The sequence below is a fragment of the Ursus americanus genome, chromosome 25, assembly GCF_024610735.1.
Source record: "Ursus americanus isolate L20-20 chromosome 25, mUrsAme1.1.p, whole genome shotgun sequence".
Taxonomy (NCBI): Eukaryota; Metazoa; Chordata; class Mammalia; order Carnivora; family Ursidae; genus Ursus; species Ursus americanus.
In genome coordinates, this window is record NC_142151.1 from 13,583,835 (window position 1) to 13,654,639 (window position 70,805).

General features: G+C 44.5%; 2 protein-coding genes, 2 long non-coding RNA genes and 1 pseudogene across 5 annotated transcripts; all 5 read left to right on the forward strand.

The window, feature by feature from the left end:
• The first annotated feature begins 210 nt into the window (after window positions 1–210).
• CDKN1B (cyclin dependent kinase inhibitor 1B) lies at window positions 211–5,319 on the forward strand. The gene is made up of 3 exons (XM_045781443.2): window positions 211–1,180; window positions 1,701–1,836; window positions 3,962–5,319. Exons 1-2 carry the CDS (start codon window positions 706–708, stop codon window positions 1,826–1,828), a joined length of 603 nt encoding a protein of 200 aa, XP_045637399.1. The 5' UTR covers window positions 211–705; the 3' UTR covers window positions 1,829–1,836; window positions 3,962–5,319.
• Window positions 5,320–6,546: 1,227 nt separating this feature from the next.
• Window positions 6,547–7,468, forward strand: LOC148107781 (uncharacterized; annotated as a pseudogene).
• Window positions 7,469–8,746: 1,278 nt separating this feature from the next.
• Window positions 8,747–38,539, forward strand: LOC123781776 (uncharacterized). Of its 2 annotated transcripts, none has more exons than XR_015721606.1 (3): window positions 8,747–9,137; window positions 24,904–25,009; window positions 35,271–38,539. It is a non-coding gene; the product is annotated as an uncharacterized LOC123781776 (long non-coding RNA). The 2 variants fall into 2 exon arrangements; XR_006776800.2 differs by lacking the exon at window positions 35,271–38,539 and adding an exon at window positions 31,044–35,259.
• A 9,973-nt stretch (window positions 38,540–48,512) lies between these two features.
• On the forward strand, window positions 48,513–53,734 carry APOLD1 (apolipoprotein L domain containing 1). The gene is made up of 2 exons (XM_045781449.2): window positions 48,513–48,690; window positions 49,974–53,734. Exons 1-2 carry the CDS (start codon window positions 48,688–48,690, stop codon window positions 50,715–50,717), a joined length of 747 nt encoding a protein of 248 aa, XP_045637405.1. The 5' UTR covers window positions 48,513–48,687; the 3' UTR covers window positions 50,718–53,734.
• A 14,499-nt stretch (window positions 53,735–68,233) lies between these two features.
• On the forward strand, window positions 68,234–70,673 carry LOC148107782 (uncharacterized). Its single transcript, XR_015721569.1, has 3 exons — window positions 68,234–68,548; window positions 68,974–69,117; window positions 70,485–70,673. It is a non-coding gene; the product is annotated as an uncharacterized LOC148107782 (long non-coding RNA).
• The last annotated feature ends 132 nt before the right edge of the window (window positions 70,674–70,805 follow it).

Here is a 70,805-nt window from a genome sequence, read left to right on the forward strand (position 1 = left end):
CCGGAGCAGGTTTGCTGGCAGCGGCACACCTCCGGCAGTCACGCGACCAGCCAATCTCCGGGCGGCGCTGTCGGAGTGGGCGCGCGCGGGCAGGCGGGGAGGCGCCGCAGCCGCCCGGGCCACCTTAAGGCCGCGCTCGCCAGCCTCGGCGGGGCGGCTCCCGGCGCCGCAACCAATGGATCTCCTCCTCTGTTTAAATAGACTTGCGGTGTCAATCATTTTCTTCTTCGTCAGCCTCCCTTCCACCGCCATATTGGGCAACTAAAAAAAGGGGGCTCGTCTTTTCGGGGTGTTTTTCTCCCCCTCCCCTCTCCCCACTGCCTCGTCGCTCCGCGACTCCGACGCCGGCAAGGTTTGGAGAGCCGCTTGGTTGGCGGGACCCGCGGGCTCGCAGCAGCCCGGACTTGGACTGGCTTTGCCACCCCCTCCTCTCTCCTCTCCCCTCCCCTCCCCGCCCTCCCGCTCGCCGGTACACTTGATCGGCGGCGGCTCTCGGCTGCCTGGCCGGGGCTTCCCCTCACCCCTCCCCCAGAGCCAGCGCGCCCCTGACGCTCGGGCAGTTACTTGTCCGGGTTTGTTTCTCTTGGCTGCGAGCGCGGTCGCAGGGCTTATAAGAGGGGTTCGGGCTGGGTCGGGGCGTTTTGTTTTGTTCAGTTTTGTTTTCGGAGCGCGCGCGCGAGGCGGTCGTGAAGACCGGGGAGGAAGATGTCAAACGTGCGAGTGTCTAACGGGAGCCCGAGCCTAGAGCGGATGGACGCCAGACAGGCGGAGTACCCCAAGCCCTCCGCCTGCAGAAACCTCTTCGGCCCGGTCAACCACGAAGAGTTGACCCGGGACTTGGAGAAGCACTGCAGAGACATGGAAGAGGCAAGCCAGCGCAAGTGGAATTTTGATTTCCAGAATCACAAGCCCCTGGAGGGCAAATACGAGTGGCAGGAGGTGGAGAAGGGCAGCTTGCCCGAGTTCTACTACAGACCCCCGCGGCCACCCAAAGGCGTCTGCAAGGTGCCGGCGCAGGAGAGCCAGGACGTCAGCGGGAACCGCCAGGCGGTGCCTTTAATTGGGTCTCAGGCAAACTCAGAGGACACACATTTGGTAGACCAAAAGACTGATACGCCGGACAACCAGACCGGGTTAGCGGAGCAGTGCACTGGGATAAGGAAGCGACCTGCCACGGACGGTAAGGACCCCTCCCCAAGCAGAAAATGTCTGTCGGTCCGGGGCACCGCTTTGGCCCGCTGGAGGGTCTTAACCTCCGCGCTCTTTTCACTGCATTCCGATTTAGCTCTGGGGGAGCCAACTGCCCTAACCTTAGGTTTTAAATGCTGTCCGGCCGCCTGCTTGTCTGTTGATGATTTTTAAGTCAGGAGCCCGAGGTGGTATTATCTGATAATTTCTCCAACCGAAAACATCGCAGTTCCTCCCCGCTGGCCAGCGGTCAGGTCTTTGACTGCGTTGGGATGTTTATCAGCGGCCTCCCTCTTTGCAATGGAGAGAGAGCTTTGGGGCGTAGAATACACTTTCTGTTATGTGAAAACAACCTCATTTTGTGCCCTAAAGGCCACCGGGAATGACGGATTCAGGACTGTGGGTGGAGGTGTGGGTTTTTCATCCCCTGACTATTGTGCCAACTTCTGTCAGCCATTGTTTTTCTAATAAAGGTTGTGTGTGTTCTTTTTAAAATTCCCTCTTGCCCTTAGATTCCTCTCCTCAAAACAAAAGAGCCAACAGAACAGAAGAAAATGTCTCAGACGGTTCCCCGAACGCGAACGCGGGTTCAGTGGAGCAGACGCCCAAGAAGCCGGGCCTCAGAAGACGTCAAACGTAAACTGCTCGGTGGGTTGATTACTAGGAGCAAGTAACTGACACCCCGAATTGGGCTTTCAAACCCCGAGATACCCGATCTTAGTGGTTGCTGGCAGACTAGAGCTTGTGGGTTTTTGTTTTGTTTATATTTTCTGAGGTCAAAAAGTAGGAATGGGAAGGCTGGGAATCACTGGTGGGGATACTGTAACTTTTTCACAGTTTCTACGTCCTGCGATCATTTTTTCCTTGAAACACGGAATAACCAGAGCAAGTGCCCTAGCCAAGTACTTGTGACCGAGGCCCTGATGAGTAGGAAGGTCGGTTCCCAGTGAATCCCACCAAAACTTGTTGGGAACAATAGGTTCTTTCCCCCATCTGAACAAGAACTGGGATATGCCTCAGTCCCAGTTCATGAGAATTCATTTCCCAGAGGTTCAAGTCAAGTCAGTAACAGATTTTGAGCCATACATGGGAAAATGGCAAGTAAGTGATTAAATTTAAAATTTGAGGGAAAAGTTAGGTACAGATAGGTCATGTTTGGTTAATCCAGTCGTTAACAATGTGAATAGAGAGGTATGTTACATTCTTCTGTCATTTTCACAAACTGCCACTTTCCCTGTTTGCTTACAAATTTGGGGAACAGGAAAGGAACCCTGTGTATTTAAAAAAAAAAAAACAAAATGGAAAGCTATAAAGTGGAAAAATACTAAGGTTCCTACGGAATTTCTGGTAACACTGAAATTGCAAAGCAGAAGTTAAAATAACTTTGCTGGAGTAAGCAATCCTGGAACACGTCAGCATGTGTATGCTAATTGTCTAATTGTGCTATAACAGGATGATGGGGATATTTGTAGGGAAAACGGATAACAGATATAAGGGCTCGGGAGGGTAGCTCTACCCCATGCAAGAGAAGTGGAGATTTTTTTCCACCTACTAAAATCTGATCAATATGAATAGCTAATTTGAATAATTCAGCCCTCAACTTTCCGTGGATTGGCTATCCATAATGATCAAAGTGCATACGTTAATAGTTTGAAAACTTCTTATGGACAAGGACCATGACCTTTTTTTCCCCCCCAAACACACTCATAGCTTCGCATGTAAAGAGATCTTAGTAGATGTTGATATAAATATTTAAAATCCTCATTTATAAAAAAGTAAGAATAAAGAACATAGAGAATAAGGTGAGATTCCAGTTTGTTGTGTTTTTAGATCATGGTGTCCTATATATGATTTCTTCACACATATCTGACATTTTTCAAAGCTTATACAAAAGACCACTGTAGAACGTCTATAGTACAGCTATATATGAAGTGGGAAAATTGGATGAAAAAAATTTTCTGAAGCAACCTGCAGCTTGGGACTTGTGGTTTGTGACCTGTAGCCTAGCTCATCAGAGGAACCACAGTGAATCACACCTACTGGATTTTGATCTGACCCCATTCTGACATATAGAGAGGCATTTGTTAGTAAATATTGCCAGTTCAGAGAATACTAGAAATAGTAGTAAGGACCTATTCAGAAGCATTCACGTGTATATTTTGCATATGACTAAGAAACGAGAATGTTTTGAAATAAATATTGATAGAATTTTCTCTGGAGAGCGTTTATAAATAATATTTCCAGTTATTTCTCAAATTTAGAAGATTTTAAGTATTACAGTTTCTTCATTTTCCTGTCTTTTCTTACTGTCTTGGACCCCGATTCTCTAGACCAGGGTTTCTCAACCTCTGCACTATTGACATTTTGGGCTGAATAATTCTTTGTTGTGGGGGCTGTTCTGTGCATTAGTAGAATGTTTGGCAACATCCCTGGCCTTTCCCAGCAGATGCAAGTAGCATTCCCCCCCCCCCCCACACCGGGTGACAACCAAAAATGTCTCCAAACATTGCCAAATGTCCCCTGGGGGGCAAAACTGCCCACTGGTGAGACCCACTGCTCTAAACAAAACTCCACGACACAGAGGAGAGTAAAAATCCAGCGAAGGAAACAGTGGATGGAGAGGACTAGAGTCATCAACGTTTAGTACACACTTTCTGTTCCATCGCTCAGGTATTTCACAATTAAGACAGTGACAAAATGATTCCTGTGCTTTATTGGTAATGTTATTCTAGTGCTTTTCTCCTAATACTTTGTTCTTTTTATTCTTTTGCAGAATTAAGAGCACGTTTCCTTGTTTATCAGATACATCACTGCTTGATGAAGCAAGGAAGATATAAATTAAAATTTTTAAATACATATCGCTGACTCCATGGAATGGACATCCTGTATAAGCACTGAAAAGCAAAAACACAATAACACTAAAATTTTAGGCATTCTTAAATGATCTGCCTCTAAAAGCATTGGATGTAGCATTGTGCAATTAGGTTTTTCCTTATTTGCTTCATTGTACTACCTGTGTATATAGTTTTTACCTTTTATGTAGCACATAAACTTTGGGGGAAGGGAGGGTAGGGTGGGGCTGAGGAATTGGCATGGGGGGTTATGAAGAGCTTGCTTCCTTTTAGAGCAAGGAGAAAAATATTGGGACTTGCATGGAGAGAAGCAGTTTTGGGGAAGGGTTTGAATTGTTTTCTTTAAAGATGTAATGTCTCTTTCAGTGAAAACTGATACTTCATTTTTTAAAAATCATCCGAATTTGAACACTGGTTGCAAATAATGGCTAATTATTTTTACATGAAGCTTTTTCTCATTTGGGAGCTCCGATGATTCCGTTATATACTGGCAAATGGCTTCTTTTTTTTTTTTTTTTTTTTTTTTTGTTAAACAGCAAAAAACTATCCTCAGTCCTCACCCCCACCCCCAGTTCCTCTTAAAATTGGAATTTACCAGTTAATTATTCAGCAGTTAGGTAATCATTCCAGGTAATTCTGGGCAAAAATCTGGGGTGTATGGGGGGAGTTCTGAATGCTCAGAATCAACCATCTAATTTTTATCACGTTTGTTGAGAAATTTTCTTTGGATTTGGGGCTGTATAGACAAAGTCAAAATAATTCTAAATCCTTGGATATTTTTTAAAGATCTGTAATGTCACATAAAAAATAATGAAATAATTTTTAATTTAAAGCTTCTCATTCTATTTGTTAATTTGTCCAAAGGAAATGGTATTTTTAAAGGAAATTGTGTAGAGCAAAAAGCACACGTGGAATTACTGAAATGGATACTACATCTTTAAACAGTATTTTTACATTGCCTGTGTATGTGTATGAAACAAAACCATTTGAAGTGTACCTGTGTACATAACTCTGTAAAGACACTGAAAAACTATACTAACTTATTTATGTTAAAAAGAGGTTTTTTTTTTTTTTTTTTTAATCTAGATCATATACAAGCCAAAGTGGCATGTTTGTGCATTTGTAAATGCTGTATTGGGTAGAATAGGTTTTTTCCCTTCTTCTGTTAAATAATATGGGTATGCTAAAAATGTTGCATACTGAGCCAAGTATAATTTTTTGTAATGTCGAAAAAGATGATGTATATTAAGTAATCAATAAAACTTCCCATAGCTACTCATTTGGTGAAATGTAATGTGCTTTATTAAGCTTGAGGTATTTGACCTGGCCTTCCAGTCTTACTTACACAAATATAACATGAAGTGGCAAATATCTTGATAATTTAGGCCCACGTCTGAGATGATGTTTATGAGGCTCTGAATGTAGTAGTCACTATTTCCCACTTAGTTTGTGTGAGTGAGCAAAGCTTTAGACATGTAAAGTGGGAAAGCCACATTTTCATATAAATAAGATGGTGGAATCTCTATTAGTTCAGATATTTAGGTCGTATAGGATATGTGTCAGAACCAAAAATTTTTACGTAAGTGTAGGCTGGCTGATCACACATTTGCAGGATTGAAAATGAAAGTAACATGGTGACTTCTCTAAATTCTGTATTTACACATGGAAGTGGTGTGAGAAATGAGAGCAATTGTTCAGAGTATCTAATCTATACTTCTTGTCCAAAATATTAGGGTATGTGTAGGTCCTCTAGAAATTGGCATGCGTTCCACACTAACTTAGATAGAACAGGTATTCTTCAAATTAAACTGATCATGACAAATTCCTCAATTTTGAAATTTCCTGGTTACAATCTACACAACCTAAAACTGGCTAATCTAAATACCAAATCTGAGGGTTTGGGGCCTCATATCCACATGGCAGAGAGAGATATTTTTTATTTAGATAAGAAAAATTAAAACAAGGCATTTTAAAGTCAAATTTACTAAGAAATGATTCCTGTTATTTCACATTCTCTTAAAAATGTAGGTAAGGTGTAAAAGTAAATTATTTTTTCTAGGCATCTGCAGATGGTTAGATTGCAAAAATCTGAATTTGGGTTAAACTGTTTCCCTCAAATACTTGCTTTTACATTACTGCACCCCAAAAGGGGCTCTAAACAAGATAGTTTCAGCTTATTTTGACCTGAAGTTGCTTTTAAAAAAAAAAAAAAAAGGCAAAAAAAAAAAAAAAAGGTGGACTCTTTTCGGCTGCGGGGAAGGGAAAATAAGGTCCTTTGGTGGCTGGGCTACATCTTCCAAGTAGGTATTATTTTAATTAAAGGCTAAAGGTGTTTTTGTGATTCTATTCAAAACACGCAGATGAGGTGTTTTTCAGGAAAACACTGAGAAAGCAAGAAAAACAATTCAAAACGGGGAGGAAGGAATGGAGAGTCAGGAAATAATGAAATAAAATTAGTTTCTCTGAGCCAAAAAGAGTACTTTAAAAAGTGTCTCTGACAGAGGAAAAACTCCTCTTAATTGCTGCCTGTACCCCGTTTTCCTCTCCTCGAGAGGCATCTTTAATGTGAATTTTTAGAGACTGCGTTTTAGGCGTGCTGGGCCAGAAAGAAGTGGATGCTCGCCGCGCCAGGCACGTTCACAGGAACGCAGCCCCCAAGTCACCGGATCGATCCTTTACACGTTCTGTGTCAACTCTCCAAGTGCGTCCCCGAGATTCGGAGCGTCCTCTTCCCAGCCCCGGACGGCGGGGCTCGCCGCGGGCGTCCCTATGAGGGGATGCGGCCGCGGGCGCCAGCCACCCGCTACCCAGGCCAGTGCGCCGTCGTCTCCCCGAAGCGCCCCGAGGCCCCGCACCCTACCGCCCCGGCAGTTGCGGGGTCCGGCTGGCTGGCGCCCCAGGACGAAAAGCTCATCGAGTCTAGCTGCTCCTGTGCCACTTGCAACGCCCGCGTCGCCCGGGTCACTGTGCGCAGTTCCCGCGCCCGGGGCGCCCGCAGGCCGTGGAGGGCGGCTGCGCCCCGGCCCGCGCAGTGGCGCGGGGCGGTTTCTCACAAACTTTCCTCCCTCATCATCTCTCCTCTGGGCTGAGAAAGAAGCGGAAGCCCCCACTCCTTTCCACAGTCAACCTCTGCACCAGCACCTTGCCAATTCTAGAGCGGTGGGGGGATCTGAACGAAGGGGAGAACCTTTCAGAGTCCGTGGACCCTTCAGGGCAGCAGCCCGCTCCCACCCCCACGCTGGGCTCCAATGATCCGCAGCCCCGCGCATTTCGAAAGGCTTCTCGGCTCGCCGGCGGCCAAGGAGGACCGCAGCGACGCGCTGGAGGGGCCGAGCGCCACAGCCGATTGCGGGGTCGCTTCCAACCTTACAGCCACTTTGCAAAGTACCCCCCACCCCACTGCATCTCCCGCTGTCCAGCGCGGGGGACTGGGGCAGGGAAGAAATAGGAAAATTTGGGGCCAGGGGCATGACCGGGGGACGGAGGGGGCCGTGGAAATCCACAGGACTGGAGCGGGACTTGCGGCCTTTCAGGTTCAGTGCGCCCACCGCCCCGGCCGCGCCGAGCGACCTTTCCCGGCGGCCGCGGAACGCTGCCTTCGCCATTTCATCTTCATCATTGTGAGCGTAGACACTTGCTCTTCATAAGCTTTTTTGGATTGAAAAGGTGTTTTAAAAGCACGTGTGGGATCTCCAATCTGTTTTTCAGAGTGTGAATGTCTTTTTTTAAATCTGCCATCTCTTTCACCTGAGCCACACCCTACGCCCGCTCCCCTCCCTCCTCGCCAACATTAAGGTAAAAATCGTGCAAACGAACTGGGGGGGGGCAGGGAAGGAGGGCCCACGGTCCTACTAGATCCCCTCCACCCACGGGGGGGGAACCTCCCGGATCTCGGCTCGCGTGGGGGTGGGGCGGGGTGGGGTCAGCCTCAGACCCTGCAGAAGCGAAAGTGGAGTATTTGCACGGACACTCAAATCCCCGTGCAGCCGTTCGCGTCCCAAGCCTGTCTCGCGTGGGGACACACAGTAGGCAGTTATCAGAAAGCACAAAATACAAAAAGAAATCGATGCGTGTTGGGCGCGAAACGTCGACGCGCCTCAAAGGAACGCGAAGAAAAGGCAGGGAGAAGGGCGCGCAGCCGGGACGCGGGGCCGGGGGATTGCATCATTGCAGCTCCCCCTCCAGAAAATGGGCTCCGAACCGCGGCGACCATCATGGCGCTCGGGTCGGGCCGCGCTTCCCGCGCGCCTTCCCCGAGCGCTCGGGCCGCGGGCACTGAGCCCCAAACGAGCGTTTTGCAAACATTTCCCCCCCTCACTCGGGCGCCTGTCCCCCCACCCCCTCCTTCCTTTTGTGTGCCTGTGTATGTGAGTGCGTACGTCCGTCTGAGTGTGTGTAGCACTAGAGAACTTGAAGATTATTTTTTTTTCCTCTTTTTTTTCCCTCCCGTGCTGGTGGTTGTAAACTTGATTGGCATTGGCTGCGCCCACTGACCCCGGCGCCGAGTCCACTGAAGATTTAAGGTGGATCCGAAAGGCTGCAGCTTCAGGCGGAGTCTCGCGCTTCAGCTGGTTTGGGAGGAAAGGGAGGAAAGGGGAAAAAAAAAAAAAGAGCCCTAAACCGTGCGCCCGGCGCGTTTTCACGAATCCCCTGCGGTACCAGCCCCCGCGCCCGCCCCGCCCGCCACGCTCTTCCTCCGCCCACCTCCCGCTCCTTCCCCATTGGCCGGCCGGTGCAGTTTGAATTTTTTTTTTTTTTTGGATGCTTGTTTTCTTGTAAAAAATACACTACCCCACCTCGTACAACGAAACCCACTTCGGTGACCCGAGGTGGGGTGTTTTAGCTGATTTTGGGGAGGCGGGTGGGCGGAGCATCTGTGCCAACATTTTGCCCCGAAGTACGGTTGATATTGGTGCAGGCGGGTGAGGGAGCGTGGGGCCGCGGTAAACAAACTGAGTAGCTTCGGCGGGGCAGAGATGTAGTATAAAATGTTAATGGATGTCCAGGGCGCGCCGTTCCGCCGGCTGCTGGCCAGAGGTGCTAGGGAGGCGCTGACAGGAGCCCGGGAGAGGATGCACCTTCCCCTGCCTTGGAAAGGTAGACTTGGGGAGGGCTGGGGCTGGGGGCGAAGGTGGCCCGGAAAAGAACACCTCCTCACGACCCAGGGCGGGGAGGGGGGTGGGGGAGAAGAAAGAAGCAGGGGAGATGTAAATACAGCGCAGGTCTATTATTTCAAGCGCCACTTAGCTACCATGCATAATTCAACCAGTTGCTGTCATTTTTATTGCATTTTTTAGAAGAAGTTTTCTCTCTTTGATGTCCAGAGCGCTTTTGAGTAAGGAAAATGTTAGAATAAAATTGAGAAAAAAAAATTGAGAAAGGGAATATGACTTTTAAAGTGCCTTTGGTTTCTGGGTCTGGAAATTCTTTTGATAAAGTCCTTTAAGATTTAGGACAATGTTATTTGTATTATAGGTCTAATAGAAAGGCTATCCCTTACTAATTATAACCCAATTATGTTTTACTTTGCTGTGAAAATTTCAAAAGTTTATAATAATTCAAAGTGTTATTAAAATCACTCCATCTTCAGATTAGCGAAGCCAGCATATATACATACATTTTGGGGGTCTGTTACTCTTCTTGCAGTGTAGCTGATGATTTTAACCAGACGTCCAGCCCAGCCTTCAGCCCAGCGTTCAGTCTTAACAGTTCTTAACTTCCCCGGCCATTTTTTAGTTCTTAACTCACCCCTCCAATCCTTCCTAACCCAACTAAGCCTTTACTTACTCAACCTAACTAAGCTCCTTGGACCACCTATAAACCAATCTGCCTGTGCCCTTAGGAAGGAATTTGTTTGAGTTAAGAACGCCCCGGGATGGACGGGCTAGCCTCAGGAAGCAGTGAGCTCATCATTCCTGAAGTGTGAATCAGGTACCAGTCTGGATGACCCCTTGATGGGGACATTGTAGACAAGCGACATATATCAAGTGAGTGTGAGGACTAGATACCTCCAAAGTCTGTTCCAGACCCTTGAGATACTGTATTTCCAATCTTGAACTTTATGGATATCCAGTAAATTAAGCTATTTTCCTTGGTCTTTACCATCTTCTAGAGTTGTACTGTCCAATATGGTAGCCAGAAGTGGTATGTGGCTGTTGAGCATTTGAATGTGGCTAGTCCAAATTGAGATGTGCTGTAATTGTGAAATACACACCAGGTTTTCAAGAATTAGTATGAAAAAGAATGTTAAATACCTCATTAATAAGTTTTATGTTGATTACATATTGAAGTGATCACATTTTTGATATATTGGATTAAATAAAAATATTAAATTTCATCTGTTTCTTTTTACTTTTTTTAGCATGGTTAAATGGACAATTTTAAGTTGCATATGTGACTCCCATTGTATTTCTATTAGACATTGCTATTCTAGACCAACACCTATGATAATCTGAAGCACTATCTTTGAGAGTGGAGACTGGTAATACTGAGAAGTACGTGACTTCCCTCTGCCATCCGAATTTCCCAACTGAAAGTGAGGCCCAAACAGCCTCTGGAAACTTTAAAAAGATTTCTGCCAACACCTAACACCTACTGTTTCATCTTTAACACCTAGTATTGGGTTTGAGCCCAGACTATGGAAATATGGTACAGATATGTCTGATGAAATCAGACTTGATAACAGCTTTCCACATTATGTAAATAGAGAGATTGAGGAGTCCAATATGTTAGGAATGACTCGGGAAAACGATTTAGACACAAAGTGTCCACAGGTTACGACCACTCTGTAATGGACAGGAAGGCAGGGGGCAGACGGAGAAGTGTTCTCTCTCTGTGGATGTATCTCTAATGGAAAACTTGAACGAATAAAAAGGTGCACCATATTCTTGGATAGAAATAATGTGATAAAGATGGCAATTAAATTTATACTTTTACACTAAATTCTGATAAGTTCTGATTATCCTATTCCATTCCATTGTTCTATCAGTTTATGAACTCAGGACTATATTGTTTTAATTACTGCAAATTTAGAATTATGTCTTAATTTCTGGTAGCACTAATCTTCCATACCCAACCAGTCCCTTCACTCTTCTTCTTCTTCTTTTTTTTTTTTTTTCCGGAACTTTCCTGGCTGCTTTGACTTGGCTTTTTTCCCATTTGGATTTAAAATGAATTTGTCTAGTTGGAAATATATTTCCTATAGGCATTAAAAAAATGGAGTGGGATGCTTATCTCATACTTTATGCCAGTATCAATTCCTGGAGGATTAAAGAGTGAAGTGTAAAAAAAAAATGGAATTATAGCCATACCAGAAGAAACTTCAGAGGATTTTTAAAAAACGTAATCTGAGAGTTGGGAAGGTCTTTTTAGGGATGAAACAAAGCAGAATCTATCAAATATAATATTGTTAAATTCAATGACATAAAAACAATAATATTCTGCATGGCAAAAGCTATCAGCAAAGTCAGAGACAGTGACATAGGGGTGATAGTTGTACAACAATGTGAATATACTTTATGCCACTGATCTGTAATTTAAAAAATGGTCAGGGCACCTGGGTGGCTCAGTTGTTAAGCGTCTGCCTTTGGCTCAGGGCGTGATCCCAGGGTTCTGGGATCGAGCCCCGCATCGGGCTCCAGGCTCCACTGGGAGCCTGCTTCTTCCTCTCCCACTCCCCCTGCTTGTGTTCCCTCTCTCTCTGGCTGTCTCTCTGTCTGTCAAATAAATAGATAAAATCTTTAAAAAAGATAAAAAAATTAAAAATGGTTAAAGTGGTAAACTATATGTGTTAAACCCTAATAATAAATACAGACCTACATGCATACATACTTATATATGTTCATACATACATACATACACATACACTACTGGAAAAATTTTAAAGTTGTCCGTATTTGGTCTAAAAGAATCTCACACACAGTGTCGTGGGTCCCATCCTTTGTGAAACCCTGGTTGCATTTCAGGCTCAAATCAGACTGTTTGTGTTTGCATCCCAGTCATCTAATTCATTGCCTGTAAGAGCTTTTGCAAGTTACTTCACCTTTTAAAGTTTCTGTTTCTTTGGCTGTATAATGAAGATGCATTTAGCTCCCTCATAGGGTTATTAACCTATTCAGTGGGATATTGTATTGCAGTACTTAGCACAGTACCTGTTATATAACAAATACTAATCATTATATTTAAAACAATATAACATCCAGTTCATTTTTTGGATTCTCGAATAACCAGATATTAACCTTGTAAATATGTTTCTCGGTTTTAATTACTATTATTATCCTTAAGAACAATATTTCCTGGGTATTTAATAAACACAATTAATATATTGCAAAAAAATGGTTAAAATGGTAAATTTTATGTTATATATATTTAACACAATTTTTAAAAAATATTTATTTGAGAGACAGAGAGAGCACAAGCAGAGGGAGTGGCAAAGGGAAAGGGAGAAGCAGGCTCCATGCTGAACTGGGGAGCCTGACACAGAACTCCATCCCAGGACCCTGAGATCATGACCTGAGCCGAAGGCAGACACTTCACTGACTGAGCCACCCAGGCACCCCTATTTAACACAATTAAAAAAAAAAAAAACTTAAATAAGGCATTGGTTGAGTTTAGGGCCATTTCTAATTATCTCAGAAAGGACCTGGTATAGATTTGCTTGTGGTACTGAATCAATAACACACACAAACAAATAGAACAGCGAATTGGGAAAAACATCCACAGCCCGTATATTGAAGGGCTAATTACCCTAATAAATACAGAATTTCTACAAATCGATGGGAAAAAAAAGCAAACCAACAGAAAAATAAGCAAAGGATATGAATGCACTTTTCAGAAAAGGAAATATGAAAGGCTCTTAAAATTTGAAACCATGCTCAACTGTAGTTTAAAACAACTGTAGTTTAAAAATATAAATTCTATTCAGAACACATAAGTCAAGACAAATACAGTCACAATTAGCGTCACTCAGCTACAAAGGTGGCCATTATCCTTTCTTGATAGTTTAACCTTTGATTCCCTCCTTTCTATCCAAGGCTCAGTGATCCCCCCCCCATCACCGGTGACCAGAGAAGCAAAGAGTTTGCATGTGTGGAAGTCACGACCACCTTTCAAATTCAGGGTCAAATTCCTCTCATCCAAACTGGCTAGTCTTTAGCTTAGTGTCACCTTTTTGCCCATAGAAATTCCCCGAATCAGCCTCTTAAAGTGAGTCCAGCCACCTTTCTTGACACATCTCATCCATTCCCACTTTTAATTCCTGTATACCAGCTGATAATCTGAGCCTCTCCCAAATCACCACCCTATCCTGGCTTTTCCTTTAAGTTCTCTATTCTCTTAAAAGCTTGACGCAGAATTTATTATATGATAAGCACAACATATCAAATCAGTAGAGAGAGACTGTATTATGGAATAAATGGCATTAGGTTATAGGATTATAGCCAGCCATGTGGGAAAAATGGGAAATGTCTTCTACAAACACATATATGCACACATTGCATTCTACATTATGGACTATGGGTCTACTTTTAGATTTAACAATTCCTCTTCTACAAATTTACTTTTGGGAACTAATCAGATGTATGACTAAAGATATATTTATCAAAATGATCTTTGTGAAGTTATATATTTGATTATAAAAAGAAACAAAAAAGTAAACAACCAAACATCTTCTTAGACATGGGGATATGGGATTGATTATTTGAACCAACTATAATATATCCAAAAATGACACGGATTGCAGCCATTAAAACACCCCGGGTTGCTTTATCTACATTCATAGGAAAAGTTGTCAATAATATTAAAGCAGGCACAGAGCAATGTTTATGGTATGACCCCATTTTTGTAAAAAAATTTTTTTATTAATTTATTTTTTAAAAAGATTTTTTTTTTTTTTTTTTTTTTTTGACACAGAGAGAACGAGCACAAGCAGGGGGAGCGGGAGAGGGAGAAGTAGGCTCCCTGCTGAACAGGGAGCCTGATCCTAGGGGCTTGATCCCATGGCCCTGGGATCTGACCGGAGCCCAAGGCAGACACTAAACTGACGGAGCCACCCAGGCGCCCCCCCTCCTTTAAACAATTTTTAACAAGAAACAACCACAAAGATATTTCAAATTTGAAAAATTATTATCCTTAGAGTTCTCGAGTGCAGAATAAGTTTCTCTTCGTTTCTCACCTTCTCTTTTCTCAGACGTCAGCAGAGAACAACCATTTCTATAATTCGTTTCCCCTCTATTTTCCTGTCTATTTAGTTTCAGATATCATTAAATCCATATATGAATTACGAGGAGTGTGTGTTTGGGTATACGGTTTTGCTTCCAGAGCACATAAATGAGGTATAAATATCATTCCCATTAACTCAGGAATATCTTAACAAGCCATGAAAATTGAGCCTATTCCATCTTTTTGGCACAAGGGGTCCTGTGGGTAACATTATTCCAAACCTCACATTCCTTGATCTTGGCATTTGGCACACCCAGAGATTCTGCCCAGAATTCAACAGATTAACTCCCTGTCTTAGTTTTATTATTTAGGATATAGTGCTGGGGAGATTGTTTTAAATTTCTAGTTAGCAGACCAGTCTTGAGCTGTCACTCTCCATGGGACTGACTGGGGGCAAATCTTAGAATCTAAGAATACCAGGGGTGGGAGATCCCTGCATCCAGTGTCCATTTTATAGGCAAAAATATTCTAATCCTTGACTTCCTGGAAAGTGGGGAAGTTAAACAAGATGATTTATAGGTTCCTTCTGGCTTACAATTCCGTGATTTCTGTTTCCTACTCAGAATCACGTAGTCCATCCCTGTGGATCAGGTTATTTTCCAGGGAAGCTAGATTCCTGATTTTTTGGCTGAAAACTGCGTATTCACAGGCATCAAAGGAAGACGATCATACAATAATGCAGACTGAACAGCGAACATCTATTATCTTACTAGAAAAAAGCACGTGATAACTTAGCGGCTGTTTAGAGGTGCCAAACACGGCTTCGTTGTTGCACACGTACTCGTCAAGCCCCTGCTAAGGGCCAGGCTCTGTGTCTTCAGTGAGACAAACACGAGTATTGCCCTCTTCAGGCTGTTGGAGGAGATGGACAGGGAATCCCAGCTGTAATTATTAAAATGGATTTTACTTGCATGTTCGGAAGGATAAGAGTTATGAAGGGATCTCAAAACTTCTGTTTTATGCTCTAGCAGTTTGGGCCCCATACAAAGGTGTCTAGCTGAGGGAGCAAAGCAGAGGCTGAAATCCAAACTCTTTCCCCAAGCCGGCCTGTGTTTGCCAAAGAGCCAAAGAGAAACAAGCCTTTAAAAATCCAGCTCTCCCCTTGGGGCCTTCCGTAGTTTGCTGAAAGTCCCCTGTGTTGTAGCACTGCCCTGTAGGGTGCTGTAAGAGTTTGAAACGGGGTGCCTAACCTAGTGGCGGCGAGGAAATCTCTCCGAAGGAAATGACCTGCAACTGAGATCTGGAGACTGAGCAGGACTTAATCAGTCTAAGGGAGGAGGGGAAGGAGAGTGACCCCGGCGGAGCCGGTCCAAGGCCCCAAGTCAGGGAAGGACTTTGAGGAAGTGAAAGAAGGGGCTTGTGGCTGGGATGCCGTGAACAAGGACAGCAGGAATGAGTACCCTGCTGGACCCATGGGGAGGTCCAGTCGTGACGGGCTTTTTAAGCCACGTTAGGAGTTCTGGACTTGACTTTAAGAGCAATGGGAAAGCTATTTCTTCTGAAGCCATTACTTTAGCGAGTGACTTGTACACGTTCAATTAGACTTGCTTATTTCCTCCTTTTATCTAATTCTAGTCAAAGCCCTTAGGCTTGGCCAGGATCATTCCCATAGGATGTGGGGAAGAATGTTCAGGCTGGCACCTTTATGTTTCTTTGTGATGCTGTTTAACATACACAACAGAAAACACGTTTTAAAACGCTGCTTTCAGGCGTGCCTGGGTGGCTCAGTTGGTTGGGCGTCTGCCTTTGGCTCCGGTCATGATCCCAGGGTGTTGGGATTGAGCCCTTCATCAGGCTCCCTGCTTGGTGGGGAGCCTGCTTCTCCCTCTCTCTCGGCTTGCCTCTCTCTCTGCTTGTGCTCTGTCTCTCTCTGTCAAATAAATAAATAAAAATCTTAAAAAAAAAAACAAACCCAAACCCCAACCCCCCCTGGTTTCAGTAAATGAAGGAGATCTGCAGTTTTTGGACCATCAGGGCAGATACTGGCCACAACTGATAAATTGCAGGTTCGTTGGGGGAGCCCTCCCTGCCCCCCCCCCCGCCCCCGCAAGTCCCATCACCTGGTGTCCTGTGTTGCGATGGAAGCTGAAGACCTTAATCTCCCTACTTGGGCTCCACCCACTACCAGTTGCTTTCTCTTTTCATTGCCATGATGAGCCAGTTGCCTGTCGTTTTAGGTGACAGCCCCTGTTGTGTCCTTTGCAGGGAGAGTGGGTGTGAATCTTCCAAGCAGGCAAATGGCTTAGGGGTGAATACTGAATCATTTTTCTTCAAATAGCTCAACTTTTTTTGTCTTCCATTTTTACTGGGCTACTGGCTGGAATGTTTACAAATACTTTGGCCAAAAGGATTCACTATTTATTTGGTTTTGGAAGGAGACTTCGGAGGAGGGATGAGAAAAATGGGCAACCCATGGAGTTCTGTTGTTGGTGGGTTTTTTTGTTTTTTTTGGTTTTTTTTTTAAACAAACCCTGAAGATTAGGAAACGAGAGACCTCTGCTGGCTAAACTGAGATAATGCCCTGCACTTGGTCTGTGACTTCAGGAGAAGCTGTCCCTTTAGTGGGGGCAGATGTCCGCAGATTCAGAGCTCATTGTTCATTTCCTCCATTATCAACTCAGGTACTTTAGGAGCGAATCCAAGTGACCTATAATTCCCAGGCCCCGTCCCGGTTGCTTCTGTTCCAGTCTCTAGGAAGAGTGTCAGTCTTTTCATAGTTCTCGAAAACAAAAGCTCTAAGTAGCAGCACCAGCGAAAACCCAGGCCTGAAACAGCTCCTACATCTTCTCTTTGTTTCCTTTCTCTTTTCTGCCCTTGGCCTCCCTGCCTCCCCTCTGCCAGGAAAACAAAATCAAACAAATCTTCCCTCAAAAGGGAGCTAGTGCTGATGGAAAGGGAGAGGGAGGAACCAACCTCCGATCTGTAGCCTAGCCTCCACTGCATATGGCGCCTGGGGGCCCAGGGTTGGGGCGCTACGGCCTTGTGAGCAGAGCTGTGAGCCTTGTGGATGGCGCCGTGGGACTCCATCAGTGGGAGACCCACTGCTCCTCTGGAGAAGGTGGAGGCTGGTTATGTGGGAGGAGGGAGGAGGCCGTCTCCTTGAGCCCTTTTGTTTGTTGGCAATGAGGACAAGGATGAGTGCCCAGGGCCAAGCCCTTTACATACCTTAATTCTGTTTCTTGCTTTGCCTCTCCCTTTACAATCTTTCTCCAGAAAAGAAATTAAAAACAAGTAAACAATTTAGAACAAACCCTGCATAAAAATAATAGCTATGTGTGTGTTCACTATTTTATTAGGGTTTTTTTGTTTGTTTTTTGTTTTTGTTTTTTGTTTTGTCTCTGGACTATGCCTGGCCCACCCCGCATATGAGAAGAGGCTTTCCCTGGGCTCCGTGCTCGCTGGAGTTAAGTCCTAAGCTCACTTTCACGTCCTAAGATGACACCTCGGGCCTGTGGTGGAGAGCAGCAGAGGGGCCTCTTCTGTCTTTTTGCTTCCGCACGATGGTTCCACGTCCCGTCTTCCCGTGTCTAACCTGCTCTCACTCTTTCTCCTGGGTTTCAGCAAACTTTTCCCCATCGGCTAACGCAAGAGCTATTAGTATCAAGTAATGGTCATTTTAATGCTGGCAAGGGACCTTAAATCATCTAGTCCAAGCCTCTCTCTTGAGACAACGGAGGCCCAGAGGGGTTGTCAGCTGCCCAAATTTACCCAGCTGGCGGCTGGCTGAGGGGCTGAAACCCAGAGCCCCTGCATTCTTGATGAGGTGCTCCCTTTAGGATGCCCACACTGTCCTGGCTCTGCTTGTGCAAAGATGGTTTGTGCTTTTACTTTCTGCTCTTCCTCTCTGGCTGCCTGTCCATCACCCCCTCTGTTAAGGCCTCCACTCCTCCATACTGCACACAGGCAACCCCAGGCCAATGAGTGCAGCCACCAGGCAGCCCCCCGCTTTCCCTTCCTGCCCTACACACTTACCTCTTCCGTTTGCACCTCGTTAGCGCAGTAACAAATCACTTGGCTCACAGGTTTACCAAACAACGTTCCCAGACCTTCTACCCTTCTCTGAAACGCCTATTGATTTTGGCGTTCCCGGGCTGCTAGGTAGTCTTGAGTATTTTTCACGTATGCTTGAAGTTTGTGCAGGTCGGAAGTTGCCTTGTCCTTATTTTAACTCTCTCTGATTCCTTGGCATCGTACAGCACCTTGGACTGGAAACACAGTCCCTTAACCCAACACAATGAATCTCTAACTCCGGGAATGCCAGGTACTGTGGAAAGCCAATTATACAGCTATTTTAAACAAGGTGTCCTTCTCAGAGTTTCAGATTAGACCGTATAGTTTCTAATATGGCGCCCTGGGTACCCTGTTAACACCTGCTAGTTTTGTGGATGATGAATCGTCCAACGGCAGAACTTACTCATTCATGGATCTGGTGGTTCTTGAAGGAGTGCCCATAAAGTACGGTGCACGGCGTTAGGCCCCCGAAGGCATTTGAAAAAAAGCTTGACATCTGCCTGTCTGTCCCCTTCTGGCTGCCTGGAAGGTGGGGAAGACGGATGCAACCTGAGGAGGTGTCCTTTGTTTCTGCGGATAGAAGGTGCTTTGTAGAGCACACAGATGCAGGAACCATAGGCGATGCCACACCGGCTCTGCACCGCTTATCTCCAAAATTCCTTTAAAGAAAAGAAAAATACACTTTTATCTTCTTTAAGCCGCTATTATTTCTGGTCTCTGTTACTAGCTGCCAAATGCAAATCTTAACTGATATAGAGAAGTCCTTGAGGATTTTTGAGCAAAGGACTGATTCTGATGGGGGGCTATGCAAGAGATAGATTCCGGGAGGGGGGTGTTCCGGGCCATAGAGAGATAAAGTGGGCTTAGCAGGTGGGAACGGATAGTGGGGCAAGGGTTTAAATGAAGAGAATACACATCTCCCAAGGGCTCATTGATTTTGTTTCTTTTCCCCCAGGACACCTCTACTAAACTCCTATTATTCAGTGGTCACTTAAATATGTAGTTACTGAGTGATTTGTATTGTGCTATTGTCAGGTGGCCTGAAAGCTAGGGAGATTGAGAAGATGGGTATTCTTTGTGTCTTAAAAAGGAGCAGGCAAAAGCTGGCACAGGAAAAGAGTATCTGAGTTACAGTCAAGGGAAGTTACTCTGTTTGCTGAATTCCTGCAGACATTTTCAAGGAAAGGAACTTTTGTTACACGGGACTGTCTAATCAAGATACATTTGAAATGTATCCTCTACTGGAGAGCAACTGTAAATAATATTTAAAAACTGTATCTTGGAGTCACTTGCGGGGTAAAGATACATTTCATATGCTAAAAAATTTCTAAAAGGGGGAAATCTACTTTATTAATTTACTCTAAGCTTCACATCTTCCTAGTGAACTTTTCGTCTTGAGGTTGGGCGGGTAATTTCACACCTCTTAGATTAGAAGACATTTCATTCCCGTTTAAAGGGGCTAGAAACATACCCTAGTGTAGCTATCATCTAGCATAGTTTTCCTGTGAACCGGACATGCTAACTTAATAGCTCAGTCTCTCTGTTTCCTTACAAATCAGTTGACAATTCCAAAGGTCCTGCCAAGCCTGGCTCAAACAGGTAATTGGAAGCCTACTACAAATTTCAAGGTCCCTTAAGGCATTGGCCTTGAGCCTTTCTCCCCCTGCACATAGAAAGGCAGATGTGCCCATTATGACCTGAAAATTCTTGCTCATTAGTTATGTCTCCCCACTCTTTCCCTCATTTGGAAAAAATACATTTGAGTGCAAGCATCTGGGGGCACCTGGGTGGCTCAGTCAGTTAAGCATCCCACTCTTGATCTCAGCTCAGTTCTTGATCTCAGGGCTGTGAGTTCTAGCCCCACACTGGTTTCCATGCTGGGTGTGGAACCTACTTAAAAAAAAAAAAAAAAGAATGCAAGCAACTGAATATGAGTTGTACCTGGACTCCCTGTTGCAAACTTCTGTACCTTTCTACCAGCTCAATTTTAATAGCATATATGATTGTCCCTCATTTACAGTGGGAAGAAACAGAAAAAAAATGATTCCAAATATTAGGTTTTGATTTACACCTCCCTGAAGTGCCTGGGTTGACTCCCCAGTACTCTGATAAGCAGATGTTCTCTCCCTACAGTTAAATAGATAATAACATGAACCAACATTTCCGGGATGCTCAGTGTGTGCTGAGCCACATATCTACATTATTTCTTTTAATCTTGATGTGAAAATTCTGAGCAATAGCTGTATTGATGAGGAAGCTGAGCCTTGGAATGATTGCTCTCAGTCACATTAAGCAGCCGAACAAGGGCCCAAACTTAGGTCTCGCTGACTCTTCGCATGGGTTTAGAGGCCGTCCTGTTATTCTTGTAAATAATCTCGATGAGAACAGGGCCAACTGGCTCAGTGTGACACTCTATCCCAAATCATTCTCTTTTACTTTCTGCCAGATTGGAAGACTGTCTAGTGATTAAATATTTCTGGCCAACAATATCTTGCCATTTATGGAAAAACGATACCCCCTAATCTTTAATAATTGTTTCATTAAGAACAAAAACAAAGCGCCTGCTAAACCTTGGAATGACTGCAGGAAAATCTCAGTACTTCTTGCACCTTCTGTCTGTCTCTCCTGGGGCAAGATGGAAAGAACAGTATGGCTTTCCAAAGTTGCTTTAGGAAGAAGACAAACAGAGGATGCTACTGAGTTTTGATTAGTAGACACTTTCTGCGGCAGGCTACAACCAGCACAGGACTTTTTAAGGTCAGGAAACCCCTTCTTAAGGGATAAGGCCATTTTATGTTACCATAAGCTTGGAGAGCCTATGGAAGGAGTTTTTAAAAAATACGACCTTGTCTTGAGGAGTTAAACAGAGAGGCACCATGGGGATCCTGAATATTATCCCTGTTCTTTGAGTAAAGGCTTCATGGTACAGCTTCTTTATTTACTTTTAATTAAACTCCAAGAAGATAGCACTTTTTCATATCCAAAAAAAATAAAAAATAAAAAATACGACCTTGTCTCAGAACCTCCTTTTGCTTTTAACTCCATATAGATTCTGGTGTTTCCCCAAGGCTGCTTTGCAAGTTAGGTAAAAAAATCATATCCTCCTTTTGCTAAACTTGTTCGTGTTAGGTTTCCTACCTCCTACTTCACTGGCCCGAGAGGGGGAACCCAGCTTGTTTTGGGGGAAGAGTAGCAAGGTAAGAGTGAAGGGATGTTTGCTAATTGATTTATTTAGTGAGGGGGGCTCACTAAAAAGGTCATTTTGTTTGTGTGGCTAAAGAGATCCTTGGGATGTTTTCTCATTTATCTGGGTTTTCAGTCCTGTTTTGAAAGTAGTTTTGTAAAGAACAGTGAAGCCTCAGATCTTTTCAACTGGGCAGAGCCTGGAAAGGCCAGTTGCTTTTTGGATGGGAATAGACCCACAGCTGGGGGTAGGAGTGGGGTGGATGGAGGCAGAGCTGATTCCTTGAAATCTAAGGTAGTTTTCCTCAGTGGGCCATGGCAACGTCTCTGTGACCCGGGCCACGGCTGACTTGTAGGTGGGGTCATTATCTTCATGTAGGATGCCTAGCGTATGAGGGACACTGATAACCTCCCCATAACGTGGTTGTCATGAGCCACTGAAATAATGTGTCTGAAAGAGCTTTATAAATACATTACTATCACGTGTGAAAATGGTGGCGAACGCGAGTGCCACAAAATGTCAGCTGTGATTAATAGTAGTGCAAGTCAACGTTAGGCCTACTTGGAGAAGCTGATTTGTCCACACATGTGGCAGCTTTTCAAAACACATCCTCTCCCTGCCTGTTCACTGATATTCCTCAGCATCCATTCCCATCACTCCCCATTCTGTCCAATTGTCATCGTAGAGTCACATAAATGCCTCCTTCCTTTCAGTTTTAGCAGTCAGAGAATGGGTCTGGTTTCCGTAGTTGTTCTGTTCTGTGTGAAGCGAGCATTGACTACGCATTATTCTTTACTTCAGGAACACCGAGGACAATTCAAAGCCAAAGGCGTGTGGTAACACGAGATAATCTGATGTCACATGTTTTCTTTAGGGCTGGTGGCTTAGACCTGCTTCCTAGGGCCAGTGCCTCATTACTAAGCACAGGATTTCTTAATTAATCAAATGAGAGCCAGGCCATGTTGGTATGATGTAACTGCATTAGTGCTTGGCAGAATTTCTTCTCTGGTCATCTGACTGAATCATCGAGATAGCTGAAATAACCGTATGAACCATGGCTCTCACACCTGGTGTGAGGGAGAATTACCTTATGTAGCTTTGAGGATGCTCATTTGCCTGAAGTTCAGGAAAATATCTACCTGGGAAGGAGTTCTGTATCAGTTTTCTTTTCTTTCTTCTGTATCAGTTCTCTTTTTTCCTTCTCTCCTTTTTTCCATAAAAATGTATTGAGCACCTACTGTATGCTAAGCAATAGGTATAAAAAAAATCATCCCTGCTCTCAAGCCCTTAAGAAGCTCAGAGGTGCGTCTGTGTGTGTGTGTGAGATCACAATACAGTGAATTATGTATTAACAATGAGATAGGTTTGAACAAACTTCTGTGAGTGTACACGTGGGAGAGGCTTTGTGGAGCAGATGTTATGTTAACTATTGAAGAATACATAGGAATTTGCTGGGCCCAAACCCAACAAACGAGAGTAGAACAAGAGCCATTCATTTGGCTGAACAGAATCTACAAAGGCACTGAGGCGTGGAGGAACATGATGGGGACATATGATGTCTGGTCTGGTATTGCTAAGCTTGGGGAATTAGGATGTTGGAGTCTGGTGTTAGTAATGCATGGATGCATGGTTGACAGAATCAGCCATTCTGTGGATCTGCTCCTGAGGTTGCCCCGTGGCTACGGTAATCATCTGCTACAATCTGCTTTTTGTAGGCCAAAATTATTTTCCCTCTACTTCATGGTATGGAGTTCGGAAGGATCAGTGGAACTCTTCTTAATCGGTTGTTTGTGTGGAGATAGACATGAGAGAAACTCTGAACCCTGAGTTGACTACCAATTGCCTATTGCCACTAAAAGGGAAGTACTCAGAGAGCAGGCGCCATGATAAAATTACCTTGAATCATATGAATTACCTCTTCTGGTAAATAATGCTGGATTTTTTTTTTTAAGATTTTATTTATTTATCTGACAGAGAGAGAGTGAGAGCACAAGCCGGGAGACAGTGTGAGGGGAGAGGCAGACTCCCCACTGAGCAGGAAGCCTGGGCGGAATCATGACCCCAGCCAAAGGCGCCGCTTAACTGACTGAGCCACCCAGGCGCCCCAATAATGCTGGATTTCAAGAGCCACACCAGTTCCTTTTACCTAGACTAGGATCAAGCTTAGGTGGTTTCCTCTGTCTCTTTTCTCCTGTGCTTCGATCTATTTCCTACCAACTGCCTAAAACAGAGCCTTCCCCCTGAGTGAAAGCAGCTCCTGGACCATCTTACTCTGGGTTTGAAAGAATGCATGGGGGGCGCCTGGGTGGCACAGCGGTTAAGCGTCTGCCTTCGGCTCAGGGCGTTATCCCGGCGTTATGGGATCGAGCCCCACATCAGGCTCCTCTGCTGTGAGCCTGCTTCTTCCTCTCCCACTCCCCCTGCTTGTGTTCCCTCTCTCGCTGGCTGTCTCTATCTCTGTCGAATAAATGAATAAAAAAAAAAAAAAAAAAAAAAAGAATGCATGGAAGGGACGTGTGAGAAGTGACAGGTCTAAGATAGGCAAAGCCATGATGGGTTGAGTCATCTGGACATAACAGCCAGAGGAGTCTCACGGCTCCCAGGTGTGGTCTTACTTCAGTATCGCCATTGTGTTCAGTTATTGGCTGGATGCAGCCTGGGGAAGCCTGGCCTCTGCACAGAGTCAGGCGTGGGTTTCAGGTGACTGGGTTGCAGACTCCCGGTGGCCTTGCTGAACTTTCTTGAGAACCCCACTGGGATCCAAGACACTTTCACTCAGCCTTCCTTCCTTCCCGCTCTCCTTCACTCAAGGTCAGAGACACATCATGGTTTGACAGCTTCCCCAACTTCTCTTGGCTCCTCCTCACTTCCTCCACAGATGTTTCCCCTCGTAAATTTCTTGCGCGTCTAATTCCATCTTGGTGGCCGCCTCCTGGAGGACCTGGAATAATACTGCACGGAAAGGGCAAAGGAATGCTGTTTTCAGTTCTATATTCTTTACTACTGAGATTTGCCAGTAGGAAAATGTTGTACTTGGATCAAAAGAAACATTTAAAAAGAAAAGAAAGAAAAAGTGTGTCAATAAGTCAAGAGAAAGCTGTTGAAAAGGATTAAGGTTAGATAAAATAGAGAGAGTAGGGAATGAGATACAAGAAGATGTAATGATTTAAAAATATTTGAACAAGCATGACGCGGAGGAGGGTATAATCAAAATGCCATGTCATGTGGTGACTCGCCACCTCCCTGGCCTGTTTCGTGGGCGGAGCCTTCACTTGTCTCTGGTTGAGTCTCCCTCGTGGGCTTCCCCTTTAGCTTACTAACTCACTCCTGTATAATAAAAATCCTCTTTCACAGTGTCAATTCAGTAACTAAAACTGTCCAGTTCGATGTTGAATCAAAACTGCATCTTCATTTAAGTGAAAACCTTTTCTTCTTCTTACCTATTGACAGGGACAAGAAGGATCCGATGGCCTCTTAAATTCTAGACAAAATGGGTACTCTTGTCTCTTCTGCTTCGTTCTATTTGCCAAAGCAAGTCACGTGGCCAACTCCCAAGGTAAAATTCAAGGAAATAGCCTTATTCCTGAGTGGCAAAGCCTGTAAATTACATGGTAAAGTGTGTGGGTAGAGGGAGCAGCGAAAGTTAGGGCCAGTAATTCAATCTTCCATAGTACAGAGGGGAGAAATTAACTAGCTAGCTATGTTTGGCTCCTGTGCCCATCCCTTGACCATTCCCTGAGGCCAGGGTGGGGACATGGTAGTATGACTGGCAGCTACAATAGGACCATGTGATTGAAGTGAGGAAGAAGAGCTTGTTCCCCCAGAAAAGGAGATGCTGATCTGGGAAGAAAGGAGGCGTACTGGGAACAAAATAGACGACATCCGCTACCACGCCTTGGCTCATTACCCTTATAATAGCGCTTTCACACAGGTACTACTAATATCCTCTTTTTTTTTTTTTAAGATTTTATTAATTTATTTGACAGAGAGAGATAGAGACAGGCAGCGAGAGAGGGAACACAAGCAGGGGGAGTGGGAGAGGAAGAAGCAGGCTCCCAGCAGAGCAGGGAGCCCGATGTGGGGCTCGATCCTAGGACCCTGGGATCACGCCCTGAGCTGAAGGCAGACGCTTAACGACTGAGCCACCCAGGCGCCCCTAGTATCCTCTTTTTACAGCTGAGAAAATTGACGTTAAGAGAGGTTATATAACTTGCTCAGAATGACACATCTTGAGTGATGGAACTTTTTGGATTAAAAAAATAGAGGTACCGAGGCGTGGCTGGCTGGCTCAGTCAGTAGAGCATGTGACTCTTGATCTTGGGGTTGTGAGTTCACACCCCACATTGAGTGTAGAGGTTACTAAAAAAAAAAAAAAAAAACGTAGATTTATCTATTCACCAAAGCTACAGTAATCAAGAGAGTGGCGGTGTTTATTGAAAGGATAGACACAAAGAGCAATGGAACAGAATACAGAGTCCAGAAATAGACACATCCGTTTATTTGTCAACCAATATTTGATAAAAGCACAAAACCAATTCAGTGTAGGAATGATAAACTTTTCAGTAAATGGTATTGAAACAAATAACAACCATATGCCATAAAAAAGAAAAAAAAGCAGAAAGAAAAAAGAAAAAGAATCTCGACCTATACCTTTCACCTTATGCAAAAATGGATATGCAAAAACCTCACGAAGGATCATAGACCTAAATGAAAAATGTAAAACTATAAAGTTTCTAGAAGAAAACATGGAAGAGAATTTTTGTGAACTTGGATGAGGGAAAGATTTCTTAGATATGACACTGAAAGCATGATCCGTGAAAGAAAAAAATTGTAAATTGGTCTTATCAAAATTAACAACTTTTGCTGTGTGAAAGTCACCATTAAGAGAATGAACAGACAAACCATAGACTAGGAGAAATAGTTTTGAATCACGCATCTGACAAAGGACTTGTATACAGAATATATAAGAATTCAAAACTTATCAATGAGAAAATCATTCAATTAAAAATGGGCAAAAAATTCTTTTTATTATTCTATATATGAATTATATATATATATATCCTTTATTTTTTAAAAAATATTTTATTTATTTATTTTAGAGAGAGAGCAAGCAAGCAGGGGAGGGGACAGAGGGAGAGGACAAGCAGACTCTGTGCTGAGCACAGAGCCCAACGTGGGGGCTCCATAGCATTCATTACCACGTGGCGGGCCAAGTAATGGAACCGCAAAGATATACACACCCTAATTCCCAGAATCTGTGAATGTATGTTACATGGCTAAAGGGGACGGAAGCTTGCTGATGGAATTACGTTTGCTAATTTGCTGACCTTCAAATAGGGAGATTATTTTGGATTATCTAAATGAACCCAATGTCACAAGGGTCCTGCAAAGTGGAAGATGAGGGCAGAAGACATCAGAGTGACAGGAAGAGGGGACTCAGCCTGCCCTTGCTGGCCTTGAAGAAGGAGGAAGGGACCGAGAGCCTAGGAAGACGCAGCCTCTAGAAGCTGGCAGACGCAAGGAAGAGACTTCTCCCCTAGAGGCTCCAGAAAGGAATGCAGACCCGCCAACACTCTGCAGCCTTGCGAGAACCCCGTCAGACTTCTAGCCCGTAGTACCGTAAGGTACTAAGTTTGTGTTGTTTCAAGACACTGAATGTGTGGTAGTGTGTAATAGCAGCAATAGAAACCAATACATGAGGAGAATGTACTATCGTCAAGTGTGAGCGGAACATATTAATATTAACCAGGTTTCCTGGTTCTTCATCCCTCGACTGTAGGCAGGTGATCTATTTGTCTACTTTCAGAATCAGTCTCATTGCCACTGGGATCAGTTCTCATCCCGGCAGTAACTTATGGGCTATTTATTGAGTGTAAGATTGAGTATTAAACTGTATTCCTGGGACACCTGGGTGGCTCAGTTGGTTAAGCGTCTGCCTCGGCTCAGGTCATGATCCCAGGGTCCTGGGATCGAGCCCCGCATCGGGCTCCCTGCTCAGTGGGGAGTCTGCTTCTCGCTCTGCCCCTCCTCCCTGCTCGTGATCTCTCTTTCTCACTCACTCTCTTTCTCTCTCAAATAAATAAATAAAATGTTTAAAAAGACATTAGAATTCCGGATTGTAACCTTGGCACCACAGTCCTACCTGGGGGGAGCTTCTACCATTTTGGTGTTAAAAAAAATCAAGTTGTTGAATTACTCAAGTAATATATATAGTATTTTTACTAGAAAAAAAAATTCAAGGAAAAATCACCCTTCCAGGTGAAGGCCACGCTGCTTTAGGCTTTTCTCTGCCCTTTCTTAACTCAGCCCTGAACTGAGAAAGGGCATGATTTAATTGGCAAATTTGGGGAAAATAAAGTGGGTGTGCCCAGTTCATTCACATGCACTCTCCTCCTTGGCATGGAGTGAGCGCGAGGCCTGCTCTAGGGGCAGCCTGCCGCTCCCACCCACAGGGAGGCAGGTCCTCTTTGGACCAGAACTGCAGGCTCTCACTCTGCAGCTTGGTGTTGGGAAGCTCTTCTGACTCAACTCAGCTCTAGCAGGAACTAAGTAATACTTTGGCCTTCTTCGTCCGCTCCTTTATCTTAATTCCTCATTTGTTTTGAACTCAGAAAGGGAGGCCGGGTGGTATTTACTGGGTTCTGCTCCAGTGTTCCAACGCTTCGTATCTTGGCCAGAAAATGGATGTGTAAGAAATAAGGTGCACAATTAGGGAGAAGCCAGTGAATACCCGTGGAGTGATGGAGGCTTCTGGAGTGGCAGGGGCTTGGCCTTGGCCCTGGGGTCTTGTTCCTCAGTGTGTGTGCAGGACATTTCGATCTTGGCAGTGTGTATAAGCTTCTATTGAGCCAGGTGGGTTTTTATGGTGGTGCAGTTAGCTTTTAACAGTGGGGGCCTGGGAAAAAAGGCCTTGGAAAAGCCACTCAGAAGCTGTAAGAGGGCCTTGGCAAGGGCACCGGGGCCATAGAGAAGGACTTAGCAGGGGCCAGCAAGCTGAAGAGACCTTAATAAGCAGTTCAAGCCGAGGCAAGGGCTCAATTATAGGGAGAGAGAACGTCTTTTCATATACTGCCCTTTTAGGTATTAAAGGAGTAGAAAAGTATTTGCTGTTTTTAAGCTGTTGGGGGCAGCTGCGTTCTCTTTGGACCACAGAGCTCTAGTGAGAGACGGGTTTTCAATGTGCTAGTACTAGGTCTGGGTGGGTAATGTGAACAAACAGCCCCAATTTTAATTCCTTTTTGATGTTGCTTTGAACTATCTTCAAGGGCAAAAGTGGATGGACTAAGTTTGCATTTATGTGGCTCAAGAATTCCTCCCTCTACGTGTCCTCAAGGTTGCTAGGCGCTGGTTATTTACATATGACGGAGAAATCCTCCCCAGATGACGGTTTTCTTAGGCCTAAGGAATTCCACAGAAAACGATGGTAGAAAAAGGCGATGCAGCACAGGAATAAAAATGCTTCCTGGTTGTCGGGGGAGCTCTGTTAGTGGAGGTAATTCACCTTCATTGCAACACTACCCTACAGGCACCTACAGGTCAAAAGGGCCGTGGAAATGGAAAGGTTTTGACTCGCTGGGTGGGAAAGAACAGCTCTGCAAATAAGGTCTAATGACTGAAGGGGTTGCCACTGCACATTCTGGCTTTGGAAGAAGGCATCACCCCCTCAAATGCCTTGCTTCCTGGATATGGTAAATGCAAGGCGCCATTGTGCAGAAATTAACCCGTAGCTAGTAGATTTCACCTAAGTGGATTTTAATCCCCCGTGCATGGATTCTGGATTCTTGGTCTTAATCAACTGGCTTCTTGGTGAGGCTGCTATCTCTGCAACAGTCTTTAGTAACCCAAAATCCTGGTTCTGGGTATTTTGCTTGATATACCTGCTAAAAAATCAGCTTTTCTCACTATGGTATGTGAAGAGCTGGTGCTATGATCATTTTGCATCTTCTGCTAAATTTATAGACTCTAGGAAAAGCACATTAGAGACTTGCTGGTGTAACTATTGTTTTCTAACTTGGGGGTCTTGTAGGAGCTGCCCCCGTTCCAGTGAGATCCAGCTTAATCTGTAGTTGCTAAAGATCCCTCACTCTACCCAGACATTGAAATCCCCTCCAGCTGAGACAGAGCAGAATAAAAAGTTGGGGGAGATGAATTTTGGACCTGAATTTCTTTGAATTTTACCCCACAAAACAAGATAACTTTATTTTGAACCTTACTCTCTTTGAACTTTCATGTCTCAGGATTTGAATTTCATTCCTTGGACCTTAATTTCTCCCTAGACATTTGATCAAGGGAAGAGGTTCATGTTAAAAAATTTTCCCCTCAACATTATTGGTATTTTGTTATTGAGGTTTTGTTGTGCATATTAATATTGGAATAGTGTAGTTTTTGTCATTTAATCTCCATCCCGATCCTCTGATACGCTCTGCCGACAACATGGACAGGCATGATAAAAATGGGGGATGGAAAAATGAATGTTTCAGCCTTGGATACAAAATGGCATTTAACTATTTAATTAATGGATTATAGGGACCTATTCTGGAACCTTTTGTGAGTGAAATCTCTTTCCTGTATTGTTGTTGGGAGGTGACAAAGTTGGTTGATATAAGAGGGAAGGATAGCCTCGTGAAGATGGGGCAGGACTGTTCTGATAGGCTGCTGGGATCCTCTCTCAAGGATGTCAGATCAACTGCTGGTTGACAGAGATTTAATGTCTACACCAGTGGTTTAAGAGAACAAAAATCAAGGGAATATTAATGGGAAATAATTCTTAACCACTTTTGATATTACCTTCTGTCTTAGGCTGATTGGTTCCCCAAACATGTCCATGTCCTAATCCATGTAACCCATGAATGTGGTACCTTATATCAAGGACTTCACAGATATGAGTCAGTTAAGGTCCTGAGGTGGGGAAGTTATCCTGGATTATCTGGTTGGCCTGATGTGATCACAAGGGTCACACAGGGACACAAGGGTCACAAGAGGGACACAGGAGGAGTAAGAGTCAGAGAGGAAGGTGATGTGATGACAAAACTGATATGGGAATGGTGAGCTTTGGAGACGGAGGAAGGAGACACAAGCCAAGAAGCACAGGCAGCCACAAATGACAAAAAAACAAACAACAACAACAACAACAACAAAAAACCTTCCAGCACCTTGACTTTACCTCAGTGAAATGGATTTTGGACTTCTGACCTCCAGAACTTCTAGAGAATATATTTGTGTTGTTTTAAGTAACCAGGTTGTTATAAGTTATGGTGGCAACAGGAAATGAATACACCTTCCATACATGAAGGAACCTGACTTAGTAGATCTCCTGTGTCCTTGGAGAGGGTGATGTAATCTGATCGGTAAATTCTAGAATAATAAACTGAGCATGATCAGCTTGGTTTCATTCTTCTTCCTCTCTGGGAGCCGGTCAGCCCCACGACTGCACAGCTCTGCCTCTTGCAGGGCAGGGCTAGCCCAGGTACACTTGGGGCTGCTGGGCCTGGCTGGTTAAACCTGTATAATTCTGTGGTTCAGTATTAGGAAGCTCGTTTGCCTTTCATGCTAAGCTATATTCTCCAGTGTTTTTTTTTTTTTTTTATCAGAAAATGTGATATTTTGGTTCCTATCGACCACTTCTTGGAGGATTTCTCTCTTGTGTATAATTCAAGCATGAACTTGAAGATAATGGATTGAAAAAAATGATGCAACCTTCTCTTCCGGCTCCAGATTTCCGTAAGGAACGGAAAGATAGATGACGAAGATCACAGCTGCATGGAAAACGAGAGGGGAAACTTTCCAGCGACCAGCAACTACGACAAAAATGCCTGCATGACATAGAACCAGGTGAAGAAGATCTACCATAGCTAAAACCAGAACAGTGGTTTTTTGCTGCAAAATATAGGAAAGACACCCTGAATGCTCATGCCCCAAAGTGATAGATGCTAGCAGCAGGAAAATGTCCAAAGTTCAAATCAATTGCCTGATTCGGGTACCACAGCAGGAATGTCTCTGTGGTTTCATCCCTCCTCACCAGCCCTTCAGCCAGATGATAGTCATGGCGGTGTCCATCTCCCATGGGAAGAAAAATGGCGAGGAGGGTGACGGTAAGAAGGATAAGGCAGGGCCCCACCTTTAGGGTCTGGCGATATCTGGGAAGAATGAGGAGCACCCGCATCAGAACACTAGCTACCAAGGTATGACCAGTGGTGCCTTCTGTGCTTCCCCAAACAGGCTAAGCAAAGCGATAGAATGTAGGTCAAATGGGATGTCTTCTATAGAGATGAGCAAAAAATTGAGAATGCCAAACTTGAAAGAAGGCCACCATGAAAGAGAGAGAAGAAACACAACAGATGGTCAAACTTCCATCTGAGAAAATGGAGTTAGTAGAGCAAGAGGATAAGGCCTTTACAATAAGTTATGATTTGTGTTGGGAAAGAAATGTGAAGGCTTAATACACACAAGTATGAATAAACTAGAGATTATGGAATCTGATTGTCGAAATAATAAAAGGGCTAAATGAAGTTTGTTGAAAAACAAGTTTAAAAAACTGGAAAACAGGGGCGCCTGGGTGGCACAGCGGTTAAGCGTCTGCCTTCGGCTCAGGGTGTAATCCCAGCGTTATGGGATCGAGCCCCACATCAGGCTCCTCCGCTATGAGCCTGCTTCTTCCTCTCCCACTCCCCCTGCTTGTGTTCCCTCTCTCGCTGGCTGTCTCTATCTCTGTCAAATAAAAAAATTTAAAAAAAAACTGGAAAACAGGGCTATTAAAGTCTCTATGTAATCAAGACAGGTGAAAGATCCAGAATTCTAATTTTTTTCTAATAAGGTCCAGGAGCACCTGGGTGGCTCAGTCGGTTAAGCGACCGACACCAAAAAGTTTGGGAAGCAGATGCTTGACCATAAAGAAAAGCTTAAGAAATTTCAGGCTGCATGCAGTGATTACGGTGTAATAAAATTAGAAACTGAGAATAAAAAGAACCCTCCTCAAATCTATATACTTAAAAATTAAGACTAAAAAGAGACATTTAGGGGCACCTGGGTGGCACAGCGGTTAAGCGTCTGCCTTCGGCTCAGGGTGTGATCCCGGCGTTATGGGATCGAGCCCCACATCAGGCTCCTCCGCTATGAGCCTGCTTCTTCCTCTCCCACTCCCCCTGCTTGTGTTCCCTCTCTCGCTGGCTGTCTCTATCTCTGTCAAATAAATAAATAAAATCTTAAAAAAAAAAGAGAGACATTTAAATAACTATTGGATTGAAGGGAAAGTCTAAATAGAAGTAACAAATTATTCAGAATGGAACAAAAAAGAACCCCATATATTAAGACCCATGGAATGGGACCAAAGAGGGAAATCTGTAGTTTAATTTATTTATTTTAAATTTATTTATTTATTTTAAGTAATCTCTCCAACCAGTGTGGGGCTCGAACTCATGACCCCAAGATCAAGAGTCACATGCTCCACCACCAAACTGAGCCAGCCAGGTGCCCTGGAAATCCGTAGCTTTAAATGCACTCTTTGGAAAAACAAGAAAGACAGAAAATAAGTGCCTAGGCTTTTAACCCAAGGAGCTAGAAAAGCAACAAACCCAAAGAAAGTAAAAGAAAGGAAATAATAAAGATAAAATGGGAAACTAGGGAACATATATCTTACATTTTTTTTAAAAGTAATCTCTACACCCGACCTGGGACTTGAATTTACAGCCCTGACATCAAGTCACGTGCTCTGCAGACTGAGCCAGCCAGCAGCCTCCATCTTACATTTTTATTTGTTAACTCTGGCAGCCCTAAAATTAATGAAAATAAAAAATGAAAGTAGGTTTTTCAGGGGGAAAAACAAGCAATTAGATAAACTTTTAGAAAGTTTAATCAAAAAAAGAGAAGATAAACTTAACTTTGGGATAGAAAGATAACATATGGTAGATATAGAGGGGATTTTCAGAGTTATTAGAGAATACCACATGTAATTTGTGCCAAAATATTTAATGAGATGGACGATTATTGTAGATAACCTAAATGTCAAAAACTGGATCCACCATAAGGAAAACATCGGAATATACCAACAACCACAAAAGAAATTGAAATGGTTGTCAAAGGAATAACCACTGAAAACGTCCATGGTCCAAACATGGTCTGTGTTTTACAAAGATTTCTCCCAAGCAGTCAAGAACAGATAATTCCCATCCTATCCAAGCCTTTTCAGAGCACAGAATCAAATGGAAAGCTATGTGATTCATTTTATAATCCTGACGACAAGGACAACACAAGAGAAGAAAGAGACCCAGTCCCATATTGGAGCACAGAAGAATCAATCAGTCATTCAACAAGCAAATCTAATTTAGATGTGTTTTGAAAGAATAATGCATCATGACTACTTAAAATTTACCTTAGAATGTAAGAATAATGTAAATTAAAATTGTTAACTAATTTACTATATTAACAGATTCATTTAACAAGTACTTAATAAGCTCCTATTATATACCAGGCACTGTACTGGGAACTGGGAAAACAACAGTAAACCAACAGCTTTAAAAAAAATGTTTAAGTCAACTTTACCCAAAACCCTATCATAAGAATCAGAATTCAGTAAATCTTTCATTTGAGTAAAAATGCATTCATTTCAGTAACAGTAATTTCCTAAACTAAAAATGAGCAACAATTCAAAATTAATTTTGAACAGAGATGTTTTTTAAAAGTCTCTAGGTCAGGGGCACCTAGGTGGGATAGGCGGTTAAGTGTCTGACTCTTGATTTTGGCTCAGGTCAGGATCTCAAGGTCGTGAGACTGAGCCCTGCATTGGGCTTCACGCTGGGCATGGAGCCTGCTTGAGATTCTCTCTCCCTCTCCCTCCGCCCCTCCCCCCTCTTTCTCTCTCTTAAAAAAATAAATAGAAATAAAAATAAAAAGTTCAGTAGTAGGTGTGATTGAAAGCCGAATCAACTCTGAAGAGAACTCACCACTTCAGGATACAGGGATGGTGGAGTGAAATAGTACACAAGAGCATAAAAGGAGGCAAACATTTTGGTGAACAGGTATTTCTCACTGCTTCTGAAGGATGTGGTAGGCTAGGGAGAAGGGATTGGTGGAAAGGATTCTGGGGTGGTCCATACGTGCTTTTGGAGATGCAGGAGGAAGAAGAGGTCCCCCTGGACACACCGGCCACAGAGGGCTGTGAATTAGAGAATGAGGCATGTGATACTTAATTCTATTTGTCAGTTTGCTAGGCTGTGGTGCCCAGTTGTTTAGTCAAACACCAGTCTAGATATTGCTACGAAGGTTGTTTTTTACATTTTTAAATTTTTTTATTTTAAAAAAAAGATTTTATTTATTCGAGAGAGAGCACAAACAGGGAGAGAGGCAGAGGGAGAGGGAGAAGCAGGCTCTCCGCTGAGCAGGGACCCCAATGTGGGGCTTGATCCCAGGACCCTCGGATCATGACCTGAGCTGAAGGCAGATGCTTAACTGATTGAGCCACGCAGGCGCCCTGAATATCATTTGTTTAGATGTGATTTACATTTATATCAACAGACTCTGAGTGAAGCAGATTACTCTCCATCATGTGGGTGGGCCTTGTCCAATCAGTTGAGGGCCTTAAAAGCAAAGACTGAGCTTTTTCACAGAGGCAAATCTGGCTCCAGATTGCACTGTCTTACTCCTGCCTGACTTTCCAGCCTGCCGATGTCACACTCAAAATTGCAACATCAACTTTTCCCTGAATTTCTCGCCTGCCAGCCTGCTCCACAAAGTTCAGACTTGCTTGCCCCACAATTGTGTGAGCCAATTCTTACAAATAAATCTTTCTGTCTGTGTATATGCTATTGGTTTTGTTTCTCTAGAGAATCCTACTACGAGGCAGGAGAACAAAGTCTGTGAGCAAAGGAGAGACTGGAGAGGCATGAAAAGATCTGCTGTCAGCTGAAGCTGACCCCACGGTGAAGAACTGTATCGGAGAAGACTCTGGGCCCGATGGAAAAGTCCGAGTGATTGCAGGGAGTTTGATTTATGTTTTGGTGTTTTTATCCTCCTTGTGATGCCAGCAACCAATTTTCCAGGTTTCTCTTTATCACTTCTTTTCCATCAAATCTGCTTCACCACAGAACCCAGAACTGGGCCTGTGTGGCTCTTTGTAAGTAGCCTCTGGACTTGCTGCTCCCCATGACTCTTTACAAAGGCTGGCCTGTGGTCAGGATAACGCCACACCATCTGAATTTCTTCATATGGCTAAGCTCTTCAACAATTTTCCCTTTTCCGCCAATGAGTTTGTGAAGTTGCAGGGTGAGCTGCCCTCCTGCCTCTACAATTGCTTTCTGTGTCATTTTTCGGTCTTTGTTTTCAATTGTGAAATACACCTGCAATTTACCATTTGAATTATTTTTAAGCGTGCAGTTCAGTGGCGTGAAGTACCTCCGCAGTGCTGGGCAGCCATCACCACCATGCGTTTCCAGAACTTCTGCATCATCCCAAACAGAAGCTCTGCCTCTGTGAAGCAAAAATGCCCTATTTCCCTCTCCTCCCAAACCCTGGTAGCCACTATTCTACTTTCTTCTTCTGCAAATTTGCCTCATCTGCATACCTGCTATAAGTGGAATAATACACTTTGTCCTTTTTTAAAGTTTATTATTATTATTATTATTTTTAGTCATCTCTACACTCAACGTGGGGCTTGAACTCACAACCTTGAGATCAAGAGTCATGCACTCTTCTGACTGAGCCAGCCAGGTGCCCCCAATACTTACCCTTTCTACAGTTGCTTTTTAGCTGAATAAAAACTTCCCCCAACGGAGAAAATTATGAAATCTTCCAATTGTTGCCCACACCACCATCTCCAAAAAAACCTTCAGAGACTGGAACCTAGGCTCATGTTTTCAGGCAACGAGACCACCGTTGGAAGCTTCTCCAGGAGAAGCCTGGGAGCTCAGTTCTGAGGCAATCCATAGCCCCTCTGAGGAGCACACATTCGCAGGCCAGCTTGTGGGGGTTGTTGGCCCACTGAACCACAGCAGATGCTTAACTCCTTCCCAGAACACCCCACAACCTTCAACTGAAGCCAAATCTGCTTTGATATCCGTCAAGGGAGCAGGCCCAGGGTTTAGAGAGGGATGCTGAAGAAATCACTCCACATGCCCTCTTCTCATCCGCACTTTAAACATGAATGATTTGTTTTACTTAACTTTTTACTGAAAAACAAAACAGATTAGACAACGACACAAAACAAACCATTATAAAGAGAACATCTCTGTAACCACCACCCGAGTCAAGAAATAGAACCTTGTCAGCCACCCCAGAAATTCTTGTATGTGTCCCATCCCCATCTCAACCCCCTGCCTTCCCCTACAAATAACCATTCTTTCCATTTTTTGAACTACTTTATTGAGATATAATTCACATACCATGCAGTTCATATATTTGAAGGGTGGGATTAAATGGTTTTTAGTATATTCACAGAGTTGTGCAACCATCTCCTGACTTTTCTAGAACTTCCATATACCCAGTACATACAGGGAAGGCAGGATGTTTGTTCCGTCCCTTAATTTATCAGCTTTCAAGGTATTGAATTGATTTTCTTCTATACTTCAGAGGTGACCGGTTGTTAAGGGTTTTTTGTTTTTTAGGGTTTCTTTGGTTGTTTTGTTTGTTTTTAAATAGGCTCCATGCTCAACGTGGGGCTTGAACTCAGGATCCTGAGATTAAGAGTTGTGTGCTCTACTGACTGAGCCAGCCATGTGCCCCTGTTTTGGGGCATTTTAAACAGTTGTATACTCACAGGTTTTTTGTTGTTGTTGTTGTTAAATATTATTTATTTATTTGACAGAGAGAGACAGCCAGCGAGAGAGGGAACACAAGCAGGGGGAGTGGGAGAGGAAGAAGCAGGCTCCCAGCGGAGGAGCCTGATGTGGGGCTCGATCCCAGGACCCCGGGGTCACGCCCTGAGCCGAAGGTAGACACTTAATGATGAGCCACCCACCCAGGCGCCCCTGTATACTCACAGTTTTAAATATATTTGATGAGTTTCAATCTATTGCAAATTATTAGTGAAGCCCAAATTGTCTCATCTTGGCCAACATTGCCTCCTGTGTCCCTTTGACACACCTCTAATTGTCTTTGATAGCTTTCTTGCTACCTGGTACGATGAGCTGCTATCAAGCATGTCAGAGACTTTGGTAATTTAGACCGTGTGATATGGATGTAGAAATAAGCAAATAAATTGATGGAAATATGGAGACTTCGTAAGTTGTAAGGTTGTGTGGTGGACATCTGTTTTTGGCTGCCAGCACTTATTGCATTTTCTACCTGGAACAGTTTCCCAACGTGTATTTTGGACATCACTCCTCATTCATTAGGCCTCACTGAAGTGCGTTCAGAGGGACTGAGGGCATCGTCAGCTCTAGCTGCTGCCTTGATGGACTTAAGCCAATCAGCCTATCCTATCACCTTGTTCAAGTGACTGTTCTAGAGATGGGCATGACCAGAGTCCACGAAAGGCAAGAAGACATTCGCTGGGTCTTCTAGGAAAGATGTTGGGATAATTTGCCTTCCTTTTGGAAGGAGATATTAAATTTCTACTTCTTACCTTTCATACATATTAATGGAAGGGGCACTAAAAGCCTAGAAGAGTCTATTATTAGAAGACACAGAAAGGTAAAAAGCCATATTGCTAGAGTGATAATTGGGTTACCTGATGTCAGGACTACAAAACACCATGAGCATAATTAAAAGACAAGCAACTGAATGGAAGTAAACATTTCCTACATACATATCGAGAATCAGTACCCATATTGTAAACCTCCTACACGGGGAGAAGAAAAGAAGGCAACCAATAGAAACATGGGCAAAGGATATGAGCAGACAATTCACATAAGAGGATCCAGAAGGGGGAAAAACCCCAAACATATGAAAGGTGTGCCATTTCCTCATAATCAAGAAGGTGCATTTTAAAACTACAGCCTAGGGGGGTGCCTGGGTGGCACAGCGGTTAAGCGTCTGCCTTCGGCTCAGGGCGTGATCCCGGCGTTGTGGGATCAAGCCCCACATCAGGCTCCTCCGCTATGAGCCTGCTTCTTCCTCTCCCACTCCCCCTGCTTGTGTTCCCTCTCTCACTGGCTGTCTCTAATAAATAAATAAAATCTTTAAAAAAAAAAAAAACAAAAAACTACAGCCTAGGGTTCCAAAGCATGGATGTATCACAGTTTAACTAACCATTTCCCTACATGATGGGAATTTAGATTATTTGTAATTTATTACATACAATGCTCAATGAACATCTGTCTTGCCTCCTTGAATCTATCTCTGCTTTTGAGATATCAAAGCTCGTAGCTTTAACCTAGAACATGATAGACATCTTGGGGTCTGGGCCCCAAAGAGAAGTTGTGTAGAATGTGAATGTCCTCTGCAACTTACCATCAGAATGTTCTTTGGATTTTATTCTTAATCATGTGCTTAATCTAATACATTTAGGGACTACTGGAACTTTTTTTGGTCAGATTAGTTCAAACAGTCAGAAATTGTTCTCTTTCCTTGAAATAAAGCTGATTGAGGGATTACATTGTCTGAATCGCTGTAGGATTCAGAAACTCCTTTATAAAGACTTTATTTTTAGGTTTAAAAATATCCATGATTTCTTTTGGATTAATGGTCTAAACGGGTGTTTTATTAGGGTCTTTTTTATTTGTCGTCGCTATAGCTTGTTTGTTGCTCATTGTACGTATGTTCCAGGGAGAGGAAAGTGTTGACTCTCTGCTCAGGAGGGAGAGAAAATATTTATCAAATTCAAAATATGTATGCCTTTTGTTCCAGCAATTCCACATTTAGGAATCCCTCCTACAGAAATACTCACCTGGAATATATACAAACATACACAGGACCACACCCAAGAATATTCACTGTACCATCATTTGTAATAAACAATTCAATTGAAAATATGATAAATGCCCACCAATAAAGGAATGGGTAAATCAATCATGACCTGCCCATAAATTGAGTGACAGCTACTTGTATCACCTTGGACAAAAATATCTGTATACAAGAGGGTCCTGGGAGGAAAAAGAAGTCACCCCAGATGGTTCAAATGAAGCGATTTTTTTTTAAAGATTTTATTTATTTATTCGACAGAGATAGAGACAGCCAGCTAGAGAGGGAACACAAGCAGGGGGAGTGGGAAAGGAAGAAACAGGCTCATAATGGAGGAGCCTGATGTGGGGCTCGATCCCATAACGCCGGGATCACGCCCTGAGCCGAAGGCAGACGCTTAACCGCTGTGCCACCCAGGCGCCCCAAATGAAGCGATTTTTTAAGAAAGATTGTAATTGCTTATTTATTTCAGAGAGAGAGAGAGGCAGAGGCAGACTCCCTGCTGAGCAGTGAGCTTGATTCGGGGCTCGAACCCAGGACCATCAGGACTTGAGCTGAAGGCAGACCCTTAACCAACTAAGCCACCCAAACATCCCTCAAATGAAGAGATTTTTAGGAAGGGTCTACCTCCAGGGGTTGAGCAGTGTTAGGCCAACAAAGAAGAGATGGGAAAGTACCTGCAGATTAGCGATAGTGCAAAGCTATTACCATCCCTAGGGCTTAAGATACAAGGGAGGGGACATAACAGGAGCCCAGGGACATTTGGAACCATAGAGGCAGGGCCACAAGCGTAACTGTAGCCAACAGGGATAATTCTACTGCAAAAGACAGAGCTGCAGCGGGTGAAAGCAGGGAAGGAACACTCTGACTTCTTCCCTCCTATGCTCTGATCTCCTGCTGGTCCCTCCCACTGGCTGGACCCAATCAGAAGCATCTGGCAAGGGAGCCTGAGTGAAACCATCCATAGGGGTCAGCCTGCTGGGACACTGAGCAGGGCAGAGAGAAAGGCTAAAAAATGACCTATGGGGATAGGGAAATGACTAGCACAATGTTTGTTATATTTTTTAAGTGGAAAAAAAAGTTGCACAGCAATATATACAATATGCTATTTTTGTAAAAGAAAATCACAACACATATTTGTATGAACATTAGGTAAGAACATGTAGCAAACTATGAACCTCAGTGTTACTTCTAGAAGGTGGAAACAGATGGAGAGGGAAAACCTTCTAACTTTCTACATTTTTGTATTATATAAACATGTTACAAAAAGTACTTTTTTGGTGGTTAGGGAAATCAAGATAAACTATATTTTCCATGAAAAGAGAGCATTTTTACACCCAATGTGAAGACAAAGTAGGAGAACCCCTAAATGATTATTAAATAGTTGATTCACTCATGGGCACTGCAGAGAGAAACACCCCCAAAGTCCATGTGAAGTATTATTATTATTATTATTTTTAAAGATTTTATTTATGTACTTGAGAGAGACAGTGAGCGAGAGAGAGTGATCGAGAGAGAAAGAGAGAGAGAGAGAGAACACGAGCACAGGGACAGTGGGGGGAGGGGCAGAGGGAGAGGGAGAAGCAGACTCCCCCATGAGCAGGGAGCCCCATGTGGGGCTCCATCCCGGGACACAGGGATCATGAGCCTAGTGGAAGGAAGATGCTTAACTGACTGAGCCACCCAGGTGCCCCTATTATTATTATTTTTAAAGATTTATTTGTTTATTTTTAGCAAGGGGGGAAAGGGGAGAGGGAGAGAGGGAATCTCCAGGAGACTCCCTGCTGAGCACAAAGCCTGATGAGGGGCTTAATCTCACGACCCTGAGATCACCACCTGAGCAGAAACCAAGAGTCAGCTGCTCAACCGACTGAGCCACCTAGGTGCCCTACGTGTTAATTATTTTAATGTTAAAGTCAGAGAGTATGTATGCTGCAGCGTTGGTTAGGGTTCTCTGTTGCAAAGACGAGAACTCCAAGATCACTCAAGGAATAAAAGGGGAGTTACAGAAAACTAAGGATATACAGATGGCTCATGGAACATAGTGATGGAGAGAAAGAAAAAGTGGGACTCTTTCTGTTTGCCTCCAGGTTCTTGTCTCTCTATTGTTCCCAGCAAACACACCTTCTCTGTTCTTTGGGGCACATAATAGGCAAAATGTAGCTGCCCTGAGATCTGGATTTCCATACTTCAGTTGCAGCGCCAAGAAGCTTAACTCAACTCTCTTTAGGTTCATATTCTAAACTCCCAGGAGAAAGAAATGGATGGGCCAAGTTTGGTTTAGCTGGCCACCTCCGGTCCAGTTGGCTATGGTCAGTGGAGCAGGATCATGCAATGTAGTGCCAACTCAGATCCTGGAACCCTCTGGAAGGAGATGAAGAGATATTGTTAGATCAAGGGTGGGGATAGGTTCCTAAGCTACCTATGACAGTCACAGATTAGGCAGAGAGCATTATAAATTGATAAGTTAAAAATCACTTTTGGATTATTCCATAGCTGAAAAGTAAAAAAAGATATTCTGGGGGAGCCAGGACTCAAGCTCGGTGTTCTCACTCAACATGCAGGGCTTTACCTTATAGAATATGCTCTCCCTCTTTTTCAAAGGTAATTAAAAAAATTTTTTAGCATAGAAAGTAAAGGGCAGAAATAACAAAGTGCTAAATTTTAGGAAAAGTGTATTAAAAACTCTTTAGGGAATCTAAAAGTGGAGGGAGAGCTTAAGATTTATTATGCTTCTGTACATACAAAGCCAGCAGGTGTTCTAACCCAGGTTGCAATGATAATTGTATATGTGTGAGAACTTTAGAGATAATGACTAAGCTTGGGAAAGGGAGAGACAAAGGTAATAGTTGCCTGGTGTCCTGTCCTGGGAGATAAGAGAATCTTTCTGGCTACTGGCGGGGTGTGGACTCAGCTGCAGTCTTTCTGGCACCAGAGAGGAAAAGGCATGTGGTAAAGAAGATATGCTGTAATGGAGCCCATGGGGCAGATGCTTCTATGTTAATGAGGTAATGTATGTTTCACCCACGTGCTCCCAGGTGTGCTGTGCAGGTGTGCACACCTGGGGAGGAGGAAGTGGGACAAAATTAAACTGGCTTCAGTTGATCATGTTAGGGAGACTGGGGCAATTAAGAGCTCTCGGTGTCAGATTTGTCCAGAAGAATAAGGAAGATATTTTTTCCCAGAAGAAGAAAATGATGATAGATTTTCACTTTAAAAATAAAAATCTTTTTTTTGAAGCAGTGATTTTCAAAATTATATTATATTGAATCAAAAACAGAACCTGATGAGTGAAAGAGAATAGTGTTTCTAGAAATAGATGTAGACAATAGTAACAAATCAATATAAGGCAAATTAGCCCATTTATAGAACACATTCTGAGGAAGGCATACCATTGTTTTATAAAAGTTATCAAACTTATTATATCGATCTGGAGAAGAATTAGCTTAACTTCCACCATGCACTATTATAAACTCCAGGTAGGTCAAAATAGATAAAAAAGCTGATAGTGGATGCTTTCTTTTTCTTACTTCTTTTATTCCTTAGGCATCGGTTTCTCTCTCCCCTAATACCCCACCCTCATTTCCTACTGTAAAATTTCTTCTCCCTGACTATAGGTAGTGTTAGTGGGAGGGTAAAGTTCTGTTACCATCTTACATCTGGAAGCTGAAATGATTCACTCTCCCTCTCTCTACCCAGTACAGACAGGGGATGGGCATTTGACCTAAGTTCAGCCAACCCAGTGGTCATTCCTAGAATTTTGATGTTTCAGCTGATGCCAGTACAAGAAAAAACAATGGTTGGTCAGTGGCATCCAAACAGGCCATTCCAGCTATAAAACAGCTGCTAACCTTCCAGCTTTGGTTTGGCAGAGCTCCTTGGTTCATTCTCAAGCATGTTCCTGCAGACTCATACCAATAGTTTCCAATACTTGGATTATACTAGCCGGAGTGAGACTCTTTCTTTATTCATATAGAGACTGTAATTCCAAAGAAATAACCGAGGAGAAAGAGAGTGTATGAGATGGTTGGTAGTGTCACAGTTTTCTTGTAGTAAGTATCTCCTCCACAAGAAAAGCCGTCTGGTAGATGTCCCGATGGTTTGCATTTCTTCCTCTTGCCTCGCCTGTGGCAGGAGTAGACATCTTTATCCCATCTTTGTTGGCCACGTGACTTGACTGACCAATAGAATGTAAGTGGCTATGATGAGTACCATGTGTGAGCAGAAGCTTTAAGTATGATTTGCCAATTTTGTTTCAAAAAATATATTTTCTTGGGCGCCTGGGTGGTTCAGTCAGTTAAGCGTCTGCCTTCAGCTCAGGTCATGATTCCGGGGTCCTGGGATCCAGCCCCATAAGGGGCTTCCGGCTCAGCGGGGAGTCTGCTTCTCCCTCTGCTCCCAGCCCCGCTCGTGCGTGCTTGCTCTCTCTCTCTCTCAATCTTGCAAAAATAAATAAATAAAATCTTTTTTTTTAAATGCCAAATCCCCCCAAATATATGTTTTCATTTATCTACTCCATTCCATCTTACCAATACTGTCCAAATCCATGATAATCTCATTCATTTATTTTAACAGCCTTCTAACTCACCTCTGGCCTTTTAGCTGTGTACCTCTGGGAACTATCCTTCCTACAACTGTCAGTGATGTCAGATCGAACCCTGTAGAGCCACAGATTAAAGCCTTCAGTGGCTCCCTCTCCCCCACATGGCATTAGAGAGCCATCGTGATTTACCTCTGCATACCCTCTCAGTTGCATCCCTGGACATTCCTAGCTTCCCACTTTATGCTCAGCGAGGTGAAACTTCCTGAAGCATCCTGAACACTCCTCTGCGCCTTTGTCGCTTCTGTTCCCTTCTTCTGTCCTCCTCTCCCTCCTAATTTTGCGCAAATAACATCCGTTCAACTCTCAAGTCGTTATCAGTGCTTCCAGCAAGCCTTCCCTGGCACTTCTAGCATGCACTTTCCCTGTGTTTCCTAGTGCACACACACGTCTGGCACTCTCCACGTTGAATTGAAATGACTTGTTCTGTATCTTTCTCTCTCATAGACTGCCGTTTCCTGGAAGGGCAGGACTGGTATCTTATTCAGATTTTTCTCTTCAAAAGCTAGCATGACGTCTGACACACAGTAGGTATTCAATACACATTCACAGGGCTGAAATAAACCACGCAAATGAACCATTAGTCTAAGAACCCTGAGTGGTCTTAAATCCTGCAGCTGGGATTCCTAACAGCTAATGGCATTATAAAGTGGTTCTTCTGGAAGCAGGATAGCCACATGTAACAAAAACTATGAAAATGTTCTTCTTCCTTCACTTGGTATTTTCCCATTTGTGAACACTCCCCAATGAAATAATCCAAATGGGTAAAATGTACACAGATGTTCCCTGCAACTCTCGTTACAATAGTGGAAAAAAACTGTGGAAGCTATCCAAGTGTCTAATAGGGAAATGACTAAGCAAACAATGGGATTATTACATAGCTATTAAAAATGACAGAGGTGAGGACTATGTCAACATAGAGAAGTGTGTATCTGCAGGAACGCTAAGTGGGAAAAAGAGCACAGACCAGTGTTTAAACAATAGTGGTTAACGAGGAGTGTGTACATTAACAAAGATCAGAGGCCAGGTTGGAGAAATGAAGATGGTAGGAGTTCGCTGGGTTTTTTTTCCCCTGTGCATTCCCTGAGTTGATGACAATAATAGTTGAGATATCATTGCAACATAGATATCCTGAAAGTCCTCTGGAGTATAAATACTCTAAGTAACCTACCAGCTTGTATATTCCAAGAGAGTTTCATACTAAATTCTCATAAAATTATTATGAAAATAATGACATTTCTTTGAGAGAACAAAATACTTTTCTTCAGTTTAATTCTTTTTTTTTTTAAGAGTATATTTATTTATTTGAGAGAGAGAGATGGGGGTGGGCAGAAAGAGAAGGAGAGGCAGATTCCTTGCTCGGCAGAGAGCCCGATGCAGGGCTCGATCCCAGAACCCGGGGCTCATGACCTGAGCTGAAGGCAGATGTTCAACCAACCGAGCCACTCAGACACCCCTCTTCAGTTTAATTCAACAAGTAATTCCGAGAGCTCCACTATGGTCTAAAGCATTTATATTCTCATGACATTTACAAAACACATGGGTAAAAATCCTCAGATGGATAAGTGTTATTCTTTTCACTTACTTTTATTTATTTGAGTGACTGTACATATTAGGACCTATTAACAAAGGAAAGTTTTTGAGAGACCTTTGGCCTATACCTCACATTCACAAATTGTCTCAGTCTTACACATTTGAAGTGGTCTCCAAAAGAGGTTCTATGTATAGTCACTGAGATATACTAGTAAAGATTAAAAGGAAAAAGTCACCATCATATAATTTTAAACTTGTGTTGCTTTACCCCTGTAATGCACCGTGAATTACTATCTTATAAATCCTATGCTTGTCTTATGAATAGCAAAATATCGACATTGCAAGATACATTAAATTGCAATTAAAGAAACCACAACTTTTTATATCTTGTTTGAGAAATGTTTCATTTTTATTTTAGTTTTTTTTTAAGATTTTATTTATTTATTTGAAAGAGAGAGAAAGAGTGTGTACAAGCAGGGGGAGCAGCAGGCAGAGGGAGAAGGAGAAGCAGGATCCCTGCTGAGCAAGGAGCCAGATGCTGGGCTCAATGTGGGGCTCAATCCCAGGGTCCTGGGATCATGACCTGAGCTGAAGGCAGACACTTAACCGACTGAACCACCCAGGTGCCCCGAGAAATGTTTCATTTTTTTTTTTTAATTCACTGGGATCCTCAAAAAATGGAGGTGGTCCAGGCATCTCTGGATCTCTGGGAGACCCCGGCCACAATTGTCACTTTATCTTTAAAATGTGATCATTTTAACAATGGCCCCAAAACTAATGGGTTGTTAATAACTGTATAAACACCTAACTCACCCACTGCTGTCAACTAGCCCTACAGTTGCTGCTGCCATGTAACCAGCAGCCAGAAAAGTCACAGCTTCTAGAGCAGGGGTTCACTGCTGCAGCTCAGAATCCCCTACACTTTCCCAGACCCAACTCTGGACCTCCTGCTTTAGACTCTCCGGGACTGGAGTTTGGAGATGCCTATGCTTTAAAGGATCCCTTTCTTCTTTCCTCCTCTTATTTCCTTATGGTTCCAGGACTCAGAATTCAAGCTAGTACTGTTCAGCTTCATCATGGGTTTAACAGATCTGAAGGCTAATCTGAGGGTCAACCACCATTTTCAATGTAGTCTCTCTGGGGCGATGTGTTACAAGTGCCCCAAGCATAATTTAGAATAGAAGTTTGAGAATGTAGTCCACAGATTTTTGGGGGGAGATGCCCACATAAAAGTTTTGATCAAAATACTTCCAATTATTCTTCAAATTCCTTATTGCTTAAATATATGAAAGTAAATGCTGATTTGAAAGTGTTATATTCAAGTGTCTATTCCTTTTTTTTTTAAAGATTTTATTTATTTACTCGAGAGAAAGAGCACACGCATGCAAAAGAGAACGAGCAGGGGGAGGGGCAGAGGGAGAAGCAAACTTCCACTGAGCAGGGAGCCCGACATGGGGCTTGATCCCAGGACCCCGGGACCAGGACCTGAGCCGAAGGCAGATGCTTAACCAACTGAGCCACCCAGGTGCCCATCAAGTGTCCATTCTTATAAATAATTCAGACTTTATGCTGACCATTCTCCTACGGCTTCTAGTTCTTCATTATAGGTCTGTACTATGATTACTGATGCTCCTAAGACACTGGTCCTCCTGTATCCCAGTAAAATTCCTCATCCCAGAGATAAACATTTAACCATGGTCATCTAAACCCCAAACACACAAGAAAATATCTAGGGAAGTTGGGAACTGAAGAACAGGGTACGGGGCACCTGGGTGGCTCAGTTGGTTAAGCGTCTGCCTTTGGCTCAGGTCATGATCTCAGGGTCTTGGGATCGAGGCCCTCACTGGGCTCCCTGCTCAATGGGGAGTCTGCTTCTCCCTCTGCCCCTCCTCCTGTTCATGCTCGCTCTCTCCCTCAAATAAATAAATAAAATCTTAAAAAAAAAAACAAAAAAAAGAACAGGGTACAGTTCCACATTGCTCCCTGCCCCAATTCACTCTGGCTCACATTCCATTTAGAATGATTATGTCTACGGGCACAGAGGAAGGAAGGTATGTTCCCACTTCTTACCTGAAAAGTTCAGGTAGATAGCGAAGACATCTTGACTAAGGTTATATTTATCCTTTGAGGAGCTGTAATCAGAATATTTGGACGTGGACCAAACTCAAAAAAATCAAGTTCCAAAGGACTATGGTTGTGAGTAGTAGCAAATAGTGTTCTGTTGATAAATACCAAGCATTGTTATAAAGGTGGGGAATTGAATTGTGTTCCAGAAAGATATGGCTGTTAAGACTTTCTAGATGAGTCTTATTGGAAGGGGCAAGAACGAGAAGGATGATGTACTGGGGGCTTCCCGACGGAGCTCCAGCCACCTATCTGAATGCCCCAGAAAGCATCCACAGATGCCATACATATTTTTCCCTCCTGAATTATCCAGATAATTGTCCTTCAGCCCATGCTCCACTAACCTGGGAGTGGAATCCGTTCATTTAACTATTGTATGGGCCACAATTGCCGCTTCAGATGAAAACCCAGGAAGCCAAATCCCAGCTGCAGTTGCAAGTGTATAATTAGCTCCTTGTGCAGCCTGACCCCACTGATTTTTCTGACGCATTTGGCCTGCAGTGTGCCCTTTCTGAGACCTCCAGCATCTTCTCCACAGCTGGAGATGCCCGAAACTGCACGGAGCCCTTCCTGTGGGTGTGGCCTTACATTCTTAAGACTGCACGGGATAGATCGCGTTTCAACCATGCCTCTTCACAGTGCTTTTTAAAATATGAGAGTGCACTATGAGTGGCTACATCAGACATAAAGAGGGTTCCCTCCTTTCTTTTTCTTTTACAAAAATGAGTTTGTAATGATGTCCTCTCAAGAAACACTATAATTGGTCAGCCTGGGGTACATTTTTGTCCTCCCGTATAACGTCATGAGCTATTCTCAGGAGAGGAAAGGCAGGGTATGCCCCCTGGGAGAATGACAACACTTGTTTCAAGTTGGGGAAGAGCCTGTGGTTCTTTTCCTGCGTTTGGGGGAAAGCGAACACACAATGTTCATTTCCTAAATACGGGATGTGCTGTGTGGCTGGTCATTTTCCATTTTCCACCATGTCACATCCTTCTGGTTGAAGGCAGCTAGGGGCCAGGACAGGAAATGGCAAATATTCAGAATGAGACAAGGCTTTCCCAGGGCAGTCATTGGTTCTCTGGAACTATAAAACATGCTCATCCAGAAACAGCCTCAGATTTTTCTTTCCTGGAGATAGCCAGAAGTGAATGGTAAGTGGGGGAGCTGAGAGGGATTCTGTCTAAAACACAGCCATTGGAATTGTAATACCGGCGTTATAGCCTTGGTCCACTACATATTTTGTGTGACGTTTCCTCATTTTGCTAAGAGGTGTCTTTGCCTGGAAATTTATCACTGGTGGATGGGATAACGGGGGCATGCAAATAAAATTAAGATCGAGGAGTCAGGAGACCAAGATTCTAGACAGTTCTGTGAAGAATCGGCTGCATCTGAACATGTATTTTGATTTTTCTCATCTTTCAGAGGAGAATAATTATTCTGCTCTGATATCTCACAGTATTGAAATGCTCTATTTCTATGGTTCATTTGCCACTTTCAAGAAGTTCCTAATAATAATTAGTACAGTGGAGATGAAGGTGGGACTCTCTGGCAACCAGGAAGGATGTTCTTTTACCCCAGAGGTACAGTTCTCTCCCTTAGTCATCTTCAACTGACTTCAATTCAACTTGGTACAAGGTAGCCCTCGGTGAATTGCTAAACAAAAATGTTGGACACTCTATTTTATTCAGCCGTTACTCATTTTTTAAGGAAGATTTCATCATGAAACAGAGTGGTATTAATTTAATGCGATTTAGTTTTAATTGTGCACCAACCAAAGAGTGAGAGTTAGAAAAAATAGCCCAAAGGGCATCTTAGTCTTGATTCTAAGGAAAGAGCCTGGAAAACTAACAAGCAGAAGAGTTGCTTCAGGGAATCATCTAACTTAGATTAGTTTCTTACATTTGACAGACAATATGATTTTTGAGTTTTTTGGTGACTTGTCTTTTTCACTCATCAGAGGGGAAAAATGTATTGCAAAACTCTTAGGATCCAAGTCTTCATGTGAGTAAAGGGCTTTGCGAACTGGTACAACCTACCACCTGCAAAGCGCGATCTTTCAAGCAGAGCAGAGGTCTCAGTATTGCGCTAGGCTTCTAATGCCACCACTCCCTCCTCGCTGAGTTCCGTCTTACGGAACAGTTCGTAAAATGCACCCTTAGCATTCCCCGGGAGAGAAGCGGACGAGAGCCTCACTCCCGCTTCCATATGCGTTTTAAGATCCCGAGGGACTTGTGTGGCTCCTTCCAGACTCCAGAACCGGTCTTTGCGAACTTGACACCCAGGCCTCGCTGGAAAATGACCTGTTTGTCTCCCCCCTACCCCGTCCCCCGGCGTGGCCGTGGCCGTCGTGTCTAACTCGGGCGTGCGGGAGCCGCGAGCCGGGCGCGGGGCGGCACCGAGGCTCGGCGCTAACCGCGTGTCTGTGTCCCCGCAGGGCATGGAGAGGCCGGCGGCCCGGGAGCTGCAGGGCGCCGACGCGCTGCGCCGCTTCCAGGGGCTCCTGCTGGACCGCCGCGGCCGGCTGCACGGCCAGGTGCTGCGCCTGCGCGAGGTGGCCCGGCGCCTCGAGCGCCTCCGCCGGCGCTCCCTGGCGGCCAACGTGGCGGGCAGCTCGCTGAGCGCCGCGGGCGCCGTGGCCGCCATCGTGGGGCTCTCGCTCAGCCCCGTCACCCTGGGGGTCTCGCTGGTGGCGTCGGCCGTGGGGCTGGGGGTGGCCACCGCCGGAGGGGCCGTCACCATCACGTCCGACCTCTCCCTGATCTTCTGCAACTCCCGGGAGCTGCGCAGGGTGCAGGAGATCGCCGCCGCCTGCCAGGACCAGATGCGCGAGATCCTGAGCTGCCTCGAGTTCTTCTGCCGCTGCCAGGGCCGCGGGGACCGCCAGCTGCTGCAGTGCGGGCGGAACGCCTCCATCGCCCTCTACAACTCCGTCTACTGCGTCGTCTTCTTCGGCTCACGTGGCTTCCTCATCCCCAGGCGGGCCGAAGGGGCCACCAGGGTGAGCCAGGCCGTGCTGAAGGCCAAGGTTCAGAAACTGGCGGAGAGCCTGGAGTCCTGCACCGGGGCCCTGGACGAACTCAGTGAGCAGCTGGAGTCCAGAGTCCAGCTCTGCACGAAGGGCGGCCGTGGCCACGACCTCAAGATCTCCGCTGACCAGGCCGCAGCGCTGTTTTTCTGAGAACATCCTTTCCCCTCATGACCGAGGCCAGAAACCATCCCCATGGGATGCTCCAGATTTGTAGCTCCCTCAGGAAAACCACACCAAGTTGGATTAGGAGTGGAACGCAAAGGATGAGAAAAACTGTTCTTGAAACTGGGGGAAGGAGGGAGTCCTCAGAGCCCTTCTCTTCCCATCACTGTGACATCCTGCCTGGGGTTGCGTGCTAGGGACTTTTTACTTGCCTAATCTTATGGGCTATGTGAACTGAAAGCCATTTTTCCTTTATCAAAACCGTTCAGTCTCCACACCGGTGGGCACCATGGTATTAAAATTGTATCAAGGTCCTTGCCCCAGCCCCGGTGGTTTGAGCAGAGGCTGGGGAGGCTGCGGGTGGGGCCACCCTCTGGGGCCTCTTCAAACCCCAGTAGGCTTTGGGGTCCTCAGAATGCCTGTAAGAGGAGCTACTAGCTTTAAAAACCTCTCTTCCAGAGTTTCTGAGTATAGAAAACTCCACAGTCCAGAGCAAATCAGATCCCCTCTGGACTATGTAGCCGGGTTCAGGACCCTAGAGGGGCCTCTCCCATTGACAAGCCCTTCCCACCACCCTCAGAGTGCCCACTCTCGAATTCAGCCTGGGGCAGAATGGATCTTCCTGAGGGGTTTCATATCCAGACCTCCAGATATTCTGGGAGGGAAACCAAGTAAATGGTCGTCTGATTCCCATCCCCTTACAGCAAGAAGCTGAAGTGACTCACAACTTAACTTACCGACACCCTAGTGCACAGAAGGGAGCAGTGGCTTTGAGTTAGACAGTCCTGCGTTTATTATATAGGCTCTGTCACTGCTGTGGGACCTTGGCCACTTAATGTCTCTGAGACTTGGCTTCCTGCTCTTCAAACCGGAGGCTAAAACGTCACCCTGTTGTAAGGTATTGAGATAAAGTGCCAAGGATAGTGTCTGGCTCCCCAAGTGCCTGGACTGGCAACATTAGCATCACCTAAGAACTTGTTAGAAAGGCAAATTCTTGGACGGAACTGTCGACTTAAGGAATCAGAAACTCTGGAGGTGGGGCCCAGGATCCTGTGTTTAAACAAGCCCACAGGGTGATTCTGGTATCTACTAAAAACTTAGGTTTTGAAGAGCACTGCAACAGATGTTCATTTCTGATCCCCTCGTGAGGCTTCATGAAGTCTCATGGCCTCTCCAAGGGCTCCATGGTCTTCAGAGTCATTCACAGAAGGTCAAGGACGGACAGGGCCCCAAAAGTAAAAGAAAGAATGTGCGTGGGATATGTCAGGGCGACCTGGGGCAATTTCCCACCATGTGAAGTAAAGGATATAACACAATAACCCCTCTAGAGGGCAGTGTTGCCCACTCATTGCAGGAACTGGTACACAAAGGAATGTGAACTTAATGCAAATTGACCTTTGTTACCTTCTCTGAAAACTGCCAGACCATGTATTTTTTAATTTATTTTAAGTTTGTTATTTAATTGTTGTTTACTATGTGCATTTAATTGTATTTAATCACCACACTACATTTAGAAAATAATAGGAATAGCAAGTTTCTGAATGGGAGACTGGGGAGGCTCTTTTCAGGAGATGAGGTTGAATTTTTGCCTTCCTAAGGTGGGGCATGAGCTGGAAATAGCATCGCTCTCCTTGAGTCAGTCTCGCTCCAGGCGAGGGGAATTTTATCCCCTAGTGATTTAAGTGAGCCTTTTAGGTAAATGTGGGAAGTTCTGAATAGAGGGCCACGGGGACTTAGGCTTATCAGTGGAGGTTTGACTTGCAGGCTATAGAAAGGGTGCAAACATATTTATCCTGAAGGTACTTTGCCAGCAAATAACACTTGACCTGAAAAGTCAAGTTCAGGGGAAAAAAACCCCAATCAGAGGCATGTGAAGGAGGCACTCAGACCATGGCAGCCTGATGTCTTGTGAAATGGTGTCTTGTGGGTGATAGACAAAAAGCTGTGTCACGGTGGTGATGTGTTGTATTTTCACTCTGGGAGCTGTAAGCAATCTGTGAGCTGTCTTAAGAAAATACTTAAAATTACTTAAATACTTAAATATTTCTTCAATTTCCATTCCTACAACCGTAATGTTGAAAACTCTATTGAAAAGTCTTTGGGACCACATACACGCAAAACCTGGCTGTGTATTTAGTTGTTGAACGTGCTTTGAATTTACCCAGTCTACCCCCGTGTTTCCCAATGATGGCAGAGTATCTGAGGAATTATAACTTCAGCACTGGGGCAGGGGTGGTTAGTGGTTCTATGTTTTTATTTTTCCTATACATTGCAATTGATCTGTATCCTGGTTTCTTTTGAAGTTGGTACTAGTGTCTTTTTAAACTGGTGTCATTTCTTAGACCATGTCGCACGAATGCTAGCAGTTTAGATCACCAGAGTGTACTTCACGTTGTCGTCCAGGTTATGTCTCAAAGGTACAACTGCTCCCTAACTCCATCTTTTATTAATGCTTCAATTTGAGGTACAGTCTTCCAATGGGTGGGTTGTTCCCTAGAAATAAACTGGACATTTCAGGAAGCAGCAGGAGCAGCAGCAGCAAACTTTTCCTATCATTAGGGTATTTTGGGGATATCAAAGTCATAAACTCCCAAAGTTATCATTTTGGTGGCCCCCTTTACATCTAAGGAAGAGTGTCTACTTTGGAACAATACTTTGCACATGATAGGAGCTCAATACACGCATTTGAATAATTTAATGAACTGCTTAGCTCTTTTACTAGGAATTTGTTGGTAATGAAATGTTATCCATCCTTTTCTGTGTCTGATATAAAAAGTGGAGCCTCTACCAGGATTTAGTCAAGTTCAGTTAAATGGATCCTAGAGACAAATATTTATTTATTTCTTTGGGGGGAATGCAAATAAGGCTTTTCCTTAAGGCTTTCATTCTATAAACAAACAGATTGAAATGGTATGTTGCAAAAGGAAGAAGGGAGGGGGTGTTTAGATTATAAATGTACTTCAGAAAAATGTGCAAGTTTGAAAAATAAAGATTTTGTACTAAGATTTAAGTGCTTCTGTTAGCTTCTTGGGCTTATAATTGTTTGGATGGCTTTTTTCCCCCCAGAAAAGGAGGTTTATTTGGTTCTGCATTTCAAGGATTCAGTAAAGCCACATTCTGCTCTATGAAAAAAACGATCCTTAGCAAACATTCTGATCTTCATCGCTTTGACGTATTTACCCTCAGGCACCTGTCATTTCCAAGTTGGCAAATGTCAAAGTGGAAAGTAGTTAGTGGGAGAAAAAAAGAGAAGAGTGGTGTAGAAACCACCCTAGATCAGATAAGGCAAACAATCAGTCAACTTGATATATTTCTCATTCAAAACCTTAGCGTGAAAAGGAAGTAGAGGGAAGTGAGACATCGCCATAAAACATTGTGCAGAGATAAATGGGGATACAGTTAAATGCGGCAATTTCTGAACTCCACATTTTTTCCCACTGTAGCAAAATAAGTCCTTTCCTTTCATTGAAAAAAAAAAGTGCCCATTCCTCAAACTTTTTGACCTTTCTGTAGTTAATTACCTAATCTCACGTCTGCCTGTGTCTGAATTAATAAGTTGGAAAAGGGGCAGATGTGTAATTATGTTCACTTAGAATATTCAGTGTTGAGCTCTAAAATCAATTTTTAAAAAAGTAATCAACTCCTATTACAGGAATTCTCTTATTATCTGGAAGTCTCAGCGGTTTCAAAACCTTTGGACATAATTGCAACCTAGAAAGTAATTGAAAGGAAACCTAGAATCAGCCAAATCAGCCTTCACAAAACCTAAACACTAGAGAGAGGCAGAAAGGAAGGGTGAAGGCAAAACTCTCCCAGAAATTTCCAGGAGACTTCACCTTGCAAGTAACTGATCTTGACCATGCAAGGCCTCTGGGGAAATGCAGTATTTTTAGCTATAAATTTGCTGCTTCCAATATACCTAGGATTCTGCTTGTAAGGAAGAAAAAGAGGGTGGACATTGAGTGGGAGGTCCAGCAACCCAAACTAAGTCTGTAGTGGTTGCCGCAGTCTTTTGAGAACTTCTGCCCTGGAGGTGATCTCACTGAGTGCTAGCCTCTGAGTCTCCACCTTGGAAACTCCCCTGGGTCCTCTGACTGTTGCACTATTAATGACTATGCAGGCAGAAAAAAAAAAAAAAAAAAAAGTGCTGCGTTGGTAGGACAGTTTGCAAAGGCCAGCCACAAGCTGGGATCCTGTCTTTGCCGAAGCATATGGTATTCCTGTCATGACAAGTGTCCTTTTAGTTAATTGCAATAAATCTCTCCTTGTTGAGTTGACAGGACGTTGGGATGGTGCTTTTTGTTCCTGGCAAACTCCTATGAGAGAAGGTAAACCCTGCTGTGGTCTGGAAGAGGACAAAGAGTGAGCCCCAAGATCTGGAAATAATTCCTTAGCAACCGGAGAGTTGTTTGGAGAGGGGAAATCATGCTGATGAAGCAAGACCGCTACAGGGGCTAAGAAGGAATTTAGGGCCCCTCCGCACCCACAGTCCTGACTGGCAGTAGCCTTAGGTTGTGGAGAGAAGGTCCTCCAATGTGCTCTTGACTGCACGGGTAAAGCTTGGCTGTGCCGAGCTACATCTGCAAAGAATGATGTTTAATCCCATTTTGTATTTCCAAATTTAATCCCGTTTTGTAACCCCAGGGCTGGCAGTGCCGGCAGGCGGGTGACCTGATTTGCCCCAGCACTTTAGCAATGAGTCACAGCCGAGTCCTCTGCTCCCAAATACACGGGGGTAGTCACGCTATGGTTTGTTCCAGCATTTGTGGATACAGTTGCCAAATTTACCAAAATTTTTGTAGATGGAGTCGGGGAGGGGTGATGATGTCTCACATCTTTCTTTTAGGTTACAATGTCTTTTTCCTTGGTTGGCATGCAGACATTTAGTCTGCCCTCCCCTTGTTCTGAGCATTGTCCTTGTGAAATGTTGAAGAGCAATACTCTTCTCGTGCTTAAATAAAATGACATGTGGATAATAAATATAAAAGATGTGGATATTTAATGATAATAGTAATAGCCAACATTGATTGAGAACTTACTCGTTCTAAGGGCAATTTGACATGTATTTTCACATTTGCCTTACAAAAATCTTACGGGGTGGACGGTGAGATTACCCCATATTATTAGATAAAGAAAGTAAGGAAGTGAGAGGTCGTACAGCTAGCAAGAGGTGTCCCAGGATTTGAGTCCTGGCAGCCTGACTCCAGAATTATGCTCCTTAGCTCTTCTGAGAGTGCATATATTCATAATATAAAATAATAGTTCACAATATTGACAACACTGTGAACAACAAGCTGACAGATTCATTCATTCACTTATCCAGAAAATACTTATCGAGTACTAACCTCATACTAACTACTGTCATTTGTGAGCAATGTAGACGGTGTTCTAGATCTTACAGTGCTAACAATCCAGTAAACCAGACAGGGTAATCTTTTTTTTTTTTAAGATTTTATTTATTTATTTGACAGAGAGAAAGAGACAGCCAGAGAGAAAGGGAACACAGGCAGGGGGAGTGGGAGAGGAAGAACAGGCTCCTAGCGGAGGAGCCTGATGTGGGGCTCGAACCCAGGACTCTGGGATCACGCCCTGAGCTGAAGGCAGACGCTTAACGACTGAGCCACCCAGGCGCCCCCCCCCTTTTTTAAAGCAGACAGGGTAATCTTATGCCAGTAGGTTAATCAATAAGAAACGAAAATGCAGCTTTGCAAATGACTAGTATTTGCAAAAAACCAATGTGGGTGTGATTTGAAAATAATCAAACTTCAGCTTAGATCATAAAAACTTGTGCACATATATTTTGTAATGCTGCCCCAGATGTCTCAATCACGGGAGATTCTTATGAACAAAATGTCTAGAATGGAAGGACATGCTTAATGAGAACTTTTCGCTAACCGCTGATGTCCTGGGAAGGCGTCGTCAGAGATCACACAGACATGCATTAAGAAACGACTGGTTCAACAGGCCTTTCCAGATCTTGTATAAAAACCTCTGAAAAAATGAAACTTCTGGGGGTCATTCCATCGAAACCACCACTGCCCCTGCTTGTGGTTTTTCTTCCCATTAGGGGTGTGTACTCAATTGCACTGTGGTGGTATGGCCTCGTACTGCTGAAGGCTGGTGGGATAGCTGACAGGTGCGAGCACAAGTAAGACCTTAGGTATCATGAAACTATTCAAAATAATAACACTGTGTGGATGATTTGTTGTCATTTTTTTAAAAAAAGATTTTGAAGTGGGAGGGGGAAGGCGTGAGAGCGAGCTCAAGAGGGGAAAGGAGGGAGGGGGTGGGGAGGAATTAAAAATAAAGATAAAAAAATTTTAAAAAGATTTTATTTATGTATTTGAGAGAGAAAGCGAGCATGAGCGGGAGGAGGGGCAGAGGGAGAAGGACAAGCAGACTCCCCACTCAGTGGGGAGTCCAATATGGGGCTCAATTCTAGGACCCAGAGAGCATGACCTGAGCTGAACACAGATGCAGAACCAACTGAGCCACCCAGGTGCCCCCTTATTATTGTTTTTAAGACTTTAAGTATCTCCACACCCAAGGTGGGGCTCAAACTCACAACCCCAAGACCAAGAGTCATGTGTTCTACCGACTGAGCCAGCCAGGCACCCCGGGATGAACTGGTTTTTTTTAGCATTGTTCTCTGAGCTTTTGCATAGTAATCACTATTACTTGTTGGACTTTCATTCTTTCTAACTTCTCTGCAGCATTTGACATTGTCGATTAGTCTTCAAACACGCTTCTCTCTTGAATTCTGTGACACTGGCCTTGTTTATTCGTCTTTCTGTTTAGCTTCTTGACAGCTTTCTCTCTCCTTCACTCCTAAGATTGGAGGGTTCCCTGAGACCTGCCTTGGTCACACAGGCTTCACTGAGTCCTTCGAGTCCATTCCTAGTGTCTCACAGTCCTGGAGCGGACGTTGCTATGGGTGAAACCAGTGGCAAAGAATTCTCTTAGGCCAACTGAAATTGGTGGGTATTAGATGAGATGCCAACAAAAGTCGAGGTCGTTGGCTGAATAAAGCAGATTTCAGGAACATGTGCAGAATAGAAACCCTAGCTCTTTCCTCCTCGCTGGGGTGCTGCACTTTGATTGCAGCTGGACATGGTCTTGCTCTTAACCGAATGTCTAAGAGCACTCTGTCTGTGTCTCTTACACAGACTTATCACATGATGCCTCTTATTAGAGAGATTTGAACGTACCCTGAGGCTCTTATGGACAGAAACAATATCTCAGATGGTATTAAGCCTCCCCACAGTGTCTTTCCAGCTCCCACCACAGGACAGGCTCCATAAGCATTTGTTGCGTGAACGAACAAATGAACAACTGTTCTTTATGCTCAGGGATACACTGGCATGGCTTCCTGGCACACCTAAAGCCAAACATACCGTCCTTCTCCTCGGCGAACTCGTGCAATTTCACAGCTCTTCTGTTCCTATCAAAGATAGCATTGGAATCCTTGGTGCCTACCTTGAAATCTCACGGTCATTTCCAAATCTTCCCCTTTCCTTATCTCTCCGATAAGCCTGGGCCAAGGTATTGCCTTTCCATTCGACGCCTCTCCCTCCCTTTTGGTCCTTCCACTGCTACCACCACGCATCGAGGCTTTTTTCCCTAACACCTGCAACGATCTTCCATCTGGCTCTCCTGGTTTCAGGTTCTTTCTGCTCAAATTCCAGCTACCCTCCAATCCTTTGACCCTCCAGTTCCTTTCCATGAATTAGAGATTTCCTCATATTCCTGGCTAATGGAATGGAACCTTAACCTAAAACTTGGCTCTGAATTTGAGTACACAACTCTGATGGAGTGTGCTGAGTTCCTGCGGTATTTGTTATGTTTTAACAGGGTGTTAGGATTGGTAAGGCTGAGAGGGCCAAGATGAAGTTGCTTCTGTGGTTTTAATGAAAAAACAACGATGTGGTTTGGGGATTTTGCAAAAAGGGCTGAGTCAGGAAAAACAGGCCCAAGGGTGGTGGTGGGTGGAAGCCTTTTGAGGGGGAAGCAGGTGGAAAGCAGAGGGAGAGCAGCCAGAATGGGCAGGATCAGGCCATCACCAGGTGGCTATCCTCCATGAAACTGCAGGCCTGCTGGGGTTTTCTTTCTTGCAGTTTCATTGAGATATCATTGACACACAGCGCTGTTTAGGGACCTGACTTGCATATATTGCAAAATTATTACCACAATAAGTTTAGTTAACCTCCATCATCTCAGGGTGCCTGGGTGGCTCAGTCGGTTAAGCATCTGCCTTTGGCTCAGGTCATGATCCCAGTGTCCTGGGATCCAGGCCCACATCGGGCTCCCTGCTTGGCGGGGAGTCTGCTTCTCCCTCTCCTCCTTGCTCATGCTCTCTCTCGCTATCTCTGTTTGTCTGTGTCTCTCAGATAAATAGATAAATATAATCTTAAAAAAAAAACAACCCTCCATCATCTCACATAGATGCAAAAAAAAAAAAAAAAAAAAGAGAAAAGATTTTTTCCTTGTGATGAGAACTTTTAGGATCTATTCTCTTAGCAGCTCTCTAATACACTCTACCGCAGCGTTAGCTCTAGCCGTCATGTTGTCCATTACATCCCTGCTACTTATTTATCGTATAACCGGAAGTTCATATCTTTTGATTACTTTAATCCAATCTCCTTTCTCCTGCCCTGCCTCCGGTGGTCACAAATCCGATCTTTTTTTTCTATGAATTTGGGGCTTTTTTGAGATTTCACCTAGAAGCAAGATCGCACAGTATCTGTGTTTCTCTGTTTGACTTATTTCACTTAGCGTCATGCCCTCAAGCTCCACCCACGTTGTCACGAATTGCCAGATTTCTCTCTTCTTTTATGGCTGAATAGTATTCTATTGTGTATATATACCACATTTTCTTTGTCCGTCAGGCCTGGTGGTTTTGAATGAGCTGGGGAGAAGAATCGGACCACCGTGCGTCACCAGAGCAAATGTTTGCGAGACTTTTAGTGATGAGAAGCAGGAGCAGAGAGGAAAGGCAGTTCTGTGTCGTACCTGATGCCTCCCCTCCACGGGCTCTCCAAAGTGTGGGGCTGGCATCAAACACCCAAACCCAGCCCTAGGTCAGCGCTGAGTCATAGATCTGTGATGCTGACAGTCAACTTCCTGATCTCTGAAAGCTTTCCTCCCCGGAGTGGCCTCCTTTATACAGGGTGTTCTCTAAAGAGAGGAAGACCTCGGAATGGTCTGGGGTATCATTTTCCACCTCTCTCACATGACCCTCTCTGTAAAGTTTCTCATGTAGCTGGTGATCACCATTTCCCTCCCAGGACAGGACAGGAAGACACCATTTCCTTTGGTGTGCAGGAGCTAGCAAGAGAGAGTTTTCCTTTGTGGACCATTTGTCAAGTTGGACCTTGTCCCCACACTCCTTCTTTATCCATGGACAGATGTTGGGCTTCTCCTCTTCTTGCCAGGGATGACCAATCTGGGCCCAGGGTAACAATCCCCTTCCAGAAGCTCAGTTTAGTTTACGATTTCTTTTACCTGTAAACATCTAACCTTTCCGTGTGACAACCGCTGCGTTGTCTTTCTTCTTCCTCGTTCCCTCCCAAACGCATCACACACCTACAGACATGTAGATATTCATTCAATCAACCAAGTATTTATGGGGTGCCCACTATCTGCTAGGTATCTTTCTAGGCAGGGAGCACAGAGTAGTGAAGGAAATCGACAAGTATCTCTACTGTCATGGAATGTGTGGTCTTGCGAGGATAGGGAATGCAGACTTAGGTGGAGAAGTAACATCTTGTTTGTGAGATAGTGTGTGTTTGTTTACAATTGCTGCTGTAACAAATTATTGCAAACGTAGTGGCTTAAAACAACACACATTTCTTTTCTTATGGTCGGAAGTCTGACTCGGGCCATACTGGGCTCAGATAAAGTAGCTGGTGGGGCTATGCTCTCAAAGGGAGAATTGTGTTCCTGCCTTTTCTGTCTTCTAGAGGCTGCTGTGTTCTTAAGCTGTGACCCTCTTCCACCTTCTTCGAAGTTGGCAATGATGGGTTGAGTCCTTCTCCCGTTGCATCCTTCTGGCCTCCTCTTCCTCCTTTTCTTCCACTTTCCTGGACCCTGTGATTACATTGGGCCACCTGGACAATCCAACATCATCTCCCTATTTTAAGGTCAGCTGATTAGCAACCATAATTCCATCTGCAACTTGATTCCCCTTCGCCAAGTAACAGGATGTGTTCACAGATTCTGGAGATCAGGAATGGGCACATCTGTGGGGGCCATTATTCTGCTTATGGTGATAAGTGCCACGGAGAAAAGCAAAGCAGGGCCAGGGGAGAGAGTGCTGGGGGGGGAGGGGCTGCGAGGTCTCAATGACAAGGTGACATTTGAGTAAAGGCCTTGAAGCTGGTGTGTGGGAGACAGCCATGTGGGCACCCAAGGAAAGAGCATGCCAAGCTAAGGGTCCAGGAAGGACAAAGCCTCTGAGGGAGAAGCATGCCAGATGTGATTTTGGGAAGGGGGAAGCTCAGCATGGCTGCAGGGGGGCACATGAGGGGAGCGGTGTGGAACATGAGTTCAGGGGGCAGTGCGGCCCATGTGAGTAGGACTTTCTGGACTGTTGTGAGGATTTTGCCTTTTACTCTGAGATGGGAAGTCATTGGAAGGTTTCGAGCAGAGTTTGATCATAAGTCTGATCTGATCAGACCTATGTTCTAAAAGGATCCCTTTGCTGCTACATGGAGAATTCCTTGCGGAGGGGTGAGAACAGAGGCAAGAAGATCAATTAGGAGGCAACTGCAATATTGCAGGGGAGAGATGCTGGTAGCTGGCAGGAGAGAAAAGTAGTGAGACTCCAGATATATTATGAAGGTAGACCGACAGGATTTGTTGACGGGTTGGCTGGGGGAAGTGGGAGAAAGAGAGGACTTTTGGACTGAGTGGTTGAGATGGACGACGTTGCCATTTCCTCAGCTGAGGACAGCTGTGAGTAGCACGAGCTGGGGAGGAGTGGAATCAGGAGAGGTCCATTTTAGAGACACACCGGAGACATTCAAGAGGAAAGACGAGTCGATGGTTGAATAAATGAGTCTGGAGCTTGAGGAAGAGTTAGAGAAGAGTTATGAATGTGAGGATTCTTAGCAAATGGGTGGTATTTGGGCCGTGAGACTGGGTATGACACTTCGGGAGTGAGCAGACATAGACAATGCAGGGAATAGCTCTAACGACTCAGCCCTGCGTCTGCCAACATTTAGGGCGAGACGTGGGTGGGGATAAGGAGGAGCTAACTAGGAAGACAGAAGGAGTAGCCAGCAGGGCAGGAGAGAAACCAGGCGCCTGCAGTGTCTTGGAAGCCAATGAACAGGATTTCTCAAGGAGAGGGAGCCAAAGGCTGCCGGAGAATCAAGTAAAATGAAGAATGAGAATTGGCCCTTGTGTTTGCAGCATGGTGGTCACTCATGACCTTGACAAGAGAAATATCTGTGGAAACAATGGGGCCAAAAGCCTTACTGAAGCGGGTTAAGGGGCAGGATTAGAGACAGCATGTATAGACAACTCTCTTGAAGGGTTTTGCTGTCAAGGGGAACAGAGAAGTGGGCACTAGCTGGAAGGGGATATGGGGTCATGAGAAATATTCTGTAAGATGAAATCATAGTGCTGTGGGAATGATCCAGGAGAGAGGGGAAAAGGTGATGGTGAGGGAGAGGAGCTGGAGGCTTTAGAGGAGTGTTCTTGAGAAAGTACAGATCGGGGGTTGCCCTTCACTCGCAGGGACACTGAGAGCACATCCTCGAACAAGAGGGAGGGTGGGGCAGGCAAGTGTTAAGTTTGGCGTGGGAACTTGTGGAAGTTCTCTTCATTTTCCCCTGAAATAGGAAGCAGGGTCACTGGGTGAGAATGACAATGGGAGAGGGGGCACTGGATGGCTGAGAGGATGTTTAGGACAGGGGGACAGACAGGGGGTAGACACAGGAAGTGTGCTGGGCTCACCAGGCTGCGAGCAGCGCCACTTCCAGAGGGGTCGCTGACAAGGGTGCTTTAATTATGTCTATGTGGCTCTTCTCCTTAACAGCTCTGCTACTTACAGTTCCTAGATGCAAACAACAGAAGCTCTGCCAGCTAATTTAGCAGAAAAGAACTTTATGAGAGCGTATCAGGAAGCTCCCAGAATCTCCAAGAAGTTGCAAGTAAGGCTTGGGGGTAATGCAGCTGGGAACAATCCCCCAACCCCGTGACATCACTACTCAAGCAGAAACTCCACTGGTTCTGTCACTAAGCTAGGACACCTCAGACGGCCTCTACACGTCCAACGCAGCATCTGGCCACCACAACCTTTGCCACTGCTGCCCCGTAGCTGGGCACCTCGGCCAATGCCAGGATCTACTTCCTTGCATCGCTCTGTTCTGAACTAAGCCCTGGCACAGGTGTCTCTGTTCGGTAGAGACTCGTGTCCTAGACGGAAGGGAGGGTGGGCGAGTAAGGTTCTGGTTTTTACTTAAGGAGAAGGAGTTGTACCGGGGGAACTTTGCGAGTCATTGGACAGCTGTTGAAAAGATGCTGGACTATCGCTGAGGATGAGAAATGTCCAGGATAGCAGCTGATGTTTTATTTTATGTTTATCTCAAACATTTAGACACCAAACTCATTTTACTTAAATTCACATGCTTCTATTTGAAAGTGCAGCTGGAAGCTGCTGTGTATTATTTCATTGTGGCAAGGGTACCTGGATTGCCAAGGAATTACAAAAACACCTCCATTTCTAGCAATTTTTTAAAATAGTGTATGCAGGGGCGCCTGGCTGGCTCAGTCAATAGGGCATGCAACTCTTGAGCTCAGGGACGTCAGTTCAAGCCCCCCATTAGGTGTGGAGCCTACTTTAAAAAAATTGTAAAATTGTACATGCATTAAAAATAAAACACATATAAAAAGCATAGGAAACAACCAAGAAACCAGGAAATGAGACATAGCTCCCTTTCCTTTATCACCCACCCCATGGTGTGAATGAACTGACCTTGAAACTTCAGCCTTTGTGATTCTCTCCGTAAGGATTCTAACATAACGTTTGAATTTCCTGCTTGTTGTTGACTTCGGGTTAATTCCATTCTTTATACATTTTATTTATATCTTAGAATATTGTCCTCTGCACTGTAATTCTCAGTCTGAGACACCAGATTTTTTCAGATCGTAGACATAGGAATCTCTTATTAGAAAGACCCGAGGCTAGTAGCAGACCAGACCGAGGGGTTCTGGCTAATGTTCAAGGGGCCAAACGGCAGGGCTGGCAGAGCAGCTGGCTTTCCTGCCGCACTGAGCCGGCTGCTCCCAGCCACTGTTTGGGCGGGGGAGTGCCCCTCATGGGAGCGGCTGCCTGCAGTCTTATTAAATTGGATTCAGAAACTCCCGTGATCCATATAATTAGTAAATAAGGAGGCTTTGGGGATTTATTCATGCTAAGCTCACTCATAGGAGACTAATCTACAAACCAGTCTCATTTATTCATTGGGCAACTATTTGCTGAATGCTTGTTCTCTCCCTGGCACTGGGTACTGTATCGGGACAGAGCACGGTGTGGGCACTGCCCTTGTAGTGAATATAGTCAGGTGAGAAATCACACAACGAGAAAGTCCTTGTGGACTATGGTGGTAGCAATGGAAAGGGAGAAGCAGGGGAACTCAAGGTCCATTTTGGCACGGAGTCTATAGGACTTGCTGACGTGGAGCCTGGAGGAAAGGAAGAGGTGGGACAGGGAGGATGGAGGGGGAAGCTGGTGTGAAAGAGATACCCAGATGCCAATGTTTTAATGCTTATTGGGAGATTCAAAACTAATTATCCACAGAAGAGATGCCCTTGGGGTATGTAGACTACCCAGGAGACAAAACAATTTGGCTTCAGCTAATTGAAAATTTTAAGGGCCTATTACTTATATTTCTGTCTCCCTTAGCCGTTCTGGGGATAACACATACACAATACAGTGTGGTGGTAAGAGTAGGAGCTCTGGAGCCAGACTGCTTGGGTTCAAAGCTCAGTTCCTACAATAACCATTCTCTTCTGAACATGACCTCACTCCCTTTATCTGCCCACATATTTGTCTATCTTCCAGAGCCTCTTAGCTATGTAAAGTTTCCAGTTCGTTTCTTCTTGCTCAAGCCAGACACTGGGAATCATCAGCCCATCCCTGGCCTTCGTCTTCCGCATTAAATCATTCATGAGGATTTAGCTAGCCTCTCCACACCCTTTGATTTTGTCCATTTCTCTCCACCCCCACTGCCCCTCTCTGGTCCAAAATACCATCATCTTTGGCTCGAACACCTGGTAACTGATGTTCCTTCACCCCTCCCCCCAACCCAGTCTGTTCTCCACTGCAGCCTACTGAGTGATCTTTTCAAATACATCTCTGCCCAAATCTCTTCAAAGGCTTCCTGTTGCCCTTGGAATAAAGTCTCAAATCCTCAGATCCTTTATATGGCCTATAGGGTCCTAGATAGTCAGGTCCCTATCTACACTGCCAGCTCCATCCTAGATTATCATCTTATAATCACTGTAAGCTTCATTTGATTGTTTCCACTGCAGGGCCTAACCTAGGAGATTCTGGCTTTAAGCCATTCTCTATTCCCACACAGCTAGTCAATTCCAGGTCTCAGCTTAAAAGGCACTTCCACAGAGAAAACATCCGTTATTCACAGATAAAGTTTAGGCCGTCCCCTTGCTTTTCTCCTTAGTACCATTCTTACTTGTGATAACTTTTCTGTGTCTATCTGTCCCACTTGACTGGGGATTTCTTCCTTTCTTTCTTTCTTTCTTTCTTTCTTTCTTTCTTTCTTTCTTTCTTTCTTCCTTCCTTCCTTCCTTCCTTCCTTCCTTCCTTCCTTCCTTTCTTTCTTTCTTTCTTTCTTTCTTTCTTTCTTCTTTCTTTCTTTCTTTCTTTCTTTCTTAAAGATTTATTTATTTGAGAGAGAGAGAATGCGTGAGCGCATGTGAGTGAGCAAAGGGGAGGGGCAGAGGGAGGGGCAGAGGGAGAGGGAGAGAGAGAGTCTCTAGCAGACTCCCCACTGAACAAGGAGCCTGACATGGGGCTCCATCCTAGGACACTGAGATCATGACCTGAGCCGAAATCAAGAGTCGGACACTTAGCTGACTGAGTCACCCAGGCGTCCCTCTTTCTTCTTATTTTTTTTTTAAGATTTTATTTATTTATTCGACAGAGAGAGGGAACAAGCAGGGGGAGTGGGAGAGGAAGAAGCCTGCTCCCAGCAGAGGAGCCCAATGCAGGGCTCGATCCTAGGACTCTGGGATCACACCCTGAGCCAAAGGCAGACGCCTAATGACTGAGCCACCCAGGTGCCCCACTTTCTTCTTATTTTTTAAACAGGCTGGGGCACCTGGGTGGCACAGCGGTTGGGCGTCTGCCTTTGGCTCAGGGCGTGATCCCGGCGTTATGGGATCGAGCCCCACATCAGGCTCCTCTGCTGGGAGCCTGCTTCTTCCTCTCCCACTCCCCCTGCTTGTGTTCCCTCTCTCACTGGCTGTCTCTATCTCTATCGAATAAATAAATAAAATCTTAAAAAAAGAAATAAATAAATAAACAGGCTGTCTCCCCAACTGGCGCACAAGTTTCGTGCTTACTTCTGGATCCTGATGTCTGGCCCGGGTTCTGACATAATGTTTGAGACTATTTGTTGAACAACAAAAAAGAAACAAATACAGATTCCTCTGTATTTTAAGAAGCTTTTCAAACCAAAAGCAAAAAGAAGAAGGCACCAACAAACAACTGGGACCAGTTAATCTTTCTTCCTCTAGACATGGATTGGTTACCTCACTAAGTAATTTGTATGTTAACGCTTTCTTCTGTCCTCTTCCGTTTTGCCCTCATTGTAACAATCATCTGTGTCCCTCTTCTCTTGAACGTACACACTCACAGTAGATTTTAATTCATAAGTTAAAGAGAATTTTCTTTTTCTTTCTTTCTTTTTTTTTTTTTAAGATTTTATTTATTTATTTGACACAGAGAGAGACAGCACAAGCAGGGGGAGCAGCAGACAGAGGGAGAAGGAGAAGCAGGCTCCCCACTGAGCAGGGAGCCCAATGTGGGGCTCGATCCCAGGACCCTGGGATCACCACCTGAGCCGAAGGCAGACGCTTAACAACTGAGCCACCTTGGTGCCCCTAAAGAGAATTTTCCGACTGATTAAATCTGGCACTGATTCCTTCTTGATGAATACAGAACACGTTCAGAACAGAAAGGGAGCTTTCTCCACAAAGGACTACAGGGAATACAACCTCTGGGAGGATTTTCAGCAGAAACTGACTAACAACGGATTTTTGTTTGCATCTTCCACAGAAGTCTTGTCCCTAAGTTTGGGGGCTCACTCCACATTTGTCCAGGAGCCACTGCTGTCCTGACTTGCTCATGCCCCACATCGGCCCAGGGTCGCGGACCTGCTAAAGGCTTCACCACAGTCCTTCCCTTACGTAGCCAAATGCAGGAGCCACAGTGCCTGGAGCCCACCATACTTTTAGTGGCCCACAAAAAAGGTTTCAACTTCTTTTAAAATCAAAAGGAAAAAAAAAAAGAACTTTCATATCAAAGAAACTATTTTAATATGGGAATATTTATATATTTGTCCTTATACTAATGCACCCTTAAAATATAATTTTTAGGGTTTTTGTTTTGTTTTGTGGAGAAAGAGTCCTAGGAAGGCAGGAGTGCTTAGGGCCTGTGAAAACTTTCTTTTTTTTTTAAGATTTTATTTTTTATTTATTTGAAGAGATAGAGACAGCCAGCGAGAGAGGGAACAGAAGCAGGGGGAGTGGAGAGGAAGCAGGCTTCTAGCAGAGGGGCCTGACGTGGGACTCGATCCCAGAACACCAGGATCACGCCCTGAGCCTTAACGACTGCGCCACCCAGGCGCCCCCTGTGAAAACTTTTCACAGTAAGGTGGGGTCCGTCACTTTGGCCTCTCCTTCTGGAGTGTATTGTTTCAGACTTGCTTTCCCCCCTCATCATTTTGGGTGTTTATTTGGATTTCCTTTTCAACCTTCCTCATTGTTCTGAAGTACAGGATATGACACCGCTCAGTTACTAGAATGACTTCTATTATATCCATGACTAGAATATAAATATCCAAACGACTCCAAATTGTCCAAAGCAGAGACAGTCCTCTCAGCCCGTGCAGGCTCCCCTCTGTGGAAGCCTCTCTGGTCCCCCTGCCGGTCTGACGTGAATCCTGTCACCGGGCTGGGTGCTGGGTGAGGCCCCGACCTTGCCGGCGCGCCCTAGGCCGAGGAACGGCGCCACCAGGCTGCTGCCACGGCCACTGTGGGCGTCCCTCTGCGCCTCGGGGACACTGGCACCAGAGGAAGTTTTAAAAATAGCTGAGGTCTGAATTATCCAAGAACAAACCGAAAGGATTTTTGCTTGGCCGAAAAGGGCAGTTTATATTATAAGAGCAGTGGAGTACTTTAAACCCGTTCCCCTTCAGAGCAGCACCAGACCCCCAGAAATCTGATTTTCTTTTTCTTTCCTGTCACACGTTTTAACAAAACCTGGGTCACTTTAGATCCCATACGATATGCAATTTTGTAGTCCTTCCAGTTGCTTCCATCCGGGTCCCTTTTCCAGGCCTCTAGCCTCCCTCCTTTCCCATCGGGGCTTCTGGGTTCCCTCAGCACTTTTCATTCCCCACTTCCCTCCTAAATGAAATCGGAAAACAAGTCTAAGGGAAGCTGAGTACATATTTTAGCCACTCTGTCGTTTTTTACAGAAAACTCTGTGTGGTGGAAGAATTGGCAGGGTGACCCCAAGGAGAAAGCTGCTGAGATCACGGAAGCTGATGTTCTCTGCAGGGAGAAGGGTAGGCCGGGCCCTGGAGGCGTGGGTTCTACTCTCCTTTCTTGTCACCTTGCCGTGTGACATGTGTCTTTACGCTCGGGACTCGAGTTTCTCATTTGTCAAATGAAGAGCACAGCATTTCCAGCAGGTGTACCAGGCACAGGACAGAAAGGAAGAGCCAGAGCTAGTCCGGGAGACTTTCTTCGGGAGAAGTCAACTTCTCCTTATCTCGAAGAGTATTATCCCCTTTGAAGCTCACCCAGAGTGGCCTAATTCCCAGCCCTGGGAAAACAGAGAGGATGGGGGTGTAGGGAGCTAATGGGCAGCTGGAGGGCCTCAGACTGTGTTGGCACAAGCACGGGCTGATGGAACCAGTTTCAGGGTGACCTGTTGTCTTATACGGTGTGTGTCTTCTCTCCTCTCTTTAACTTGGAAAAACGATACAAGAAGACCGAAGGCCCTGGTGTATTGTGCAGGAGGTGATCTCAAAGCTAGGAACAACTTCACTCCGTAAGGAAACAACCAGCAAAGTTCCTTCTGATCTGCCCTCATACCTGACCCCGATGTTTCGCTGAGCTGTCATTCATCCAGGTAACATTCCTGGAGAGCATCCGTTTTGTGTCAGGCAGTATGCTTAGAGCTGGGGGTAAGAAGATCATGTCTTCCTTCGTAGAAAGTTTCTCTTTCCATCCTTTCCTCTTTACAATCTGTCTCCATAAAGAGTTAGAGTGATATTTTAAATATGTAGATCCTATCCCTGCCCTGCTCAATACCCTCCAGGGGCTTCCTTTTGTATTCAGGATAACATCCAACACACACTTGTTTTACTGTGGGGTCTGACCTGAGTCTGCTTCTCTGACTACACCCTGCCTGTTTTTGTTGTTGGAGACACCAATGTGATTCCTAAATCAGGGCCTTTTTTCAGCCCTGATGGTGGTGGTGGGAAGGACCTCGGGCACACTAAGTTGAGCTGACAGTTCTCAGGTCGGCACATTGTCATCAGAAGTCCCTTCTTTTGCTTTGTATTCTTTGTATTCTCTTTTATTCCCAGTTCCCCAATTCCCAATTTTATCCCAATTCCTCTCACTCCACAGATAACCAATCTCAAATGTTTAACGTGTATCTTTCTGTGTGTATCTGCTCCAGCAGAAAGTGATATTTTGTGGGCATACATTTTAAATCTGCATGACATACTATCCACTTTTCTCACTCTGCACTAGGGTTTTGAGATCTAGCCATATTCTTATAGGCCCATTTGCTCACACTGTGAGCACATTTTAACTATCCACTCTCCCAAGGATGGATACCACTTGCTTCCAACCCCCTGCCTCCAAAATAACGATGTAGGGAACACCATGGTACCATGTGAGCACCTGTATGCTGGACCACAGGACTGTGCTTGCTGGGCACAGGGCATATAACATAAAATAACTTAATTTGCCTTAGTAGTGGCAGACTGCTTTCCAGAACAGCCTCATTGACTGCACTCCCTCAGGGCCTTTGGGCTTGCTATTCCTTTAGTCTGAAATAATTGTCCTCTGGGTTCTTGAAGGAACTTTCTTTCAGCTCAACTATCGCTGCCTCCCAGAGGCCTTGCCCAGTGTCCCAGTTATCCCCACAACCCACTCTCCCCGGGTTACTGTCCATCATGTTTATTTCCATTTGTTACATCGTAGCATTTTCCGCAACTTGACATTATCTGTGATCATTTATTTATTATCTGTCTTCTCCACGACAGCAGGGGATGCTGTCCTGTTCACTAGGCATTTAGCATAGCCCTAGCATATGGTAGGCTCTAAACAAATATTATTGAATAAATGAATGAAACAGTTAAAACAAATAAATAGCATTATTATACCAACCTGTTCAAAGCTCTATGGTTAGAAAAGCAAGGGACATAATATGTGCGAGAGGTGAGGAAACTTCTTTTTTTTTTAAAGATTTTATTTATTTGACAGAGAGACAGCCAGCGAGAGAGGGAACACAGCAGGGGAGTGGGAGAGGAAGAAGCAGGCTCCCAGCGGAGGATCCTGATGTGGGACTCAATTCCAGAACGCCGGGATCACGCCCTGTGCCAAAGGCAGACGCTTAACGACTGAGCCACCCAGGCGCCCCATAGAGGCGAGGAAACTTCTTAAAAGGATCCTAAAAGGTAGATAGGAGGCCGACGTCATCAGGCCCTACTGCACTGGGCTCAGTTATACAAGGCCACACGTTTATATCCATCCCCAGCCTTTTTTTTTTTTTTTTTTTTTAACCGTTTCCGCTAAACCACACCG

Excerpts from the sequence above, each read along its gene's own strand:
- CDKN1B (XM_045781443.2), top strand. The coding sequence starts at position 706 with ATGTCAAACGTGCGAGTGTCTAACGGGAGCCCGAGCCTAGAGCGGATG. Across the intron at positions 1,181-1,700 it reads GAAGCGACCTGCCACGGACG|ATTCCTCTCCTCAAAACAAA; the intron begins GTAAGGACCCCT and ends TCTTGCCCTTAG.